Source organism: Dermochelys coriacea, chromosome 6, assembly GCF_009764565.3.
Source record: "Dermochelys coriacea isolate rDerCor1 chromosome 6, rDerCor1.pri.v4, whole genome shotgun sequence".
NCBI lineage: Eukaryota > Metazoa > Chordata > Testudines > Dermochelyidae > Dermochelys > Dermochelys coriacea.
In genome coordinates, this window is record NC_050073.1 from 126759324 (window position 1) to 126831412 (window position 72089).

At 43.9% G+C, this 72089-nt stretch overlaps 1 long non-coding RNA gene across 1 annotated transcript; it reads left to right on the forward strand.

Moving 5' to 3' along the window:
* Positions 1-22633: 22633 nt before the first annotated feature.
* LOC122460740 lies at positions 22634-49620 on the forward strand. Its single transcript, XR_006282214.1, has 4 exons — positions 22634-22743; positions 47578-47651; positions 47824-47900; positions 49336-49620. It is a non-coding gene; the product is annotated as an uncharacterized LOC122460740 (long non-coding RNA).
* The last annotated feature ends 22469 nt before the right edge of the window (positions 49621-72089 follow it).

A 72089-nucleotide genomic window follows, 5' to 3' on the forward strand; every position in this document is an offset into this window, starting at 1 on the left:
AAAGCTTATGCTCAAATAAATTTGTTAGTCTCTAAGGTGCCACTAGTACTCCTTTTCTTTTTTATGATCACTGATGCTTTTGATACATGGTAGCAGAGACACCAAAACGCATTCATAACATTTGATTGTCAAACATTTGTGTTTATAACAATTTCCATACATAGAATACACCATTATAATAGCCCAATGAGAAAAGGCAGACGGAAAAATCTTTAATAGGCAAATCTGATTTTAAGATGCTATTTTAATATGTGATCTATGCAATTTGCAAGCACTTGCCATGTCATGACAGCACATGAGTGCTGTTTGAACACATGCAAGGAATCATTCAGGCACATTTGATGACATTGAGCCTGCTTCAGGAGATTGGGAATGATAAAGGTGTGTCACACATTAAACGCTAGGGCCGCAAACTTTCTTTCCAGATTTTTTTTTTTTTAATTTACAGGAAAATGAAATAACCCTGTAAATTACCCAGAATTGTATGGTAGCCCTTGATGGAAAGCAAAATGTCTGTGACCTATTGCCCTAGGTCACAGACATTTTGATATTATGATAGCATCAGGTATTTATGATATTTGATTATGATAGCATCAAGTCTAATGGTTGCAATATGCAAACGACTGCCACAAGGTGAACTGTGCTTCCATCTGCCTCTACCTATTCAAATTGCCTCAACAAATAACTGCTAAATAACCAGGGAAAAGTAACTCTGATTATTTCCACCCAAATCTCATTAAGCTAGTCAACTTTTTTTTTTTTTTTTTTTTTTACAAACTGCATTGTGCATTTGTTTGGCTGGGAGGTTAATTTTTCCCACCCATTTCTCAGGTGACAAGCTGCATTGTAATGTCTCACAGTAGGCTTTTGACACTGTCTTGCATAACCTTCTCATAAACCAACTAGGGAAATACAACTTAAATGGAGCTACGAAAAGGTGGATGCAAAACTGGTTGGAAAATCGTTCCCAGAGAGTAGTTATCAGTGGTTCACAGTCATGCTGGAAGGGCATAATGAGTGGGGTCCCGCAGGGGTCAGTTCTGAGTCTGGTTCTGCGCAATATCTTCATCAAAAAGATTTAGATAATGGCACAGAGAGTACACTTATAAAGTTTGTGGATGATACCAAGCTGGGAGGGATTGCAAGTGCTTTGGAGGATAGGATTAAAATTCAAAATGATCTGGACAAACTGGAGAAATGGTCTGAATTAAATAGGATTCAATAAGGACAAATTCAAAGTACTCCACTTAGGAAGGAACAATCAGTTGCACACATACAAAATGGGAAACGTCTGCCTAGGAAGGAGTACTGCGGAAAGGGATCTGGGGGTCATAGTGGATCACAAGCTAAATACGAGTCAACAGTGTAAAACTGTTACAAAAAAAGCAAACATCATTCTGGGATGTATTAGCAGGACTACTGTATGCAAGACACAAGAAGTAATTCTTCCGCTCTACTCTGCACTGATTAGGCCTCACCTGGAGTAGTGTCCAATTCTGGGTGCCACATTTCAGGAAAGATGTGGACAAATTGGAGAAAGTCCAGCGAAGAGCAACAAAAATGATTAAAGGTCTAGAAAACATGACTTATGAGGGAAGATTGAAAAAATTGGGTTTGTTTAGTATGGAGAAGAGAAGACTGAGAGGGGACATGATAACAGTTTTCAAGTACATAAAAGGTTGTTACAAGGAGGAGGGAGGAAAAATTGTTCTCCTTAACCTTTGAGGATAGGACAAGAAGCAATGGGCTTAAATTGCATCAAGGGCAGTTTAGGTTGGACATTAGAAAAAACTTCCTAACTGTCAGAATGGTTAAGCACTGGAATAAATTGCGTTGGGAGGTTGTGGAATCTCCATCATTGGGGATTTTTAAGAGCAGATTGGACAAACACCTGTCAGGGATGGTCTAGATGATAAAAAAAAAAAGCAGGTCTTGATAATGGGGCCTGGATTGACATCGACATTTGCAAAACTTGGAAGCTGTTGTTTTATCATTCTGGCTACTAGCACATTTTGAAACCAGAAACTGAATAATCACGGGTTTATTTTATTGTCTGGTTCCCTTACCATGAACTTCCTGTCTCAGCTACCGTCTCTTTCAATTCTGATCAAAGCAGTTTGTCTTTGTTATTTGACCCGCTCAAGGCAGCTTGATACAGCTGAGAAAAGAGGACTGACAAGCATTCATGAGAAGAGCTGAGGAGGAAATTTTGTAGAGCAATTTTTTTTTTAATGGAAAATGAATTTGACCAAAGTGAACATTTTCATTTTAATCAACATTGTCTAGTTTGTGATGAAAAGCCAGAAAGTGATTTTTAAAGACTTTTTCAAGGGGCTTTTTTTCAGCTTATGGTTTCGATGTATCCTTTGAAAACTACTCTATTAGACAAGGTTACCTAACTCCACAAATCTTCAGTTCCATCAACAGACGACACTGACCGACAACTGCTTTCATGAAGAAATGGTGACCCAGCACAGACTGCTTTTAGTCCCTACTGTATGCTACTCTACTGGCCACCATCTTTTCTCTGGCCATGCTGTCAGATTCATCCCACTGTGATGTCAAAAGCTGCTCATAATCTTGCATTACAAGCTGTGGTGTAACACCAAGTAACATACGTTGCACAGACATACTGCATTGTGGTTAGGCACAACTCTCCGATTAGTAGTTCCCAGAGAGGTCTGGCCACCTGGAGCAGCTGCACTTAGGAATGGCAAAGTCATGTGATTGGCAATTTTACATCTTGTGCAGAGTCAAATGTTTGTAGAATACATGGTATGTGAAATTAACTAATTTCCTTCTTGTGCAAGGTTTCACTACTGGAAATACAGAGTAAATTATTTTCCTCTTGATATACGTTAAGATTAAATATTAAAACACCATTTTGGAATCATAGCAATATGTTCTAAATCCTTGGGAGAACTTGGGAAATATTACCGAGCACTGGATCCAATCCTGAAGTCCTTACTCAGGCAAAACAACTGCATTTTTCCAAACTATTGGATCCACATCCAGTTAATTCACTATTCCAGTCAGGTTCAAACTCCCCCTGGTTCTAATCCTGAAAGGCAAAACTCCCAATTCATTTCAGTGGGGGCCGTATTAGACCCCATACTGAAGTTTGGTACTTTACACCCCAGACTGAAAGGCACAGGTGCACAAAACGTACAGTTTGGGGAAAGTTCACCTGTTCAAAACCAGGTTGTCTCACAGCCACCTCAAAGTGCCAAGGCTCACTTTAATTCCCCGCTGAGAGAGCTGTTCGAAATACACTGGGCTGGCAATAGCTATTGTTTTCAATACGCTGGCCTCAGGCCAGGTCCCAAGGCTGCTGCGAGATGCCAGACAGCCCTAACACTGCCCAGGATGTGAAAGTGCATATGAGAGAAAGGTTCCCATAATTCACTGCTTGTTTGCAAAAAGAAAAGGAGTACTTGTGGCACCTTAGAGACTAACAAATTTATTTGAGCATAAGCTTTCGTGAGCTACAGCTTCACCACTTGAAGTGAGCTGTAGCTCAGGAAAGCTTATGCTCAAATAAATTTGTTAGTCTCTAAGGTGCCACAAGTACTCCTTTTCTTTTTGCGAATACAGACTAGCACGGCTGCTACTCTGAAACTTGCTTGTTTGGAATACGTCACTGAGCCTCGCTGCAGCACACCACAGGAGACAAAGGGACAAGCCTGCAGTATTCTTTTCCTAAACACTTCCCCTGCCAGGGGGTTTCATCCTCCTTCCAAAGTTGCACGGCCTGTTCCCAGTAAGGTCTGCATCACAGGCTGTCCTGTCAGAACACAAATGAGCCCCAAAAACCAACCCATTACTGGCCTCTTCTTCTGGAAAAGATTTCTCAATCCCTCCAAGTTTCCCTCTATTCTGAGGGGTGGGAATTCTTTATATAACTAGCCCCCTTCCCAGCCAACTTTGCCAGCTCATTCCTGCCCGTCCTGGTGACTACAATTCCCAGCCTGTCCTATTCTCTTGCTCTGGTGAGAGGGAGAGGGTGGATGCACCCACAAACTCAGCTTGAGCCCTCGGTGTTGAGGGGAAAGAGGGCTGCCGGCCTGTGAGCTCAGCCCCTAAATACAGATAGCAGTGTAGGTTCCTTCCCCAAACTGCCTCCCTGAGACCATTTATCCCTGAGTAACCAGGTCCCCCGTCCCAGTTATTTCTTTAACCAGATCATCCTGGAATGAGCTATTACTGTCCCTGGAAACTTTCCCTCACCAGCCCTAGGGTGGTGGTACTCCCCATGCCACTCAGACACAAACCAGCTTCACAGTGCTTTGAAGAATTCAAAACCCCATTCCTGAATAACAGAAAAAGACCCTTCCACCTCTACTTCCAGTGACCTTCTAGAGAGCTTTAGATTAGTAATTATATTAACTTCCTTTTTGCATTCTAAGCAAAATATATGGAGATTAGTACAAAACCTTTAATGAATTAATCAAAGAAGCCCCAAAAAAGTGACCAAAAAACCTCACTCACTCACCCCCCTCTGAAGTCAATTCCTAATGAGAGCTTGTCTCATCTCTAAACTTCTATTGAGCTTCCAGCAATTCTTTGAAGAGCCGCAAAGTATTTTATAAAGTTTTCCTAAGGTTACATAAAACTTTAATACATTTTACAATAAACCACATTTTCTGCTGAACTCATGCTGAGATCTGAAAATATCAAGCAATAAGTCTGTCTATTAAAGCCTCCGTCTTTTGTTGGACATTTCACTTGCATTAACTAGGAAATTGTCCAGGTCCATTGTCAAGGTGCCACAAGTGTGGTCTCCCCTCTTTCTGAAAACCACAACAGATTGTAGCAGTAAAGCCCTGATCCTTCCTCGTCATTTCTTGTTTCTCTCTGGGTATACTGTAATGCCATGTGCTTTCAAGTTCCTTATCTTACTTTATCCTTTCTTCTTTAAGAAGCAGTGTCTTGTTCTTTCTTGTGCCAGAACTATCCTTTCTGTAGAAGCAGTAGGAAGACACTAGGGATAAGATTGTCTAGCCCTTTTTTGAATTGTATGCATTTGTCTAATGGAAGTGTTTACATCTTTTCAAAAGGGTACAGAAACAATGTCATTCCCTTTGAAGTTTCACCACACTATCCAAACACCTTGAAAACTGAATCGTCACATGACAGTCTGTTCTTGCCTTCATTCACTATGGGCCCAATCACCACTGACATAAGTTACCAGTAAATATGTCTAATGCATATGCTTTTAAGCAGCTGTTGGATGGCAAAATGCAGGTGCAGGTTTAATTGAATGGGCAACATTGGGAGCCTTCAGAGTGATAATGAATGGCTCCACAAGAGCACTGTGTGCTGATGAGATACCAAAATGCACGGGTGGAAATATAATAGAGCACAAGTGTTAACACCCACAAGGAGGAGGCAGCCTGCTCTCCCAGCTAGGTTTTCTCACCATTTTCTCTGTCTGCACCATGACACCATTTTCGGTGTTGGCAAATCTGTCAGGTCTCTAGCAACAATATCTAGAGCGATGGTCAAAACAAGCAAAAAGCACAGATCATACTTCACAGGGGCCCTGGGGTAATAGCAGCACACCATACATACCCTCTTATTAAAAAAGATTTGGGGCCACATTCCCTTCTTCACAGCCCCTTCATAGACTGTTCTGGCAGTGCAGAAGGGGCATAAATTAACATAACCCCAGGCATTGCTGAGCTTATTCCCTGATCTCTGCAGGACAATACACATCCCACCATCCCCCGCTGGGCCTCCCATTATCTTTGCAGATGCCTGGACATTCCCAGGGTCCAGGACAGAGAGTTTACTCTGCATTTTTCAGAGTAGCAGTCCTGTTAGTCTGTATTCGCAAAAAGAAAAGGAGTACTTGTGGCACCTTAGAGACTAACAAATTTATTTGAGCATAAGCTTTCGTGAGCTACAGCTCACTTCATCGGATGCATTTGGTGTAAAATACAGTGGGGAGATTTATATACACACACAGAGAACATGAAACAATGGGTTTTATCATACACACTGAATACTCTGCAGTGTAGGCTGCTGACCCCTTTTCTACACAGGAGGAGAAGATCAGTGCTCGGACAGTGACAGGGGCATAATGTTCATGATGAATCAGAAGGATGAGAGTGCAGAGCTCAATCCTGGCTTTGCAGATTGAGAGATATTTCAGCCACTGACATCAGTGGATCTCTCTCCGTTTACATAAAGGGAGCAGAGCAAGGGGCCATTTTAACAAAGATAAGAATTGCACTTTAATTTTAAAAAATGAACGCACTAACACATCTCCCTTTCCTGAAAATTGTTCATTCGCACAATCATTACAAGCTGAACTCTCCTGAGTGTATGATTTCAACCTTGCTGATTGCTCCTGAGGCACTTAATAAAAAACAAAAAATCCAAGACGGCTAAAGGTTTCGGTCTGCACACCAAGCACTTCAGAAAGAAAGATCAGGGCAGCTTGAGGTTTCACTGTGGTAGATTTGACAGGTTTCAGAGTAGCAGCCGTGTTAGTCTGTATTCACAAAAAGAAAAGGAGTACTTGTGGCTCCTTAGAGACTAACAAATTTATTAGAGCATAAGCTTTCGTGAGCTACAGCTCACTTCATCGGATGCATCCGATGAAGTGAGCTGTAGCTCACGAAAGCTTATGCTCTAATAAATTTGTTAGTCTCTAAGGTGCCACAAGTACTCCTTTTCTTTTTGTGGTAGATTTGTTATTCTGTACTAGACATACTGGGCTTTCAGTCTCAGTCATTCAGTAACTGAGGAGATGTTTTTAATGATTATTATGTGTATTTTGGGGGAAAGAGGGAAGAAAACAGGGACCCAGCTCAGGTCATAAAGAGGCCCATCGTGCACTCAAATTCAGATTAAGCCAACTGAAGTTTTGCCTGAGTAAACTGTACAGGGAATGGACCCAAAGTCTGCACATCATGTGACATTCATCTAGACTGCAAACAGTTTTCCATCAGGTTGCAAGCAACAGCTCAGCAGAGATTATTTTCAACTATTCTAATGGCCTGGTTTGTCCATTGGGATATTGTGTACATATTATATTATATTCCGAAGTGCAATCCATGGCTGAAAAGGGAGACTGGCAATCTCATAACCCCTCAACTTGCAGCAAAGTAAAGTAATGCTAGGAAAGCATTTATTTCAAGCTGGTCGAAAAATGCTCTTTACGTTCCACAAGATATTTGGGTCAAAACAAGTTTAATTTAGTTCAAATATTTCTGTGATTTTTTTTTTTTTGGGTGGAACAAAAATCAAAAAGTTGTTCTGGGTTTAGCTTTCAGAAAACAAAAAAAATCTGGTTTTGTTCCCCTCCCCCCTTTTCTTTTTTCAAAGGAGAGATCTTAAAAAAAATGAAAAAAAAATATAGGGGCTGGGTTAGAAAAGGGCTCCACGGACCAGAGTTTGGGAAACACGACTGCACCCTGTTCGGAAGGATACAGGGTATATTGCTGACTGTGCCAAAGCAAATGAAAGGCAACAGGACCAGTCCTATCTCAGATGGTGTACGAATTGAGACTGGAAGCTTGGAAAGCGGATGAACTCACCCATAAATACACATACCTATTATGGGCTAAACTGTGACTCAGACCATACACCCACACCAGAGAGTAATCAGAGGGAGTTAAACCCACCTTGCACATGGTGGCAACAAGCTGGGAACTATGCCTCAGAGCAGTATCTCTAAGACACAGTGCTTCCCAGGACAATTCATGCACCACCCTTGCTCAAGGCTACACCAACCATTGAAATCTAGTGCAGTGAAGCTTCAGAGTGTCCCCTTCCTTCTTCCTGAATAGATGCAAATAAAAATCTTTCATGCTACTCAATCCTGGAGTCTTCATAAGTTTCACTGGGCATTTTGTCTGCAGGATCAAACCCCGTGCATAGATATGCAACAGGTAATAAGAGACATGGAAATAAATAAGTGTATCATAATAGTCAAACCTAGACACCACAGACATGGGTGCCTTATCAATGCAGGAGATTTTTAGAAATATAAATAAATCTACTCTAGCTCTTGCACGTGGAAGTATCTATGGGACTTTCAAATCCAACAGATCCAGGCTAAACAGATAAATTATCTGAAATAAAAACAGCTAAATAATACAAGGAAATAACCCCAATCCAAAGGATGCCTAACTTGAGGTGTAAAAACTTGTGAGTGATCTTAAATTCACCCACCGAGAGTAGCCTCACTGACATCATAAGGGGTTTTCACAGTGCACAGAGGCAAGCATATGCATAAGGCTTTGCTGGAGCAGGACTTTGGGGACAGGGCCGGCTCTAGGTTTTTTGCTGCCCCAAGCAAAAAAATTGCCATCCCAAGCTCCAAGAGCGCAACTGGCCAAGCAAAAAAAAAAAGGGGTGTCCGGAATGCCACCCCTGGAATTGTGCCACCCCAAGCACGTGCTTGCTTTGCTGGTGCCTAGAGCTGGTCCTGTTTGGGAAGTAGGACTGAGTCTGCAGGCTGATCCATGGGAAGACTGCTGACTCAGAAGAGTTCCCTGTTAGTAGGAAAGCCTGTGCGTCTAACTCAAGCAACCTTGGCCGGACTTAAAGTGGTGGAGGGAAAGCGCCTCCACATGAAGCTCCATTCCACCTAGAATTTTCAGAATTTCGGGACACAGGGGTCTCTGGACTTAACAGAAGTTCCTGTTAAAATACACAAGCAAGAACTGTCTGGAGGGCTTTCATTACAATGGCTAGTTATCCATGAGACACGAAACAAGACACATGCCAAATATCAAACCAACCACTTTGTATGCAGTGTCTCTTTCTCTCATCCTTTGTTTATGCTTCCTTTTTAGATTGCACGGGCCAGGGACTCTCTCTTTTTATATATGATATAGCAGCACCCAAACTGCTAATGCAAAAAATTACTCCTCCAATAACTGTCTTGAACATGAATCTTAAGCCCATCTGACATTTCAAAAGGGTAAAGTAAAATATACACAGATGTGAAAAATGTGTGTCTTTACTCCCTGCAAGTAAATAAAACTACCTATTCTGAAAATATCAAAAAGTAATTTCTCTGTTCAAATCATGTGAAGTGACAGGAAGTGGCTCCCAGTTCTCATGACATTAATCAAATCTAGACTCAGTTTAATGACGTCAACAGTCATCTTTAGCTTTCATAATCATTGCAAGGGCTTGGGCTGAAATTATTTGATCTCAGGCTTTTTTGTTCACTTTTCAAAAATATTTTAGAGCCTGTGTAACGTTTGGAGAAAGTTTCATGTTCTGAACAGGGACCAAATCATAGACTGATTATTATTTATTACCTTTCTAATTCAGCCAGACTTTAATTACATGTACAAAACCTTAGGATGATTTGAAGCACATAAACACCCACTTTTGGTAATCTGATAATCACACACAAAAAGCAAATCATGAGCTTGTCTATGCGAGTAGCTGAGCTGCTGAAAAACGACTTCAAAAATAATCTTGAAAAATAATGAAAATCTGTTTTATAAATGAAGTTTGTGTCAAGAAAAGGCAGTGTTTCCTTCAGCATTATAAACAGCCCTTTGATGAAAGTTTCATAAGTGGTTTAATTTTTCTCTTTCATCTTATCTCACTCTCATCTAAAACCTGTCTTTTATTTTTTTTTATTTTTTTTTTTTAAAGTACAGCATAGGCAGAGGGTTCAGGAGATAGGAGACCTCATGAAGGATCCAGGCATGAAAGTACTAGCCTGCCTGTTTGAGGGAGATTGTTTTGTGAGCCATGTTATAAACGACTCATGGACTAACCCACCCCAGCACTGTGGAATGGACTCCGAAGAGTTCCAAGAGCATTCACAATGCACAAGGCTTTTAACACTCAACTGGATCCAAAGAGCACATGGTAGGGAACAGTCCTCACTTGCAGGGAGATGGATGGGATGGTCTAACAGGTCTTCTCAAACTTGCCCTGCTTTGACTCTCTGACCACCTTCCTGCCCCAAGCTCCTCCTCCATGCACACAGGATGTAAAGGAAAGAGGGTGTAAGACCAAAGTGCAATCCCGATGTGTGTCCGCATGGCAGAAGAAATCTAGATGTGTTTAAACCACATCTTACACATTTTGGGTGAAATTCTGGCCCCATCAAGGCAAAGGGAGTTTTGCTGATGACTTCAGTGGGGCCAGGATTTCACCTTTTGGTATTATCATAAAGAGAATACTGAATCATACAAATCTTACGAAGAATGGAAAGAGAATCAAAAGCATGACAGCTTGTTCATCGCCAGGACAAACAAGGGCCAGGTTCACCACTCCGAAACCCAGGTGGGGTGAAAAGTATGCAAACAGAACCAACACGACATGCAGAACAGGAGATTATGTGGTGAACTCAAAGGATAAGACATTTATTGGAATGTGGAACATAAAAACATCATAGCACGGTGGAGCACTTGCAGTCATGATGGATGAGTCAAAACGATACGAGTGGGACATCATCGGTTCAGGTGAAACAAGATTGGAAGGCAAAGCAAAAGTCTGCCACAATGAATATAGTGACATTGGGAAGGGAAAGTGGTGGGTACCACATTGGTGTCACATTAGTTCTAAAGCTGAAGGCAGGCCAGGCTTTTATGGCATATCTCCTTGTATGTTGAGGCAAGATTCAGTTACATTAGTGCATGTGTATGTGCTGACCTCAGCAATGCCCCAGGAATAGATTGACTAATGTTATAATGATCTACAGAAAGCAATACCAGAAGTTTCAAGGCAAGACATGTTGTAGGTGATGGAAGATATTAATGAGAAAGTAGGTTTGGACTAGAAAACCAGGGCTGAAACAATAGGCAGAGTCAAACTTGGTGAAGAAAAGGAAAAGGTTACTAAGTTTCTGCCTAAGTAACAACCTGTTGATAACAAACACACTATTTCAGAAAAGAAAAGAAAAGAAAAGAAAAGAAAAGAAAAGAAAAGAAAAGAAAAGAAAAAGCTGCAGAGAAAGTGGACTTGGATATCACCTGACGGACAAACAAAGAACATGATAGAACATGACAGACTTTGTACTTGTGAATCACAGATAGAAATCAAGCATGTCGTTGTGCAAATCATTTGCAGTTGTCAGCTGGGATCATAAGTTTGTGCTGGCAGCAATGAGATTGAATTCGGACTGAAGATGAGCATGGAGAAGAAAGACTATGGCAATTGGAAGACAAGAAGAAGAGGTAAAGATAAAAGTCAAAGAACTAGAACAAATGGAAATATTTGTGTACCTTGGAGAACTGGTTTTAAAGAATGGGAATTGTGAAGATGACATAAAATGAAGACTCGAAATAGCTGCCATTGTATTTAGAAAGCTCTATATAACTGCAAATCTAAAGGTATTTCAATAAAAACAAAAATCAGCATAAATGAGACACCTGTTGGGCTGCTATTGCTCTCCAGCTCATGATGCTGGAGCAGGAGGAAAGCCAGCAGATTTAGGACACCGATGACAGAAATTGACTGGCTGAGGGGAATACTGAGAGTTTCGAGACTGCAGAAAACAAAAAATGAAGCAATAAGAAAACAGCTAGGGCAAGAAAGAAAAAAACACTGTTACAGAAGTTCCAAGAAAGGGGACTGCAGTGATTTGGACACGTGTCAAGAATAGACCCAAAAGCACACCATAAACGGTGACATATAGCAGAGTGCAAGGAATGAGAAACAGAGGCAGGCCAAGGATGCACTGGATAGACCTGGTGAAGAATGATACAAACCGAAAAGGTTTTGAGATGAAAGCTGTGAAGCCGGCACAAGAAAAAAAGCAGTGGAAAGCCTTCGTTCAGCCCCATACTTGCTGCTGAGCTGATGGACGGGAGTCAAAGAAGAAAGAGAATAGAGAGTTAAAGAGCAGGTGGCTAGCTTTCAGGGAAGGCAGCTAGCTTAGAAGTTTGGTGATGGGGTAACACGGGCTCATGATCTCTCCCCTCTCCACCAGCAGCTGCTTCCTCCCATCAGGGCTTAGCTTCCAGTCACGCACCATCCTGTCCTTAACTGAGTGTAGCTCCCAAAGAGCAGTGCCCTGCATAGGTCTTAGGGATCAGAATTTCTTCTCCCCCTCCCCAGATCTGCCTGGTCTCAGCAATGGATGTTCTTACGGCACCTCACCCCTGATCAACCAGCAGGAGGAGCAGTGCGAGAGGAGGACACACCCGGCAAGAGCATAACGATAAATTAGGGCTCTCTAATGTCAGCTCTCACCCTAACTTCTAAAGACTCGTTTTTCTTCCTCCGCAACCCACCCAAAATGCCCCCACTAACCCTATGCTACTGCTCCAATCTGAGTGGGTCCCCAATTTACCACCCACTGACATGCTCTCTAGGGAGCTGTTCCCCTCTCCCATTTGCTCCCACACACATTTTCCTCATGACACAACCTCTCCTTCACACCCCAAACCCCCTCTTGATCACCTGAGGGTCTCCCCACACACACACACACACACACACACACACACACACACACACACAGTCTCCCCATGGATCCCATCCTGCAAGTCTATTTATTCCCCCTGCCTCCAGGCCACAACCTCCACCCCTATTAGCCCTGCCACCTTCTCCCATCCTAGCTTCTGGCAAATCTGCCTACGCGCAGTCCCTGGGCCCAGGGAGTGCCTGGGGGTGCTGCTCCTCCAGCCTCTGGGCAGAGGTGTGAACTTTCCCCAGCAAAGCCAATGCATTGCCACAGGCCAAGAGGAGGAGGCAGAGACAAACGCTTCTGCACCAGCTGTAGGGATGCTTTAGCTCAGCAGTCGCTCAGCGCTGGAAGGGGGGGGCCAGCCCACACCATCTCCACAGAGATTCTCCTCAGACTTTCCCCTCATGTTTTCCCCCGAGGCAGTCTTCAGCCTTAATCCTAAACCCCGTGGATTGCCAGGGATCCACAGGCAGGCTGTACCTTCCAGTTCTGGGTCCCTCCCACAGTATCCCATCTCCCAGCCCCCTCAAAACAGAGCTCCCCTGGCAGCTCAATGACAGAGCCTAGGTAGCAGGGTAAGGGGACTGGTGTGGGGGACAATGCGCATACCCCACCCCGGGAGGAACACCAGAGTCCCAGGGACGTGCAGGGGGATGCTACGGAGGTGTCAAAGCCTGCCTCCCCTTCTACATGAGAGGACCGGGACTACTATACGAATTGTCTCCAGACTCTGCCAGCGCTCCTTATCGGGCCGTTTCAGTTCTCATGTGCTTCACACAGGCTCTGTTGCTGCCTTTGTATCACCATGTGCGCTCACATTGAAATTCAAAGATCAGTTCAAGAAACACACACTCCACATTGACATCAAATCACTTGAGCATTTCTTTTCTAGAAGGGAGGCAGTAACTTAAAACATGTCGCCTTTTCTTAATAAAAAACCACTGAGGTGATCACTGCATTCCCTGCGTGATTGGGGAAAGGGGGGGGAGTAGCCTTTTGTTTGTGACTTGACCAGGGCTGAACAGAAGGTTGTTTAACAAATAAACAAACCAATAATAGTAATTCCTGGAGTGAGATATCAGGTACGGGCTACACAGATTCTGGATGTGTATGTTGAGTTTGTCCATTGATCAGGCAGCTTTTTAAGCTTCGTAAATCCTGGCTTCTGTCCATAGGAAGCATGGTATCTGCTCTCTGACGTAGACCCTCTCTTTTCTTGTTTATTTCAAAGGCATTATGCATAGCCAGCCTCTGGCACAGTATGGCAGAGTGTCTTGTAGCATAGAAATGAGGCACAAGAAAAGTCACTGTGTCAGATAAGAAAGTGTGACTCTTTCAAGAGAATAGAAGCCTGTAACCCACTCTCTCCCTCTTCCCCACCCTCATGACTACCTCACTATAAAACAACCCCCCCAAAAAAAAACAAAACCAAAAAAAACCCCAAAACCATAGTTAAAAAATGCATCCTCTGAAACCAGGGAGAAGAATCACAGAAAAAGGCAATTGTCTGACGATGGAGGCAAAACCAGCACATGGCAGTGACATACAGAATGATGGACTTTGTCCTAGACAGTCCATTTGAATATGATCAAAGCTGCTGAGAGTTTCTCCCATAGGATGGCATGAAGAGATCTCCAGACTTTGCTCATAGCAGGGATTTTTGCCTCATTATCTTTTCAGTGATTTTTTTTTAAGAAAAGAGAAATACAGTAAAGAACATCCTGATCATACAGTCAAACTAGATCTACATGAAAGTGGATAACATTTGGAGTATGTATTTATTTCCACCTACATCCCCGTTGTGTCTTCCACTCAGTGAAGTGAGCTGTAGCTCACGAAAGCTTATGCTCAAATAAATTTGTTAGTCTCTAAGGTGCCACAAGTACTCCTTTTCTTTTTGCGAATACAGACTAACACGGCTGCTACTCTGAAACATCCCAAATAATGATATTCTGTCCCTGTTGGATATTTGTAGATGTGGAGAAGAGACATAGCAAATTCTTTTACCTTTTTTTTGGCAGTAACACAGACTAACAGGACAGCACATTGATGGATACATCAGAAAAGAATCTACAGTTCTTCTGAACCCTTCAGGTTGATAAGATACCCACAGTGTTTAACTTAGTGCCAGCCATGCCTTTGATATTTTAATAAAGAGACTAAGAAGAGACAGATGCAATGGAATCCATTGATTTAAACAGAAGTTTGTTGAAAATGATACCAGAAGAAGTCAGCCTGAGCAATTATTTCATTTGAGCTGCACTGACTGCTATGTCATCATTTTTAGTATATGTGAGGGGTCTAGAACAGAGATATGGCTTGAATGATTAACGACTATTAATTTCTCCTGGCCCTCAAATTTAGAGGGGAAAAAAACTATCCACCTCTGTTTATCCCCAAATAGAGTCCACCTAGGAAGTAAAGACAATAAGAAAATGGTTCATATTGTGGGAGACACTTTGTCTCAGGACCCATAGATCAACCAAGATTGGGAGCTCCACTTCCCCCACACAGAAACTGAAATGGCTAAATGTGATTACTGCTAATCCCCTAGGCAAGACTCTCTCATACATTACATGTGGATAAAACCTCTTTCTCCCTCCCAACATAGCTAAAAAGAACTCCAGAAAGTTACCAGGCAAGGGTAACACCCTGCTTTCCTATAAAAAATATCCCATTGCACATTGTGAGGGGATCAAATGAGGGCATGGATCAGCGTTCATGTTGCACTCCCCATCAGTATCTAGCCAAGTGGACCAAATTCGGTGATGAATCCCGGTCATGTGCAGACATAGGTCAGGGGTTTGTTACAGGAGTGGGTGGGTGAGATTCTGTGGCCTGCGTTGTGCAGGTCAGATTAGATGATTATAATGGTCCCTTCTGACCTTAAGGTCTAAAGTCTATGAATTGCGTATATGCTAAGAAGTGGATCAAATGATGAATGGGGAAGATATGAGTTAACCAAACTGGAAACAATTTACTGTCAGATTGAATGTCAGACAGGGCAAACTGCCTGTTACCCCAAGAAAGCTAAACCCCATGTTTTCACCCCAAATTTTAAACCATACATGTTTGCCTTAAAAAAAAATCAAATATACCATGTAGTCTGTTTTGTCCCATCACACTGAATTAGAAGCCACGAATTTGTCTGCCCTGTGAAGCAGATGATACCTCTTGTTCTGATGTAAGCCCTAATTAATGTAAAATGCTTATATGCAATCAAAGAGTACAGAATATATCCAGCAAATTTAGAAGACTATAAAAGAGTTTGTTTGTTCTCTTAGTAAATGATTGTTGCACACTAGAAGCAATAGGCATTTTAGAGCAAAAAAGGAAGGTTGAAAGAGATAAGTCAACATTATATCCTGACTAAGTGATTATTAAAAGAAATTGCTAAAAAGGGGGAAATTCCAATTAACAACATGGACTAATGCTGAAATTCATTTCAAGGATTGTATCAAACATAAAAAGCCGCGGATAAGAAAAGGATTGGAGACTTTGTTAAACACCAACACTGGCTACTGGATACCAATTGAAGCAGCAGAGAAACTGAGAGCTGAAATCTGACACACAAGCTTTTGAGCTTACACAGTAAAGAAAAACTCCCAGTATGCTCAAAAGCTTGTCTCTCTCACCAACAGAAGTTTGTGTAATAAAAGATATTGCCTCACCCACCTTGTCTCTCTAATATCCTGGGACCAACACAAATACAGCAGCTGAAATCTGAGGCACTCAACTGGCAAATGGTTCATCGAAATCATAGTGTGGGCCCTCCAATGAGCCCTGGAGTCAGGATATATAAAACTGAGGTCACTATGTGGGTCTCTAGAGTTGTGTAAACTGACAAAGAAGCTGCAGAATCCCCTGTGCGCCCAGGCCAGCTATATGTGCAAAGTACCCACCATCCACCATTAAGACAAATGGTGAGATCTCATTTAAAAAATACATGTATTTCTCCTTCTATTTTTTATTATGGAATCAGGGGGTTAAATGGGACCTCCAGGGTCTTCTAGTCTAACCCTCTGCCAAGATGCAGGATTTGTTGTGTCTAAACCATCGAAGACAGATGGCTACGCAGACTCTTTCAAAATCTGCAGTGAAGGAGTTTCCACAGCCTCCCTAGGTGTCTGTTCCATTGTCCTCCTGTTCCTACAGTTAGGAAGTTTTTCCTGAGATTTAATTTAAATCTGCTGTGCTGTAGTTTGACCCCATGTCCTCTTGTTCTGCCCTCTGTAGCAAGAGAGAACAACTTTTCTCCATCTTTTTAATGCCATGTTCTTGTGGTGCCCAACTGGCAAGGAGAGATATTACTCCAAGCTGCTGGAGGGGAACCTGCATTGTATGCAGCCGAAGTGCTCAAACGTACAGTGACTCATCAGCACATCTATGAATGAAGTGGGCTGGTCAGCTACCAAGATGACCCTGGAAAATATACCCTTCCCCAAAATATCACTTCCTATCTGGAGTTCCTGCTTCAGGAAAAATTGGCAGCTGTCACACCTAGGACTCAAAAAGAAAAGGAGTACTTGTGGCACCTTAGAGACTAACAAATTTATTTGAGCATAAGCTTTCGTGAGCTACAGCTCACTTCATCGGATGCATTTGGTGGAAAATACAGTGGAGAGATTTATATACACACACAGAGAACATGAAACAATGGGTTTTATCATACACACTGTAAGGAGAGTGATCACTTAAGATGAGCCATCACCAGCAGCAGGGCGGGAGGGAGGAAAACCTTTCATGGTGACAAGCAAGGTAGGCTATTTCCAGCAGTTAACAAGAACATCTGAGGAACAGTGTGGGGTGGGGTGGGGGAGAGAAATAACATGGGGAAATAGTTTTACTTTGTGTAATGACTCATCCATTCCCAGTCTCTATTCAAGCCTAAGTTAATTGTATCCAGTTTGCAAATTAATTCCAATTCAGCAGTCTCTCGTTGGAGTCTGGTTTTGAAGCTTTTTTGTTGAAGGATAGCCACCCTGAGGTCTGTAATCGAGTGACCGGAGAGATTGAAGTGTTCTCCAACTGGTTTTTGAATGTTATAATTCTTGACGTCTGATTTGTGTCCATTTATTCTTTTAAGTAGAGACTGTCCAGTTTGACCAATGTACAGGGCAGAGGGGCATTGCTGGCACATGATGGCATATATCACATTGGTAGATGCGCAGGTGAACGAGCCTCTGATAGTGCGGCTGATGTGATTAGGCCCTATGATGGTGTCCCCTGAATAGATATGTGGACACAGTTGGCAACGGGCTTTGTTGCAAGGATAGGTTCCTGGGTTAGTGGTTCTGTTGTGTGGTGTGTGGTTGTTGGTGAGTATTTGCTTCAGGTTGGGGGGCTGTCTGTAAGCAAGGACAGGCCTGTCTCCCAAGATCTGTGAGAGTGATGGGTCGTCCTTCAGGATAGGTTGTAGATCCTTGATGATGAACACTTCAATCTCTCCGGTCACTCGATTACAGACCTGAGGGTGGCTATCCTTCAACAAAAAAGCTTCAAAAACAGACTCCAACAAGAGACTGCGGAATTGGAATTAATTTGCAAACTGGATACAATTAATTTAGGCTTGAATAGAGACTGGGAATGGATGAGTCATTACACAAAGTAAAACTATTTCCCCATGTTATTTCTCCCCTCCACCCCACCCCCACTGTTCCTCAGATGTTCTTGTTAACTGCTGGAAATGGCCCACCTTGCTTGTCACCATGAAAGGTTTTCCTCCTACCCTTCCCCCCCCCCCACCGCTGCTGGTGATGGCTCATCTTAAGTGATCACTCTCCTTACAGTCGCTATGATAAACCCATTGTTTCATGTTCTCTGTGTGTGTATATAAATCTCCCCACTGTATTTTCCACCAAATGCATCTGATGAAGTGAGCTGTAGCTCACGAAAGCTTATGCTCTAATAAATTTGTTAGTCTCTAAGGTGCCACAAGTCCTCCTTTTCTTTTTGTGAATACAGACTAACACGGCTGCTACTCTGACACCTAGGACTGGGTCAGAGTTCATGAGGGAATCAACAGGGTGTTGAGTTAGCTGCCATATGGTTTACCCTGTTGCGGCTGCATGTAAACACTCAGAACTCCACAGCCTTCTTCCTCCTCTTCCCCTACACATTTCAAGACAAAAATTCAAATCCCAGACATACTTGATGTGACAGAGTGTACCTAGGGTGACCAGATGTCCCAATTTTATAGGGACAGTCCCAATATTTGGGGGTGTCTCTTATATAGGTGCTTATGACACCCCCACCCCCTGTCCTGATTTTTCACACTTCCTGTCTGGTCGCCATAAGTGTACCTCACTCAGACTTCAGACCTTGCTGCTGGCCTCACAGTCCTACCATACCCCACCCCAAGAAACAGCCGAACAGGTAAGTCCTCCAGGCTGCCTAGAGAGGCTGCGGGAAAGCAGCCAATCAGAGAGATGCTGCAGGGAGCAGCCAATTGGTGCATAGCGGGTCCAGCTAAAAAGAGCTGCAGGGCCTGAGCAGATTCAGTTTGCTGGCTGGAGTGAAAGGAACAAAAATGGTTCCCCCTGACAGGCTGCAGGAGCTGCAGGGCTGGACAGATCAGTGCTGGCTAGACCAGGCTGTAAGGAAGGTACTGGGGCTGAGAAGGGAAGTGGCCCAGAAGCAAACAGTTAAAGTGATGCAACAGGCAGCTACTACTTATAGGGTCACTGGGTCAGGACCCAGAGTAGCGGGCAGGCCGAGGTCCTCACACACACCATCCACCAGCCTGAGCAAGGGAGTAGCCCAGGGAAGGGGCTGGAGACCCAGAAGAGGGTCAGCATTTGTTGGACTTTAATACCCCCAGAAGGGGAGTCGACTGAGCTGAAAGGAATGAGACAGCTGGGACAATGAAAGTTGAAGAATCTCCAGGGAGGAAGCTCTGGGGCCACTGCTCCATATCAGAGCAGGGACTGTGGTGAGATAGCTCAGAAGGGGCCTGTCGGACAGATTGTGGAGGGCTGAGCCCAGAGACACGGCTGCGGATAGAAATACCAACAGAGGGCACTGGGCCCTGTTGGACTGTTTACCCCGGAAGGCATCAGTTTGTGGTTTCACACGTGGACTGTGTATGACTGGGCCAGAGGGCTGAGTCACCGAAAACTTGCCTGAGAAAAGTTAACACGGGCCAGAGAACTTCCCTGGATTAATTCCTGTTTGAACCACAGCAGAGCTCCTAGAAAAACAACTAATCTTAATTTAAAGATTTGCAGGGATGCAGAAGCCAGCACAATCTTTGGTAAATTGTCCTAATGGTTAATTACACTTCAAATCAGGGGGTGGGGGTGTCAGTGCATTATGCAAGAAAGAGAGACATTCCCATCACATGCTGATGCAATAACTTGTCAGTAGGGGTGGTAACCTGAACCTGGCTTTCACCATTTGACCTAATATAAAAATATCCGACCAACCCAGAGGTGGGAAAAGTTCACCCTTTCCCCTTCAGGAATATTTTGTTGCAAACCCCATGGTTTTATCAGGTTTGCACAGGAGTCGTACAAAATTCAGTGTGGTGAACAATTCACACTTATTTTTGTGAAATAAGCAAGACATTGACATTTTGCACCTGCAAACTTTCCATCCCCATGTCAAGCAGGGATCCTGCTGAAACCAGATGTCTTGTGTGACGTGTAAAGGTGCTAGACACAGAAAATAAAGGAGTCCGTTTCACAGCTACACCCACCACAAAGAGAAGACACAAAAGCTTCTATCTATTTAACCACTCTGATTAACACAGAGTGCAATTTCACAACCCTATCACTCCATCTGGAAAGGCAGCAGAGGCCACACGGTCACCACCTCACTTTAAACTGCAGAGCTGTTCAAAAATTGCACGTATTTGCCTCAAATTGTCCCTATCTGACCCTGGATTAGACACCAAAATGGTGAAAGTCCTAACCAGATTTCAAAATAGTCAAATAAACTTACTTGACATTCAGGCTGGATCCTTGGAGTATGAGGGCTTGCCTGCACTGTAACTCCCAGTGTGCACTAGCATGTCCCGCGCTAACTGGCCCATGGGTACCCTGCCAGCACACACTAAAAGTCCCCTAATGTGCATTAATGGAGCGCTGTTTGAAATAGGACTATATCAACGTGCACTAGGGAGCTTTTAGTGAGTGCAATCAGGGTACACATGGGCCAGTTAGTACACGGCACATGGGTTCACACTAGAATTTACACCCCAGCTGGTGCACACTAACTGTGAAGATAAGCCCTAATTTATCCCCAGTCTTTCCTCACCAAGGCTTGAAAAGCAAAAGCCTATCAGAGTGGTGAGAATTCAGCTCAGTGGCTGCAGTGTTCCGTAGATGAATGCCACCTCTTGGAACAGTGGGGATTTGATCCAAGCCTTCCAATTTGTAACTCGTTTTCAAATGTCACTGGGTAGCTTATCACATATCACCCAGCTTTTACTTAGCAGAGGGCCACCTGCCTACTGTGTGCATCGTTGGATGGATACAAACATTAATTCAAGCTGAGTCAGTGGCTTTCACACTTCAAACACCATTGGAATGCATCTGTCCTACATACACGGGCTGTTACGCTCCACATGGTTCCAATCCACTCTAGGCCAATGGCAAGAAGAAATGGCTATGATCTAGATCAATGGTTCTCCAACTTTTTTTTTTTCACAGACCACTTGAAAATGACTGAGGGGCTTGGCGGACCACTTAATGATCTTTCCAAATGTTGTTTGTACCATTAGCTAACTATTGTAAAGCGCTTTGGATAAAAGCGCTATATAAAAAAAAATTAACATTTTTTTGTTCTATAGATAAAAGCACACAACTCATATTTTAATATCAGTAGTCTTACTTTTCTAATGCAATGGATGTGCCTTCTCTCCCCCACCACAGCAGCCTCCGAGCTGGGGCCAGGAAGGAGAGGGAGGTCTCTCCCTCTCTCCCCTACCACAGCAGCTCCTGAGCTGGGGCCAGGAAGGAGAGGGGGGTCTCTCCCCCACCACAGCAGCCACAGAGCTGGGACTGGGAAAGAGGGCCATCTCTCCACGGCAGCCACAGCCCTGGAGCTGGGGAAAGATGCCTCTTTCCCTGGCTGCCACAGCCCTGCACGTCCCAAATTCCCCCCACCCCCTCTTCTCATCCCACTACCCCCTCTCACCTACCCCCTATTCCTCCCAAGGCCACCACCTCACCTTACATGTGCATCTTCTCCAGGGTCCAGGCACTGAACTAGTGGAGCCACGCCTGCATGGCTCCACTAATTAGTTGGGTGGCCCTTCATTCTCTTGTGTGCAGCCATCCAGGCGTGCACCTTAGAGGGAACTATCCGCAGACGACCTGCATGGAGCTCGCGGACCTCTGGTGGTCTGCAAACCACAGTTTGAGAACCTCTGATCTAGAAGCTCTTTGGTGCCCTTTGGTTGATGAACTGGAGATTTTGCTGATACTATCTGCACATTTGGTGTCTGCTGCTGGGAAGCAAAGGACCCTATCCAGAAATAACAGCCACATTAAACATCTCATGGTAAATGCCTTTTTCATCACTCCTCCCCACTGACAACAGTTCCTGTGCCCCTTCTTCCTGTCTTCCCCCACCTTCTATATTTATACCCAGAGAAGATGCATGTGATGCCACACTCCATAATGGGTGACGTTTTAAAGGAGTTCCAGAGAAATGGCTCAGAAGAGTTCACTATAAGGCAAGTCCAGCACTAGGAGACTGGTTATTATTCACTTAGTCATTCGAAGCAGACAGCTACCATTCACTCATACTTTACTCTGAGGCAAAAAGGAATAGTGGGTGTAGTACATTCAGTAGCAACCAATCCCAACCCTAAAACCTAAGGCTGACTGCAAACAGGTAGGGACAGAGCTTAAATCCTTAATTCAGACATGCTGGCCTCATTCAAAGACTTAAAAGAAGGATATACACTAGGATTTAGCCAGCAGCCACAGAGGTGTGGTCGTGGCTTGGTGCATACAGCAATGAAGGCTTGGAACTAGGAAAGAAAATAAAAGAGACTGAAGAGAAAATTCAAAGGATTGCAGGGAAGAGCAGACAAGGCAAATGTAGAAGTTTTATGGAGTTCAGTGTTAGAGAACTGGAAGAGAGACTAACAGATCCAGAGCACACTAAATACTGCTTCCTTCTGAAGCAGGATCACGTCCAGGAGACTTGAGGACGGTTACAATGAATGATTCTAAGGACAATGAGGGGTGTGACCATCAACTCCCCACTCCGAACAAGCACAATCTTTTGTCATTTGCCAAGATTCTCTACCCTCATTCGGAGGCAAATGAAGGATTTCAGGGTGAAATACCACTGGGCTTCCCACTCAAAGTGACTTTCCATGATTCAGTCTCCAGAAGTTGGTGAGCAGGTACAAAAAGGAACTAAAACATAAATAATAATATGTAATATTTGTTTTAGTGAGTTAATTTGTTCTTTGTCGGCTGTTTGGGGTTTTTTAATACTGCTGGGTGTATTATTCTGTTGCAAGATTAATTGTCAGGTCACCGAGAGCTCTCGCACAGTCATTTGTCTATTAGTTATATATCTAAATAAATACAGACTAAATTGTTCAGTCTCTCTGTATTTCCTTGGATTTTATTTACTTTGCATCTGAAAAGTTCTGCAATTAAAAAGAGGGGTGTGTGTGTGTGTGTGTGTGTAACACAATTTTTTAATTGCACAACTTTTCAGATGCAAAATAAATGCATGCATACATATATACATACTCATAATAGGATATCTAATCTTCACTTCTAAGTAGTGTTTAGGTTTCTTGAGTTACGGTTCAAATGCATAATTAAGACTCCCTACTCCATCTTGCTTTGCTTTTAGAAAAGATTTCACAAGTTATCAGAAAAGAAAACACTTCCTCTAATTTTAGTATGCTAAACTCTAATTACAGTAAGAATTTTTTAATTCTTTACCATTTTTATTCACCCTCTGGGTTTGGAAATGTAATTAATTCTGCTTTACTTTCTCTAATAGATTTATGTGTATTATCATATATATTAAATTTTCAGTTCTGTAACTTTTTTCATTTTTATTGCTTCCCATTCTGACAATGTGCACTTCATTAAAAACATGTAATCCCTGAGCTGCGATCAAGACATAATTGCACATTTTTGTATTATAACAACATGCATGTTCTTCATATTTTATTAATGGAATTCTCAGTTCTGTTTGTCTTACAGTAACCTTCCAAATTGCAATTGGATTCAAAAGTGGTTTAATCTTTAAGCAAACTAATGTTAATATTCATTTACATGTATTGAAGTATGCCAGTGACAAATTTGGGAAAATGCTGTTTTAAACATTTTGCCAAAAAAAAAAAACCATTAGATTGTAATGGGTGGATCAAAACCAAGCAACAGGAGAGAACTTCTCTGTAGCTATGAACTGCCAAATCATCTGCCTTCTTGGAGTCAAAGCAAAAAAAAAAAAAACACAACTGAAGAATGGCTGAAGGTGGCCTGTAAGTGGAATGAGCTATCAAGCAAATGTGAGACTATATTAATGTCTGGATTGGCTCTGGAGAATGATCCACCAGATTTCCTTATTTTGAAACATACAAAACCCATGTAGACCCAAACAAAGTTTCCCTAGAACATGGTAAGAACAAAGAGTAGAATCCTTTATAAAGTCTACTTTGGACAATATCATGCAGATCTACATTAGCTGAGTTTGGGCAAATTGGACCTTCACAGGAGAATTTTGGGCAGGATCAGGCCAATGATCTGATATATAGCAGATATTCACAAAGTAGTAATTGAGGTGAATGGGGTCCCTGTGGAAGGGAGAGCCAAGAGCCTAGGGCTATATTATATGATAAAGAGGGATCTGCCATACAGAGTAGTCCAGGTCCAAGAACAAGTCATGGAACAGCTCTTAGTACCACAGAAGCATCAGAGAGGCGTGATGGATCTAGCCCACAGCCATCTGCTCAAGGAGCATCTAGGAGTAGATAAAACTCTCAATCGAATTCTGCAGAGGATTTTTGGCCCGGAATTTATGCAGCGGTCTGACAATATTGTGCCTCCTGTCCTGAATGCCAATTACATGGCCCCCGACCACACTTAAGGGCCCCTTTGGTACCTCTGCCGATTATTGAAGTCCGATTGAGCAAATAGCTCAAATAGCTAGGACCTAGTAGGGCCACTGGAGAAATCAGCCCGGGGCCATCAGCACATACTGGTTATGCTAGATTATGCCACCCGGTACCCAGAGGCTGTACCTCTATGGAACACTATGGGCTGCCTGAGACCTTATTAAACCCTCCCCTGTTGGGAGAAGTGGTGGGGGATGGAAGAGAGAGAGAAGGAGTCAAGCTGCCAGTAGGCTAGAAGCAGCAAGACAGTGAGCCTCACCAGGAGTGGAGGCTGCATTCCCTCCCCTAAGGGAAGAAAAACAAGCCCAAAAGACTGGCTGAGAGAAGGAACAGACTGCCCCTGTGCATCCTAGAAGGAATGATGCATCCTGTGCATCCTCAAGGAATCAATTCTGAAGCACTTAGAGGAGAGGAACGTGATCAGGAACAGTCAGCATGGATTCACCCAGGGCAAGTCATGACTGACTAACCTGATTGCCTTCTATGATGAGATAACTGGCTCTGTGGATGAAGGGAAAGCAGTGGACGGGTTATTCCTTGACTTTAGCAAAGCTTTTGGTACTGCCTCCCACGGTATTCTTGCCAGCAAGTTAAAGAAGTATGGGCTGGATGAATGGACTATAAGGTGGATAGAAATCTGGCTAGATTGTCGGGCTCAATGGGTAGTGATCAATTGCTCCATGTGTAGTTGGCAGCTGGTATCAAGCAGAGTGCCCCAAGAGTCAGTCCTGGGGCTGGTTTTGTTCAATATCTTCATTAATGATCTGGAGAATGGTGTGGATTGCACCCTCAGCAAGTTTGCAGATGACACTAAACTGGGAGGAGTGGTAGATATGCTGGAGGGTAGGGAAATGATACAGAGGGACCTAGACAATTAGAGGATTGGGCCAAAAGAAATCTGATGAGATTCAACAAGGACAAGTGCAGAGTCTTGCACTTAGGACGGAAGAATCCCATGCACCGCTACAGAGTAGGGACCGAGTGGCTGGGCAGCAGTTCTGCAGAAAAGACCTTGGAGTTACAGTGGACGAGAAGCTGGATCTGAGTCAACAGTGTGCCCTTGTTGCCAAGAAGGCTAACAGCATTTTGGGATATACAAGTAGGGGCATTGCCAGCATATCGAGGGATGTGATCGTTCCCGTCTATTCGATATTGGTGAGGCCTCATCTGGAGTACTGTGTCCAGTTTTGGGCCCCACACTACAAGAAGGATGTGGAAAAATTGGAAAGCATCCAGTGGAGGGCAACAAAAATGATTAGGGGACAGGAACACGACTTATGAGGAGAGGCTGAGGGAACTGGGATTGTTTAGTCTGCGGAAGAGAAGAATGAGGGGGGATTTGATAGCTGCTTTCAACTACCTGAAAGGGGGTTCCAGAGAGGATGGATCTAGACTGTTCTCAGTGGTAGCAGATGACAGAACGAGGAGTAATGGTCTCAGGTTGCAGTGGGGGAGGTTTAGGTTGGATATTAGGAAAAACTTTTTCACTAGGAGGGTGGTGAAGCACTGGAATCCATTACCTAGGGAGGTGGTGGAATCTCCTTCCTTTGAGGTTTTTAAAGTCAGGCTTGACAAAGCCCTGGCTGGGATGATTTAGTTGGGGATTGGTCCTGCTTTGAGCAGGGGGTTGGACTAGAACTTCCTGAGGTCCCTTCCAACCCTGATATTCTATGATTCTATGACTGTTTTACCCAAACCCGTCTCACCAAAGCTAAAAACAGCTGAGGCTGGTGAAACCGAGAAGGTACCTTGCCACAGTATATGGATGTGCAGATGTACATTCTGTAGAACCTCTACCTTACTAAGCTGGAGTGTTTGTGACTGTGCTAAATGCATGAATAAACTATTTGTAAATATAGAAGAGTTGCTACAATGTGAATAGAAAAGGAGTACTTGTGGCACCTTAGAGACTAACAAATTTATTAGAGCATAAGCTTTCGTGAGCTACAGCTCACTTCATTGGATGCAATGTGAATGTTGCAGATGTGCACATCGGGGTTCCCAACTACATAATAATTTCAATAATATTGGGCCTGATATTGGGACAAGAACCCACCAATCCTCCAAGTGATACCTGGGAATTCTTAAGTAATCAATATAATTGATACGTGATCTATAGATCAGGCATCATTCAGCAAACCTAGGATTAGAGCTGCCCCATTCCATAACCCATACCAGTTCACAGTTATTCTAAAACTTTTTTCACTCAGCTTCATGCACTGATGAGGACTGGGGAAGAGCCAATGACAACTTGACCAGCACTGATCTCTGCTGTGCTAAGACTTTTGACACGAGTGGATCTGTTTTAGGTGACGAATTCCCTTCTTGGGGTGTGAAGAAAATTGATGTCTGTGCAAAGAGCACTTCCACAGTGCCAAGTGGGTAGGTAGGCTATGGCCCTGGGTAAAACTGGCTGGGAAATAACTTTCTCGTCCTGTGGACAATTTGAGATAGCAAAAAATTTCCCCATCCTGAACCGGGACAAAGTGTCACTATCTCAAACTTTTGCAAAGCCAAAAGCCAAAAAGAATTTGGTTCAATTCAATCTAACGGTTTTGTTCCAATAATCTTGAAACGTTTTGTATTGATTTTGACCAGCCTTTTAGCCCAGCTTCACACTTGTTTTGCCTCACTGAAGCAAACATAAAAAGCTTACGCTACAAAACTCCTTTAAATGGCCATATACAGCACTTATGCATTTTGTTTTATGCCTAAACAGATGCATGCTGACGGAGCATGCCTCTGCTCTTATTTGGTGTGTGGAGAACTCTGAGCAGTTCCTGTGACTGGGAAGAGTGCCAATGTGAGCAGAAGTGTTGGTTTATCAATTTTTTTCCTAGTGTTGTTCATTAATACAAACGCTTTCCTGACAGTGACTTCTTTTGGCATCAACACTACATCCTGACATTGTTCTGATGAATCAGGCGGGGGAACAACCTAAAATGTAAGGAAGAGCTGCTTTGTGGACACTAAAATTGTTGTAAAACACTGAAATGCAGTTTTCTAAAATGTGCTCTGACTGTTCTGTGTGTGTGGGTGGGTGGGTGGGTGGGTGGGTGTGCAGTAAGAAAAATCAAGCAGTTTAAAGAGGTTTTGTAGTGTATGTTTTTTATTTTCTTTCAGTGAAGCAAATCAATGTGCACAAAAGTTAAAGGACTGGTTTTCCTATACAAGAAGATAGCTTAGATAACTGGACAGATGCTTCAGCCCGTGGTTACTTGATCTTAGAATGTGTATTACTTCTTTCTTTTTTTACTTCTATCTGCCTTTCATTGGTGGATCTCAAAGCACTTCAGAAACATTCTGTTATTTCCACAGGGAAAATTTTACATTCCATTTTACAGGTGGAAAAACCAAGGCAAAAATATTTTTAGTAACTAATCCAAGGCTTTACAGCGAGTCAATAAAAAAATGGACCAGTAATGCATAAGACCTGACTCCAAAACACCTCTTTTAACCACTGAACACTTCAGCCATCTGGAATGCAAATAAGGTTTACATCCAGGTGAGTGACTCAACAAACTAAGCTAGTCCTCATCCATACACAGGAAAAACAAACCATTGCATATGAACAAACCAAGTTCTGTTTAAATCATTGAACCATTTCTTCATTTTAACATGGATGTTGCTCAGTCAGCTTTATGACTAGTTGGAACATCACCACAATGAGAGATCAACTCAGTGTTATGCTATATTTTAATCTACCGTTTTAATATTACTCACTATAAATTTGATTGTCACTTTAAAAATATCAGGTTCCTGCCCAGTTTTTTAATATTCTGCTTCACTGGAATGATGTACGACAAAAATTGTGTTTAGTAATTACCTCCTAACTGTCAGAATTAAGAAACAACCTGGAAAAAGTCATTTCAAGTCCCTTAGTAAGATGTCAGCTCTCATAAAAAGTCTTACTTAGATCAAATTAGAGATATGTCTCTGCTGAGAGCAGTAGCAAAACACACAGCCCAAAGACAGGAGGGTATCTGCTGGCTTTGGGAAAGGAATGGGGTTTCTAATTAAGCAATGCTATGTAAGGCAGCCAGATAAATCTGATTTCCCTCACATGCGTAACTGACACACGGATGCAATTAATTCAGCGACTTAAAGAAATCTTTGAAAAAGAAGGGAAAGCACAGAGAAGCACAAACGATACACCATCTCTAAGCCAAAGATGTGATATAAACTTTGCCGTGGTTCTCCTGATTTTTTTTTAATTCCTTGTTAAAATGATTATTCAGATTCCTGCGGCATCTAGCAGAGCTTCTACTTTACAGTCACACAGACTGATGCAAAGACCCCTAAGCTCCATGGAAGGTCCTAAGGACCTGCCCTCTGAAAATCAGGTCCCTTTAATGTGCATCAAGTTGAGCTCCCAAACGGAGATGCCCAAAGCACTAGTTTGTGCACATCAGGCATATTTAGCAGAAAATGTTCCATCCCATTCACAGAATCCTAGAATATCAGGGTTGGAAGGGGCCTCAGGAGGTATCTAGTCCAGCCACCTGCTCAAAGCAGGACCAACTGTAACTAAATCATTCATTACAAGTGATGCAATTCAACATCGATTAGGTCTCTACACACGCCCTAGCCTCATGCAGTATGGGCAGGTGTTGGCAAAGCTTCTTTCAGGGCAGGAAGATTAGGTCGGGAGCTGCTGGAAGGATTTCAAATCATGTGGTTTGACATGCTCACCTACCGTGTGATACTCCCACTTTCTGCCTTTCCAGTCTTGAAATATGAGGTACCATTAGAAAGCGGTGAAAGGAATCGTCCCACAAGGGGGTGCTGGGCTCTACTGCAGTACCTACCCTGCATATGTTTCCCCAGTTTGATAAATGCCTTTGGCTGACGTCAGTGGGACTCTGGATGGGCAGGGCTGGTCTGCCCAGGCACAGTTGATAGTGCAACTCTCCCCTCGCTCATAGGGTGGGACAGCCCCGGAGCCGCTTAGAGGGGATTCTTCTGTGAACGTTCCCTTCGTAGCATTTTTCAAACTCCACTTTTTTCTGTAACCTTGTTCATCTGCCCCTCCCCCCACCCCTGGCTCTCATCGCGCCCCACTTCTGCATCATAGCATTCATCCTCCCCCTCCTTCCATCTCCCTTCCCCATCCTTATTATCCTCACCCCTCTGCTGGTCCCAGCTTTGCTGGCTCCTCTTCCCCACTCCATCCTGATCTCCCTCCTCCTCCCACATCCACACCCTCTTCTCCCTCCTCCTCCCCTCCCCCACCCCAGTGACAACCAGCCCTGGCCCTGCTTCAATCCACACCCAGCCCTGCCACTACCTGCGCCTCTCTCATGCCACCATCCATCTCACGACGAATCTCAGCCATCCACAGCCTCTTCATGTCTTGCTGCCTCCAGCTCCTGGCTCTCGCAAAGACCTGGATCCCTTTGTCTGCCTCTGCAGCCGCCTTCTCTTACAGCGGCTTCTTCTCCCCGACTCCTTGCCCTGGATCAGACCATGCTGGGGCACTGGGCTGCTCCTCTCCCCTTCCTGCTGCTTCCAACCGCTCCCTTTTCCTCTTTCCAAATCTTTCCCCAACTCTGCTCTCCTCACTGCTGTTACCTACTGTCCACCTGTCTCCCCATCAGCCTTCCTCAGCTCCTGTCTCCCTGTCCTCACAGTCCCCCACACTCACCCTTGGGGACTTCCATGCTGATGAGCCATCCAACCCCTATCTGCACATTTCTTCACCCCCCACTTCTGCCTTTCACCTGCAGTCCTGGTTCCACTCCCCCACTCTCCAAACGGGTCGTTCACTTGACTTGATCTGCACGAAGCACTGCTCTCATTGATCTCTCTGTTGCTGAGCCCCCATCTCCGACCATCGCCCAGTCTCCTTCAGCATTGCCCATCAGCTCCATCTGCCATGCCCTGTCACTTGGCCTTTCTGTGATTGCCAGTCCATCAGCATGGGAGACTTATTGTCTGCTGGCAGGTGCACATCACAAAAACAGAGCTCCTGGTCTCCCCACCACCACCAAGCATTCCCAGCTACCTCCTTTCTCGATCATGGTGCACACCACCACCATCCTGCCTGTCACTTACGCCCATAACCTGGGCAAAGATCATTTTCCCACCCTGTGGCTTTGACCACGTCACCCCTCTTTGCATCCCTCCACTGACTCCCCCTTCTAGATCACATCAGCCATACACTACTTGTCCACTTTCAAGGCCCTTCAGGGCCTATCCCCAACTACCTATCTTTTCACATTCACTATCAAGATGTCTCCTGCCTCCAATTGACCCATTCCAGCCTCCATAGCCCACTTGCTAAATTTTCAAACAAGTGCCGTCATGCTTTCTCCAATGCTGCCCCTCATTCTTGGGAGAAGCTCCTTGTTAACACCCACAAAACTACTTCATTATCTTTCACATCCCTCCTTAAATCTCTCCTTTGCTGTCATTCCTATAAAAATCTTGACAGTAGTTAGACCGCTGGTATGCTGAGACCACAGCCTGTCATGCTATCATATTGTCTCATTGGTTCCTTGTACTCCCCCATCTGTCTATATCCATCTGTTGTCTCTCATTGCATACTTAGGTTATCAGTTCTTTGCGGCAGGGACCGTCTTTTTGATCCGGGTGAGTACAGTTTCTAGCACAGTGGAGTCAGAAATCCAAATGAATGAAAATAATTCCTACTAGTGCTATTTGGAGCAAGAAAGTTCTAAGGTACTTAGCAGTGAATCAACACTCATCTTGTCTTACCTTTCAGGTCAAACACTTTCCACCAAACCATTCTGCTTTGCACTGCACAGACACTATCAAACTGCACAACACTTCAGCAAATTCCATTGAGATTTTCCAAGCCGATTGGCAGAATTCTGCAGCACACAAACTTACAAACCAAGCTTCAACAAGGCTCCAAGGGGCCTGATTCTCAGCTAGTGCAAAGTAGTAAAGCACATTGACTTATAAAGTGTCTAGTTCACAGGAGTTATTTCCTGTGCATTTCACAAGGCAGGAAAGTTACGGTGAACATAACTACTGTAGAAAATGAGCAGGTAATCTTGGGGCAAGCCTACACTACAAAATTAGGTCAACCCAAGGTACATTGACATACAGACACCACAATAATTATATAGCTTGTGCATGTAAGTGGCCGTCCGTGGACCTAACTCTATAGTGTACACGAGGCCTTAGTCTTTATTACAAAAAAGAAAAAGGGAGGGAAACACACAGTAGGTCCATCAATGGGTATTAGTTAGGATGGGCAGGGATGGTGTACCTAGCTTCTGTTTGCCAGAAGCTGGTAATGGGTGACAGGATGGATCACTTGATTCCCTGTTCTGTTCATTCCCTCTGGGGCATCTGGCATGGGCCACAGTTGGAAGACAGGATACTGGGCTGGATGGACCTTTGGTCTGACCCAGTCTGGCCTTTCTTATGTTCTTGTGCTTCCTCTGGTTAGAAACAGAGCATTCTGAAACCAGGCTGTGAGCTTTAGATTCTGAAAAAAATTATCTAGCAGATGATGAATAAGGGCTTTGTCTAACCTTTGTCTAACTGTAAAGATATGATGAAAACCCCGAGCAAACATGGTATTTGCACCTTCATCTTATTAGAGATTCACCATCTCTACCTAACCGATAGGCACTGGGAGCAGCACAGCACCTGCCCAAAAGCCAGCTGGTGGCATAGGGAAACAGGGTAAGCAGGGGAGCGGTACCAAGTGTGACCAGGAGATGCGGAGGGAGGGAGAGAAAGACTTTGGCTGCTACAGCATGGGCTACCGAAGCAGCGGACTTGGCTAAGGTGCTGTCTCCAGGAGAGGGATCGCCACTGAGGATCCCAAGTGGAGGGAATCACCTGTCTCTGGCCCATCAGATCAGCTGCTTACCACCAAAGCCCCTCTCCCCACCCATCTCCTCGCATTTTCTATTTCCCCATTCAGCTTGCTGGCTTCTGAGGATCCTTTTCACAGGTCCCTAACTCTCCCCATATATTGCATGGGGAGCCTGGGTGGCTAAAACGGGGTTGACCAGGCTGCCTAGGGGTTAGGCATTGCAATACAGAGCAAAGCCACACCTAAATACCTATGAGGATCTGGACCCTAGTGGCTACAAGGAGACACTAATAGGTTCGTGTTATGATGAGTCAATAATGGTGCCGTTAAACACAAGCCACATTTATAACTGGTAGCTCTTTCTTCTAGTTGATTATTTTATATTATTTATGCTCAGTGATTCTAATCTAGTGTTCATTAAATGCTTTGCTAAACATCAATGGGCAGTTATGGCACTACTGCTGGTTCAGTTGTTTACTTAGGAAATCCCTCATATCAGACAGTTACTCATCTATATACAGCCAGCAAACAAGACAACTGTTGTAAGCTAAAGAGAAAAGAAAGATCTCCAGAGATGAATGTAAGACAGTTTGCTTAGTTTCTCTTTTGGTGCTAGAGTCTCAGTTGTCCCATAGGAAGATGTCTGTCATTTCCTTTAAAATTCAGAAGGAAGCTGTCTGATTTGTTTGTGTGTTGTCAGACATGACAAACTGATAGCAACAGATAAACAGAATGAAAATGCACGGGAACCTCAACTATTATCAAGCTGTAACACTGATGTGCAAGCTAGAAATATCTCCATGTATACCCCAGCCTCCCTCCCTCTTAACCAGAAATTATAGTAGCTGCAACAGATTTGCATCATTCCAAAGGGCTATTTGTAATTTCTGGAATAGCTGTGGATGCCCAGGTTTATTGTGCCAGTCACAATCTTGTTGAGAGAACAAGTTAAATGGTATTTTCCAGGCCTCTTCTTCACCACATCAGATTCCAAAACATCTGCTGCTAATGTAACACACACACACAGCTGGCTAGATCCCTTTCATAACATAGACCCTCAACTCCAGGGTGAGATTTTCAGAAGTGCCTGAAGGAGTCAGGCCCCCAAATTCCACTGGCTTTCGATTGTAATTGGGCTCACAATGCTCAGACAGAAGAGTTGGAATTGGGATGCCAGCCAAAAAAAAGAAAGAAAAACCCTCCACTGCTGATGCCTCTTTCTGTGACTAACAGCTGCCATTCACTCACTCAAGCCAGTCAAACATTGTATTGGATCAGTGCTTGAATGGAAGACACCCATGCAAGGGATTACAATCTCTCTACAGTACCTAAATCCCGATGGCTCACCTGAAGACAGGATCCTCGTATCCTCCAACGCTGGTGCTACTGCCGTGTGCTGTTAAATGGCTGCAGCATTCTGCCCCTAAGATGCAGTGGTGGATTAACGCTGGGGCCCATGGGCCCATGCCCACATGTCCCAGCCACTTTAGGAGCCCCCACAGGAGCACTGGCACTTGTGTGGAAATGGGGGGCCACCCCTGCTCCTCCTCTTCTCCCCCCCCCCGAAACCCTGCCCCCTGGTCAGACTGGAAGTCAGACCCGGGCCATGGTAAGAGCCGCCCAGTCTGCTATGGGAATCCCCAGACCTTCCACCTGCCCTAGGCGGGGGCTGGGGTGCCCACGAGCAGCCCCCGGCCCATGTCCCCACCCCCTGGAGTTTGCCACCCAGGGCAGGTGGAGGTTCTGGAGCATCTCACAGCAGCCTGGGATCCTGGGTAGCTCTTACCATGGCCCAGCTTTGGTTTGCAGCTTGAGCAGGGCCTCAGGGGAAGAGAAGGAACAGGAGATGGGGTCCCATGACAAGGGGGAATGAAGGCCCACTTCAGTCCCCTACTGAGAAGAGGCTGGCGTAGCTAACAGGGGCTGCGCTTCATGGCAGGGGAGCTGATCACTTTATCAGCTCCCTGCCGCTGCTGCTCCATGCCTGTCTGAAGCTCCTACGCCCATGTTAAAAAGTGGACGGGCATAGCCCCCCTTCCCAGTTCTGGTGCCCCTGGACCCCCACTGAGTGGGGGGCTAAATGTTCTTTGTGCCCAGGGCCCCAATAAATCTTAATCCACCTCTGCTAGGGTGGCTTCTTTTCAGTGGTGGGCACTGTAATTCCTCACCTCACAGGTGTTTTATATTAATCTGAATTGATTATCATCTGAATTTTAAGTCAGGTTTGTAAATAATTCTGAGAAACAGAGGCAAGTGTTGTAGCATTGTCATTATCCATCACCTCCAGCAGAGCTGTTCTTGTGGCTAGGGCTCATGGCAGTGGTGATCCAGGGCTAGACAAACAGCTGGGAGAACTGGTTTCAACCTGGTCAATATAAAGGAGGGCTGCAGCTTCTGAACAAGACCTGTCCATTCCGTTTCATTGGCTGGGTTCAAAGTACATTACTGAACAGCTCACTTGGACCTTATGAGATGGGGTGTTTTGGGGATGGCATGTGGAAGAATTGGCCACTGAAATACCCTGCATAATGACAGGTTTCAGAATAGCAGTCGTGTTAGTCTGTATCCGCAAAAAGAAAAGGAGTACTTGTGGCACCTTAGAGACTAACAAATTTATTTGAACATAAGCTTTCATGAGCTACAGCTCACTTCATCGGATGCATTCAGTGGAAAACACAGTGGGGAGATTTATATACACAGAGAACATGAAACAATGGGTGTTACCGTACACTCTGTAACGAGAGCGATCAGGTAAGGTGAGCTATTACTAGCAGGAGAGCGGGGGGGGGGGACCTTTTAATCAAGGTGGGTCATTTCCAGCAGTTGACAAAAACATCTGAGGAACTGTGGGGGGGGAGGAAATGAATAAACATGGGGAAATAGTTTTACTTTGTGTTATGACCCATCCACTCCCAGTCTTTATTCAAGTCTAAGTTAATTATATCCAGTTTGCAAATTAATTCCAATTCAGCAGTCTCTCGTTGGAGTCTGGTTTTGAAGTTTTTTTGTTGAAGAATTGTGACCTTTAGGTCTGTAATCGAGTGACCAGAGAGATTGAAGTGTTTTCTGACTGGTTTTTGAAATATATAATTCTTGACATCTGATTTGTGTCCATTCATTCTTTTACGTACAGACTGTCCAGTTTGACCAATGTACATGGCAGAGGGGCATTGCTGGCACATGATGGCATATATCACATTGGTAGATGCGCAGGTGAACGAGCCTCTGATAGTGTGGCTGATGTGATTAGGCCCTATGATGGTGTCCCCTGAATAGATATGTGGGCACAGTTGGCAACAGGCTTTGTTGCAAGGACAGGTTCCTGCGTTAGTGGTTCTGTTGTGTGGTTGCTGGTGAGTATTTGCTTCAGGTTGGGGGGCTTTCTGTAAGCAAGGACTGGCCTGTCTCCCAAGATCTGTGAGAGTGATGGGTCGTCCTTCAGAATAGGTTGTAGATCCTTGTTGATGCATTGGAGAGGTTTTAGTTGGGGGCTGAAGGTGATGGCTAGTGGCGTTCTGTTATTTTCTTTGTTGGGCCTGTCCTGTAGTAGGTGACTTCTGGGTACTGTCTTCTGACTTCTGGCTCTGTCAATCAGTTTCTTCACCTCAGCAGGTAGGCATTATAGTTGTAAGAATGCTTGATAGAGATCTTGGATGTCTGTGTCTCTGTCTGAGGGGTTGGAGCAAATGTGGTTGTATCGTAGAGCTTGGCTGTAGACAATGGATCATGTGGTATGATCTGGATGAAAGCTGGAAGCATGTAGGTAGGAATAGCGGTCAGTAGGTTTCCAGTATAGGGTGGTGTTTATGTGACCATCGCTTATTAGCACCATAATGTCCAGGAAGTCGATCTCTTGTGTGCACTGGTCCAGGCTGAGGTTGATGGTGGGATGGAAATTGTTGAAATCATGGTGGAATTCCTCAAGGGCTTCTTTTCCATGGGTCCAGATGATGAAGATGTCATCAATGTAGCGCAAGTAGAGTAGGGGCATTAGGGGACGAGAGCTGAGGAAGTGTTGTTCTAAGTCAGCCATATATAGGCTTGAATAGAGACTGGGAATGGATGAGTCATTACACAAAGTAAAACTATTTCCCCATGGTATTTCTCCCCCCCACCCCACCCCACACTGTTCCTCTGATATTCTTGTTAACTGCTGGAATTAGCCTACCTGCTTGTCACCATGGAAGGTTTTCCTCCTTTCCCTCCCCTGCTGCTGGTGATGGCTTATCTTAAGTGATCACTCTCCTTACAGTGTGTATGATAAACCCATTGTTTCATGTTCTCTGTGTGTGTGTATATAAATCTCTCCTCTGTTTTTTCCACCAAATGCATCCGATGAAGTGAGCTGTAGCTCACGAAAGCTTATGCTCTAATAAATTTGTTAGTCTCTAACGTGCCACAAGTCCTCCTTTTCTTTTTGTGAATACAGACTAACACGGCTGCTACTCTGAAACCTGTCATAAAAATGTTGGCATACTGTGGGGCCATGCGGGTACCCATCTCAGTGCCGCTGATTTGAAGGTAGACATTGTCCCCAAATGTGAAATAGTTATGGGTGAGGACAAAGTCACAAAGTTCAGCCACCAGGTTAGCCGTGACATTATCGGGGATACTGTTCCTGACGGCTTGTAGCCCATCTTTGTGTGGAATGTCGGTGTAAAGGCTTCTACATCCATAGTGGCTAGGATGGAGTTTTTAGGAAGATCACCAATGGATTGTAGTTTCCTCAGGAAGTCAGTGGTGTCTGGGAGTGCTAGTAGCGTAGGGCCTGAGGAGGGTTAGAACAAGGCTAACCCCCCCCCGCTGTTCCTCAGACGTTCTTGTCAACTGCTGGAAATGGTCCACCTTGATTATCACCACAAAAGGTCCCCCCCTCTCCCCACCGGCTCTCCTGCTGGTAATAGCTCACCTTACCTGATCACTCTCCTTACAGAGTGTAGGGTAACACCCATTGTTTCATGTTCTCTGTGTATATAAATCTCCCCACTGTATTTTCCACTGAATGCATCTGATGAAGTGAGCTGTAGCTCACGAAAACTTATGCTCAAATAAATTTGTTGGCCTCTAAGGTGCCACAAGTCCTCCTTTTCTTTCTGTTAAGTTAGTAAGTAATCTAGATAGAAGTGCGTTAGATTTCCTTTTGTTAAATGGCTGGTAAAATAGGTTGTGCTGAATGGAATGTATATTCCTGTTTTTGTGTCTTTTTGTAACTTAAGGTTTTGCCTAGCAGGATTCTCTACGTTATGAATCTGACTACTCTAAGGTATTTACCATCCTGATTTTACAGAGTTTTTTCTTTTACTTTTTCTTTAATTAAAATTCTTCTTTTAAGAACCTGATTGCTTTTTCATTGTTCTTAAGATCCAAGGGTTTGGGTCTGTGTTCACCTATGCAAATTGGTGAGATTTTTATCAAGCCTTCCCCAGGAAAGGGGGTGTAGTGCTTGGGGGGATATTTTTTGGAGGGGAGACGTTTCCAAGTGGGCATTTCCCCTGTTATTCTTTGTGTAACACTTTGGTGGTGGCAGCTTTTAACCTAAGCTGGTAAGAATAAGCTTAGGGGGTCTTTCATGCAGGTCCCCACATCTGTACCCTAGAGTTCAGAGTGGGGAAGGAACCTTGACAGTCTCTAATGTGCCACAAGTACTCCTTTTCTCTTTGTGAAATACTCAGTGTTCCAAGTTACCCTCTCCACGGACGGGATAGATGGAGGAAGCTGTTCAGCCCAATCCATCTCAAACAGAACAATCTCCATCGCTGTGCAGGCAGCTGACAGTTCCTTGTTCTCTCTGTTGTTAAGGAACAAGAACACAAATCCAGAGGGCTGTACACAGCAAGTGCCATGACTGCAGCTACATTTATGCTGTAAAAGGAGTGCAGCAGAGGGGAAAGCTAAACATGTGTAGCAGGGCTGTGTGAATGTCAGTGCAGCTGTACCATTTACCCGGATGGAAAAATCCTATAGAATTTAATGGTGATTAAACTAATAGGAATTAAACTAAAATGTAACACACAATGGTGAACTTGCTAGGGAATTCACAACCAACCTACTGGATTCTGCAGCTGGGTTCAATTCTCTAGACTAGAATTCTAAAAGCAAATAATGTTTTTCTACAGAAAGATTATTGTTCCCTGTTAGACATATAGAGCTTTTCTAGATGAGGTAACTCTACTTTTTATCAACATACGACTGGACCGGCAAAGATGCTCTCCCGTTCTGCTGTAGAATGTGATTGACCACATACTCTAGCAGTGCTCCATGGAAGAGGCATGAGATACCTGTGCTCCAGAAACTGCAGTTTCTGAATCTTTTCAGGATGCAATTCACCATTTTAATTCTCATCTATGAAGCCTTTTAGGATTTGGGTCCTGTGTATCTCAGAGACCCCAGGTCTCCCAGGGCTATATCCCAGCAGCTAGAGTTAAGAACCCTTACATACACTGAGGGGGGAGGGGGGCAGGAGTCTTGAGCTACAGCATCCACAGTGGAAATCGCCCGGCTGTGACATTTACACATACCTCCCCCAGCCTTCAGACTTTTTTTTGACTATCAAAGTAGATTGCAAAGCCTGAGCATGGAGAGAGGCTTTTTGCAAGGATCAGGTTTAGTGAGTTGAGAAGGGAGGGGCTTACATATGGTTGATTTGGGATGCCTAGGTGACACTGGGTCAGTTTCCATTTGCGTGGCAAACAGGCTGCGTGGGCACCGAGAGCTGTTGGATAGGCCCCTTTTTCAAAATAGAAACCAACTTTGTTCCATGACAGATTCAAGGACTTCTCCAGCTGCAGCGGATTTACACCGCTGCCTCCCAGGTGACGACTGTGACAAACAGATTCAAGTTTCAAGTGGCAACTCCACTGTGGGTAATGCTGAAATCCGCGGTCGCGCACCCCTCTGAATGCCCTATCAACCTCCATTTCTCAGCAGCAGCAACACCCTGGTAGAAACACCCCCACACACATCACAGCACCATCGTGCTGCCCTTTAGGAAGTGTGGAAGAACATGTGCTCTTTTCTTTTAGCACCAGATGGTGACAGCAACAGTTTGAGAGGAGGCTGCCTTTTCCAGCACACGCTGACCCACTCTGAGCACTGAAATGGTTCTCAGGGGACATAAAGACAATACAAAAATTAGGACTAGACTTTCCAATTGGTGAACATACAATAATCAAATTATTATTTAAAAGTCCTCCTTTTCTTTTTGCAGCTACAGACTAACATGGCTGCTACTCTGAAGCCAAATTATTCCAAGTAATCATATTACATCTTCCAGTCTGCATGGGGAGAGACCCATCACAGGACAGCCAGATTAACACTCCCCGGTGGCCTGGGGTCTCTGGTCTCGGTTGCCATTCCATGTCTATTCTTGTTAAATACCAACGTGGTTATTCTAAAACCAAATTCGCAGCACAGTGAAATATTGTGAGTCACATGTTTTGTAGCAATTTACAGTGAGTTACATGAACATTTTACACTGGTTTAATATGGATTTATATTTTTCAGACAAAGTCTGAAAAGAAGCCGGGGGGGGTGCTCTCAGATTCACTGTTGGCTCCCCTCTTTGGCACAATGATTGTGTCAGTGGCAAAATATTGTTAGGGGTTGGGTTAAACCTCATTGAAGCTGGAGAGTTTAACAGCCACCCTTCATTCAGGATAAGCCCGAAAAGAGCAATTGAGCCCCTTTATGGACTAGATAGCTGGAAGTGTAACCTGCCACCTTTACACTGCAGCATTTGACTTTGCCCAAAGGGCAGGAGAGAAGCAATGGGGAGGAGACTTGGATTTTTGTTTGAATACTCCATGAATCTGCACATGTGCAGGGCAGGGCAAGAGCTAGCCAGGTCCAGAAGCATCTGGCATAGGGGGTGGCAGTTACTGGACGTGCTCAGCAGCAGTTTCTGAAGCCGCAAGGGGAGTTGTGGGCAATCTGTCTGGCAGGTCACCCTCTGAGAGCTGAGCCAGTCAGAGCACCAGCTGGGAGGGGTATAAGTAGAAGAATTAAAGACAGCTCTGCTGGCTCAGATGCTGACTCTCGTAGGCCCAAGAGATCATAGAATCATAGAATCATAGAATATCAGGGTTGGAAGGGACCCCAGAAGGTCATCTAGTCCAACCCCCTGCTCAAAGCAGGACCAAGTCCCAGTTAAATCATCCCAGCCAGGGCTTTGTCAAGCCTGACCTTAAAAACCTCTAAGGAAGGAGATTCTACCACCTCCCTAGGTAACGCATTCCAGTGTTTCACCACCCTCTTAGTGAAAAAGTTTTTCCTAATATCCAATCTAAACCTCCCCCATTGCAACTTGAGACCATTACTCCTCGTTCTGTCATCTGCTACCATTGAGAACAGTCTAGAGCCATCCTCTTTGAAACCCCCTTTCAGGTAGTTGAAAGCAGCTATCAAATCCCCCCTCATTCTTCTCTTCTGCAGACTAAACAATCCCAGCTCCCTCAGCCTCTCCTCATAAGTCATGTGCTCTAGACCCCTAATCATTTTTGTTGCCCTTCGTTGTACTCTTTCCAATTTATCCACATCCTTCCTGTAGTGTGGGGCCCAAAACTGGACACAGTACTCCAGATGAGGCCTCACCAGTGTCGAATAGAGGGGAACGATCACGTCCCTCGATCTGCTCGCTATGCCCCTACTTATACAACCCAAAATGCCATTGGCCTTCTTGGCAACAAGGGCACACTGCTGACTCATATCCAGCTTCTCGTCCACTGTCACCCCTAGGTCCTTTTCCGCAGAACTGCTGCCGAGCCATTCGGTCCCTAGTCTGTAGCGGTGCATTGGATTCTTCCATCCTAAGTGCAGGACCCTGCATTTATCCTTATTGAACCTCATTAGATTTCTTTTGGCCCAATCCTCCAATTTGTCTAGGTCCTTCTGTATCCTATCCCTCCCCTCCAGCGTATCTACCACTCCTCCCAGTTTAGTATCATCCGCAAATTTGCTGAGAGTGCAATCCACACCATCCTCCAGATCATTTATGAAGATATTGAACAAAACGGGCCCCAGGACCGACCCCTGGGGCACTCCACTTGACACCGGCTGCCAACTAGACATGGAGCCATTGATCACTACCCGTTGAGCCCGACAATCTAGCCAGCTTTCTACCCACCTTATAGTGCATTCATCCAGCCCATACTTCCTTAACTTGCTGACAAGAATGCTGTGGGAGACCGTGTCAAAAGCTTTGCTAAAGTCAAGAAACAATACATCCACTGCTTTCCCTTCATCCACAGAACCAGTAATCTCATCATAAAAGGCGATTAGATTAGTCAGGCATGACCTTCCCTTGGTGAATCCATGCTGACTGTTCCTGATCACTTTCCTCTCCTCTAAGTGCTTCAGGATTGATTCTTTGAGGACCTGCTCCATGATTTTTCCAGGGACTGAGGTGAGGCTGACCGGCCTGTAGTTCCCAGGATCCTCCTTCTTCCCTTTTTTAAAGATGGGCACTACATTAGCCTTTTTCCAGTCATCCGGGACTTCCCCCGTTCGCCACGAGTTTTCAAAGATAATGGCCAAGGGCTCTGCAATCACAGCCGCCAATTCCTTCAGCACTCTCGGATGCAATTCGTCCGGCCCCATGGACTTGTGCACGTCCAGCTTTTCTAAATAGTCCCTAACCACCTCTATCTCTACAGAGGGCTGGCCATCTCTTCCCCATTTTGTGTTGCCCAGCACAGCAGATGTCTCTGCTCTGAGGGCTGGGCCCCAATCCCTGTGCCACTTTGGATACCGGTCAGTGCAGTTCCAGCTTTACTTACATGGGAATGTTCGGTCCACTTTGATGTGCTCCAAGGACCTAGAGGGAGAGCGGGGAGGGAGCATTTGCTACTCCTAGAGGCTTCAGAGCCTGAGGAACTTACACAGCTCTCTCAGCTAACTGCTCCCAACTGGGATTCTATCTGAATTAAAGAAAAAACAGGTTTCAGAGTAGCAGCCGTGTTAGTCTGTATTTGCAAAAAGAAAAGGAGTACTTGTGGCACCTTAGAGACTAACAAATTTATTAGAGCATAAGCTTTCGTGAGCTACAGCTCACTTCATCGGATGCATTTGGTGGAAAAAACAGAGGAGAGATTTATATATACACACACACAGAGAACATGAAACAATTGTTTCACCAGCAACTGAGAACCAGTCAGTTGGAAAGCTGCTGGCGCTGGAGACCCAGAGTGTCTGTCTGCTGCCAGGGTTCTGAAGTGTTTGGAACAACCGAGACGTTGCCATTCTTCTTAAGCTCTGAAGAGTCCAGGTGACACATACTCTGTAATATGATCACATGCTAAAGACTGAGAAATCATCTCTGAGAGGAGATTGGAGGCGGATGTCTTCAGATGTGTGTGCTAAAGCACAGAAGTGTAAAAGTGTGAAACTTTATATTTAAATATCTGTAACTACATAATAACTTTAGTTTAAGTTGTTCATAGTCTTCAAAATATTGATGTAGGCCTGGGCATAAGAACATAAGACCTGTCAGACTGGCTCAGACCAAAGGTCCATCCAGCCCAGTATCCTGTCTACCGACAGTGGCCACTGCCAGGTGCCCCAGAGGGAGCAAACTTAACAGGTAATGATCAGTGATTTCTCTCCTGCCATCCAGTTCCACCCTCTGACAAAAGAGGCTAGGGACACCATTCCTTACCCATCCTGGCTAATAGCCATTAATGGACTTAACAGGACTATAACAGAGTTTAAAAGAGAACTAGATAAATTCATGGAGGTTAAGATCTTGACATAAGTAACTTTCCTCATTTTTTAGGGGACATGACTGGGAAGGTGAATGGATTAGCAGAGCCAGGCCATCTACACGAGCTGAGATACTAAATTTGTACTATTTACGATGGACAAGACAAGGTGAGGCTGAAGTAAAGAGTAGGGCATGCATTCACCATGTGTGCACAGAGCCTGCCGTGCAGGGATTGCTTCCAGCAGAGTAACCAAGCCAATTCGGAAGCATGTAATGCAATGTATTGTTCAGAATGCAGGTGTTATGAGTGTTAGTAACAATGTCTAAAAGGTGAAGTTTTGCTGTGTAACTTTGGATGTGTGGCACATCCTGTGCCCACCCCCTATGCTTGACTCTGAGCAACTCAGCATAGCTTTGCTGTGTGCTTGTCACATAGGGTGACCAATTTTATAGAGACAGTCCTGATTTTTGAGTCTCTCTCTTATATCAGCTCCTATTACCCCACACCCCATCCCAATTTTTCACATTTGCTGTCTGGTCACTCTACTGTCATGGATCCTCAGGATTGGTACTGTAGCCCTAGGGGGAACCCCTTAAGTGTGACAGACCTCCTTGCGGTCTTACTCTTCTTCCAGTTCAAGCCACGCAGCTTCACCACCTCCTTAGATGGGATAGTCTAGAGAAATGAAGGTTAAAGCACAGTCCATTCTGGTCAGCCCAGAGCCCAGCCAAGCTGTAGTGAACCCCTTGGTTCAAGCTCTTTGTGTCTCTCCATCTGGATCTCCTTCATCAGACTCCAGCCCTGACTCCTTCCAGCAGCCAACTCTTGTCCCCCACTTCACCCCACACCAGTCCTTTGATCTCCAGCTGGGAAAATGGTGCTCGGCTTCTTGCAGAGAGGTGGAGCAATCCATGGTTGTTGGTTTCTAGGTATCAATGTCCCAGTGTTTGGATTAATCATTGTCCTCATGGATTCTCCATTGGTATGGGGACTAAGGCCCAGACTGCTAGGCAACACCCACACTTATGTGTCTCAGCCTTCCCTGGGAGAAACAGTCCCCTGGGTTACATTTCAGTATATGGGGAAAACTGAGGCACAAACAGGACTCATATTCCCACTTTGTTACAGTGCCAAATAAAGAAATCTGAGTGACAAGACTGGACTCAGACTGAATTCTTGGGAAACCAAGTGGAAGAGGTCTCGGGAGAACTCCAACAACTAGTCACATTACATTTACAATACCATTTACAATGTTTTATGTGCATTAATTGTTTGTTTACTTTGGTATATCTTACGTCACTCAGGGGTGTGAATAATCCACACTCCTGAGCAACGTAAATTACACCGACCTAAGCGCCAGTGTGGACAGCGCTATGTCATCAGGAGAATTTCTCCCGCTGACACAGCTACCTCCTCTTGAGGAGGCAAAAGTTATTAAGCTGACAGGAGAGCTCCCTCCAGTTGACTTAGAGCATCCCCACCATAAGCATTACAGCGATGCAGCTGCATGGTGCAGCTGCGCCATTGTAGCTTCTGTAGCATAGTTACAGCCTAAGAAACTGTATGGTACTCTTTCTGGGAAGTTGAATGAGAGCTGTTAATACCTACTTACGTACTTCTACATACAATAGCCCTGACATTTAACTCTGTGTAATGCTTTCTGAAAAGACAGCATTCTAGCCTATGCTTAAGCAAAGAGATAAGCTGAGGTGAAGGAAGAATGGGAGTTGAACATAAGAGTTGTACCTAATCTTGCTTCAGCAAGCATTCTCCTATCCCATTACACAAGGTTGGAATAGGAGTTTAGTCATGCAGCCCAAGGGGATTCCACTGTGATCTGATAAATGCAGGGGCAGGGGACCAATTAGATTGGAGCATGGTGCCTGTGCAAAGCAGCAGAGAATGAGCAGAAAGCCAAAGACAGAGCAGAACAAACACTGGGAATGTGGCCCTGAGAAAAACTCTAGGCAGAGAGTTTTTGGGGCTGAGTGCTGACTGAAAGAGGCTTGGAACTGAGAACAAGGAAACTTCCTCCTATTTTTTGCCATCCCAAGCAAAAAAAAAAAAGCCGGAGAACATCGGCCAGGACGCGGGACAAACAATTTTATCGGTAAAAAGAAAAGGAGTACTTGTGGCACCTTAGAGACTAACAAATTTATTAGAGCATAAGCTTTCGTGAGCTACAGCTCACTTCATCGGATGCATTTTGCAAAATGCATCCGATGAAGTGAGCTGTAGCTCACGAAAGCTTATGCTCTAATAAATTTGTTAGTCTCTAAGGTGCCACAAGTACTCCTTTTCTTTTTGCGAATACAGACTAACACGGCTGCTACTCTGAAACCTGAATTTTATCGGTACGTCTGGTCACCGTATGCATTACTTTGCACTTATCAATGCTGAATTTCATCTGCCATTTCATTGTCCAGTTTTGTGAGATCCCCTGGTAACTCTTCGCGGTCAGCTTTGGATTTAACTAAGTCCATCATCAATTTCTCCTCCTAACCAAAAAAACATGGAAGGTGCTGAATATTGGCTAACTGTTCAAGTCAAAAAGAGGTAACAGTATTCTAGGGAAAGCGTCTGAAATATACATCTGCATACTCGCTTTTTAGTAACAATGCGCTCAAATTCCAATTTCACTGACAGGGAATAGAGATTCCATTTTATTACCCTTTTGTGTAGGACATAGGGTCAATGCAAGTGTAAAGGTGTCCTGCTAGGAACACATTACATAGTAGTCTGCCATTAAATTGAAGGCTCCTTTGTTGGTGACAATGGGGAATGGATGACAGAACTGCTTTATCACAGCAACTCATGCTGATGATTATAGGGTCGTCACCATGACTAATGTCAAAAAAATCTGCTTCTGTTTCAATGTTGGTTACCAGCAGTGCTGATCCACGATAAAGAAAAAGAGAGAGAGAGAGAGAGAGAGAGAGCACAGAGACATCTAATCTCATGCTTCATAGCCCAAGCTGATCTGCAGGGAACAGAAATGAATTTTAATTATTCCTTACATCTGCCCTTCTCCTCTACCAACATACTCCATGCAGAGCATTTAGCTTCATGCACGTTGTAAAGGACTTGCCTTCCATCTGAATGAGCCAACTACTGTCCATAGCATGAGGCTGGCTACCTTGTCCAGTAGTTTCATGGGATATGGCAAGTCCTATGAAACACCTCTGAATTTAACATACAAAAAATAAAAGAATCAGATCACTATCCCACCAAGGAAAGAAGGAAGCTGGGAGGGGAAAGGAACGATGGTAACAGAGAGAACTCTGAGAAGGAGGCATTTACAATGGATGAAAATATTTTTGCTGAAAAAATGTGGCAATCAGCCATAATGCTTACAGGCTTTTTTGTGCCTGATCATGTAGAGTGGAGAACTAGTTCTCAAAAAGCTGACCCTAGAAGAAACATGACCCTTGAAATATCGCCTGAAACATACAGAAACCGACCCAATGATGAGGCATCCCAAGCATAGCACAGCTGAGAGGACGGTGGAAGTTGTGCATAGGACTCACTGGGGATTAGAATCTGTGTCTCTGATATCACCAATCCCATTGCCTGCGTCTCTGCTATTCAGCAGCTTGAGAAGGGATTTTGTGTGACCATCCCAGGTAGGAGGAGGGCGTGACCAAAAAACCACAAATGCATGCAGATCAGAAGTGATTACAACAACTTATCATGGAGTGTAGCTATTCTTCACATCGTTCAATGCTGAGGACTTGGATATTGGTGCATCTCCTCAACTGAGACAGGACCTTCAGTGTAATAAGATACAGAGGAAACAAGATGGCAACCGAGTGTGTTGAGGAGACATTGAGTTGGATTGGTGGGTTGGGGGACGAGGGGGTATTTAATAGAGGTTTTTTTAAAACACTGTCTTTTACCCAGTTTATCTATAGGAAATAACGTTCCATTCCAGCTGCAATCTGCCTTCGCTGACAATTGAAGCTTTCAGTTGAGCCGTTGGCTGAGGACAGAAGAGGCATAAATAATCCAGGTCACTTGAATCAGCGGCAGCAGCATCTCAAACTCCTGAGCAGCTAAAGCACTGAAACCACTGGGAAATGACATGTTTGATCACACCAGCTGAAGCCTGTGAACACCTTAGCCGGCAAGAGAGGAAATAGTCGGGGGAGAAAGACACATGTGAAAGGCTATCGCAATACAGCTAGAACAGAACCCCTCGCTGCAGTGTAAATGCAGTGTGAGCCACAGAACAGAGTCGGGACACACATTTAAACAAGGTGACCTGAGGTTTATTCAAATATCAATTTGTTACAGAGCTGTTGGTGATGGTTTCTTATGAACTCACTGCAACGTAGAGACACAAGTGACAAACATGCTGTGCAGGCCAAAGGCCTTATGCCAGAAAGGACATAAAGTGAGCCCGGCAGGGTTTCAATGCTTCTTCTACAGCAGATGACACCATCACTAATACCAGAAGTTGTCCAGAAGTTGCAGCAAACCCGTGCTGCAGGCCTAGCTCACCATTGCGATAGACGAATCCCTCCCATCTGGACCTGCGTAGGCACATAGTAAGCTGAGACTTCTGCCTTTCCACTAAACTCTATTCATTTTATTGCAGTCTCGTCCTCCCAGCTCACCTCCCTGCAATTCGCCTTTCATCCACCTAATGCAGCCAGTCTGCCACCTTGCTTGGTAAGTCTCTGGGGCAAGGACTAGCCTCTCTATTACTTTTCTGGACAGCACCTAGCACAGTGAGCTCTGCTGCTAGCTAGGGCTTGCTAGGCTCTGCTGTAATGATCATCATCATTATCAACCCCGTTTACAACTGTCCTTGAGGAAACACCTGAAATATTTTGTAAAACAGGGGGAGGGATGGACTGAATATGCTGGAGCCGTCAGGGAGCTCCCTCCTGTAGAGGTCCTAGACTGAGTTGGCAGAAGGTAAGCTCCATAAATCAGACAGGCTCCCCTGACTACCCTTATCCAGCCTGAGTTTCAGGGGGTCTGGATCCTGCGGATGCCCACTAAGATCAGTGGGATTCGGGGATGTGCACTGCTTCTGAAAGTCAGCCCCGTGGTGCCTGCTTCCATTCAGTGCCGCTCTGGAGGAGCCAGTTATCTCAGGGGAAGAAGAATCAGGATTCCCCGCTGGAGGTTTTCCTTTCCAATCTGCATATCTAGCCCATCACCGCTTGAGATCTTAAATATGATTGTGTTTATTTTTAAAAGCATTTCCTGAGACTTTCTTCACTGGCTTGAGCCCAGTGCTGCAGACAGACTCAAGTATCCATGTCACTCATATGGGGATGAAGTAGTCAGCGTGGCAGATTTGGAGCGCACTAACAGAATTTGGAGCACACTAAACCTTACCTTTTCTTCCCATTCAATCTGAATTTATCAGATATACTGCAGTAAGGCACCCAGGCAATCTTATTTCCCTTGCCATCTTTCAGTCCTCCATAATAGGCCGACACCCTGCTTTACACTGATAGTAAAGTAACCATGGGGGTGACCCAGGGCCAATGGGGATGAATTTTTCAAGACCTTCTAAATTCTTCAGGCGCCCAAGTCCCATTTTCAAAAGTGACATCAACACTTAGGCCCTGAAGTGATTTAGATTGCTTTGAAAATGTTCCCCCTAGGCTTACAAAGACCTTCTTCCTCAATCAGCTAGACCAAAGGAGAAACTATTTTGACTTTAGGCAAGGGTCACTTTGTTTGGAGAGCAGTGAGGATCAGGAGTGACAGAAGCTTCCTAAAAGTGTGGGGGGGGCACTGACACCTGAACCAGGGCCCTGCTCCCCCATGCCGCTCCTTCCCCGTAAGACCCCACCCTCTCTGCCCCCTCCCCCTCCGACATTCACCCCTACGGCCAGTAAAAAGTGATGGGTCCATGAAAAAGTGGTGGGTCCCACCCCGTTCCTGCATCCCTGGTGAGGATACCGCCCACTGTCAATCTTAAAACCCCACCCCCACTGCCGTCAGTGCTGACAATCTAGAGCTGAAAGCCAGGTAACTCCCGTACCTGTTAACCTGCCATTTCTTTGTTCTAAAACTGTGCACAGTCGCTACTGAAGCAATCAAGAGTCATTTTGCTGGAAACCTTTCTTCCAGCAGAAGCGTAAGTTGTGGGGACAGGATCAATTTTCTAGTTGTTTTATCAAATGCAATCCAGAAGAGCCCACCTTATAAACAATTCATGGTCTTGAAACAGAGAGTCTTAGTATCAGCCACAAGTTGCAAGGAGTCCGGGCCTCCTTGTTCACCAACCTCCAAGTTTGCACAGCAGTGGAGAGAGCATCTTAAAAGGGAATTTTTATAAGCAACAGCATGTCTGGCATTTACCTTTACTGAACCCCTTTCAACCTGTTTTCAGAGAAGTGTTCCTGCTGAGCTCCTGTAGCTCTCCAGCATGATGTACGGCGAATTAAACAGAGATCGAATCCTGGAAAAGCTGCAAGGGCACCACCTCGGAGAAGAACCTGGTAAACAAACAAGAAGCAGAGTGGAAAATAATTAAAATATAGAAAGGAAGTGGGAATATTTATAGCCCTCTGCCTTGAAGGCAGGCCTCCAATGCCTGGAGAGCAGAGATGTTTTCCATATGAACTCTCTCAGACCCTGGATCAGCTTTTCAAGAAGGGCTTTTGTTTGTTTTATATTTAATTCACTGGTTTACTGCTAGGTTTCAGAGTAGCAGCCATGTTAGTCTGTATTCACAAAAAGAAAAGGAGTACTTGTGGCACCTTAGAGACTAACAAATTTATTTGAGCATAAGCTTTCGTGAGCTACCGTGCATCCGATGAAGTGAGCTGTAGCTCACGAAAGCTTATGCTCAAATAAATTTGTTAGTCTCTAAGGTGCCACAAGTCCTCCTTTTCTTTTTGGTTTACTGCTGGAATTCTAACACGACAAGAACCAAATGTCACTCAAGTTAAATATTTTGAATTGTAAACATATGGTAAATTAAACACAGAGCACTTCATGTGAAGTGGGGATAGTCAATGTCAGAGTAATCTTGCAACTTTAAATCCAGTAATGGCATTTGAATGTAGAAAGCCCCACAGATGATCCTGTCTGTGTGCTTGGGCAGATTTGGTACATCTGGCGTGCAGATCAGGTCACCCCATCTCAAAAAAGACATACTGGAATTGGAAAAGGGTCAGAGAAGGGCAACAAGAATGATGAGGGGTATGGAACAGCTTCCATATGAGGAAAGATTAAAAATACTGGGTCTTGTCATCTTAGAAAAGAGAGAGACAACTGGGGGGGAGGGGAGGCTATGATAGAGACTATAGAATCTGGACTGGTGTGGAGAAAGTGAATAAGGAAACGTTACTTACTCCTTCACAGAACACAAGGACCAGGGGTCACCCAATGAAATTAATAAGCAGCAGGTTTAAGACAAACAAAAGGAAGTACTGCTTCACACAATGCACAGTTAACTTGTGGAATTCTTTGGTAGGGGATGTTTTGAAGGCCAAAATTATAACAGAGTTCAAAAAAGAACTAGATAAGTTCCTGGAGGATAGGCCCATCTGGAAAATTAGGAGAATAATGATTCCCAAATACAATGGCACTCACTCTAGTTGTGAAGTGGTCTCTACTGTGGTGATGAATGCTATTGAAAAGCCCACAAGCTTTAGCCCCCACTCTCCTTAGACAAGTGCTATGTGTGCAGTAAACACTAAGCAAAATAACCCAGGGGAAAAAAAACACAGCACATGCCCAACAAGAGCTGTGAAAGTCTCCTGCAATTGTCTCTTCCAAAATGAGGCTCCTATCTACCTGTCTTAATACATAAAACGGCTGATGTTTCAGGGGGGATTGTTAAAATGGCAAAACCTAGAGATTATTCAGCTACTTAAATTCATATCATTCCAGTTGTTTTAAAAAAATGTTCCTTTGGACTATTGCTTTTTCCCTTGTTTCAATGCATTTCTGTAGCAATCAAAAGGAGCAGTGAAATGTACAGAAATTTTCCTTTAAAGGGATGAACAAGCATATCATGAGTTGGATTTTCCCCCTCAACTCACACACAGCTGTTTCCATACATCTCAATCCTACCTCCCAATAACCTTGCTATCCCATTCCAAGTGGTTTCTTGAAACCTCAATTGTTTCATTATGTGCACAGATGAGGAAGAAAACCATAGTTAATTTATAATTGTGACTTATGATTGGAATTTGAACCTGGGTCCCGGAAGCAACTTACACTACTATCCAGCATCTGTCCATTTCTCAAAATTAATAGGCTAGCAATTAAAGGCATTACATAGACACAACAGGATTGATTCCCATCTCAGTCCTGAGTGAGACTGAGGAAAAGCCAATTTGACACATTGGAATTACACCTGTAATTACACCTGTCTACACATGTAATGGAATTATCCCTGTAGACTAGATGACCCTTACAGTCCCTTCTAGCCCTATGGTTCTATGACTCTGTGTAAAACTAGTGTGACAGATTAAAACACACTGAGCTTGATTCTTGCAGACTCAAATGGTGCTTATTTTGTTTTTAGTTTTCAGAAAATGTGTATTGGAAATATTTTGCCTGCAGTAGTCCATTGAAAGATTGATAGTTCAAACTCCAGCCAATACAGGAATGTGCTCCAAATAACAATTTAAAGAAGGTTGTCCTTCAGCTGCAAGCAACGTATCTGTTGCTTCAACGGTTGAAATATTGAAGAATAGCAGAGGCATTTCAAATATAAAGTGAGTTGGGATCATGTATTACATAGTACAGTTTCACAAAAAGAAAAGGAGTACTTGTGGCACCTTAGAGACTAACAAATTTATTAGAGCATAAGCTTTCGTGAGCTACAGCTCACTTCATCGGATGAAGCTGTAGCTCACAAAAGCTTATGCTCTAATAAATTTGTTAGTCTCTAAGGTGCCACAAGTACTCCTTTTCTTTTTGTGAATACAGACTAACACGGCTGCTACTCTGAAAATAGTACAGTTTAGCAATGTTTCATTTGCTGTGTAAGAAGCAACTGTCCTGAATAGCAGGATGGTGAATAAGTTACATCAGAGAATTTCACGTGATCAGTGCAGCCTTCCATCACTTACAGGAAATGCCTAAAAACGGCTTTGGAAGAATATGTCAGGCCCTTTGTAATGGCGTTGTCCATCACAAGCTTGATACTGCGGCAGCTGAATGTAGTCAGACACTCGATTTCAGGCTGGCATAAGAGTCCATCTGGGATTTCACAAGACTGCCTAGGTGGAAAGTGTCAGCTAACGAATGGGCAAGTTCTCCAAATCAATATGTGATGTGTTGTGTATGTGCAAGTCATGGCACGTCATCAAGATTAGATTATATCCCAACCAACCTGAAACGGAAGCATGCTTTTAAGATTTTTCTATCCACCTGATGTGGATTTAAAATAGATCGCTGAATACTTTAGTTACAACCTTCTTTTTAAAAAGCACGAGCACTTCTAAAATATTGATGTAGAACCACATTGGTTTAGATCTACACCGGTTCACTTGTCTGTCTAAGTCAGAATTCCTTGGCACCATAGAAGTGGATGCCCCAGCAACATTTTCTTTATTTTCGTACTTCTGCTCAGCTCTTTATTGGGGTGAGAGGTCTATTTCACAAAGACTTTTCGATATGCATTTCCTTTTATCCAAATGGTGCCTTAGCTCCTCCAAGTTAAATACTTCTCAGGAAAAAATGTGCCTAAATTTAAAAATCTGGAAGCAACTTAAATGCATAAATATATAATTGTGTCTCATTAGCAAGTTGACGTGATTTTCCTCCCCAATTACGTTACATAAAGTCCATCCCTTCATAGATACTAAGGTCAGAAGGGACCATTCTGATCATCTAGTCTGACCTCCTGCACAGTGCAGGCCACAGAATCTCACCCACCCACTCCTATGAAAAACCTCACCCATGTCTGAGCTATTGAAGTCCTTAAATCATGGTTTAAAGACTTCAAGGAGCAGAGAAGCCTCCCTCAAGTCAACCATGCCCCATGCCAAAGAGGAAGGCGAAAAACCTCCAGGGCCTCTCCAATCTGCCCTGGAGGAAAATTCCTTCCCGACCCCAAATATGCCGATCAGCTAAACCCTGAGCATATGGGCAAGATCCACCAGCCACATACTACAGAAAATTCTTTCCTGGGTAACTCAGATCCCATCCATCTAATATCCCATCTCAGGGGATTTGGCCTTTTTATCCTGAATATTTAAAGATCAATTACTTACCAAAATCCCATTATCCCATCATACCATCTCCTCCATAAACTTATCAAGTAGAATCTTAAAACCAGATAGATCTTTTGCCCCCACTACTTCCCTTGGAAGGCTATTCCAAAACTTCACTCCTCTGATGGTTAAAAACCTTCGTCTGATTTCAAGTCTAAACTTCCTGGTGGCCAGTTTATACCCATTTGTTCTTGTGTCCACATTGGTGCTGAGCTGAAATAATTCCTCTCCCTCTCCTGTATTTATCCCTCTGATATATTTAAAGAGAGCAATCATATCTCCCCTCAACCTTCTTTTAGTACGGCTAAACAAGCCAAGCTCCTTAAGTCTCCTTTCATAAGACAAGTTTTCCATTCCTCAGATCATCCTAGTAGCCCTTCTCTGTACCTGCTCCAGCTTGAATTCATCCTTTTTAAACATGGGAGACCAGAACTGCACACAGTATTCTAGGTGAGGTCTCACCAGTGCCTTGTATAATGGTACTAAAACCTCCTTATCCCTACTGGAAATGCCTCTCCTGATGCATCCCAAAACCGCATTAGCTTTTTTCACAGCCATATCACATTGGCAGCTCATAGTCATCCTATGATCAACCAATACTCCAAGGTCCTTCTCCTCTTCCGTTACTTCTAATTGATGCGTCCCCAATTTATAACTAAAATTCTTGTTATTAATCCCTAAATGCATAACCTTACACTTCTCACTATTAAATTTCATCCTATTACTATTACTCCAGTTTACAAGGTCATCCAGATCCTCCTGTATAATATCCCGATCCTTCTCCGAATTGGCAATACCTCCCAGCTTTGTATCGTCTGCAAACTTTATTAATAATAATAATAATAATAATAATAAATGCATCCGATGAAGTGAGCTGTAGCTCACGAAAGCTTATGCTCTAATAAATTTGTTAGTCTCTAAGGTGCCACAAGTACTCCTTTTCTTTTTGCGAATACAGACTAACACGGCTGCTACTCTGAAACTTTATTAGCACACTCCCACTTTTTGTGCCAAGGTCAGTAATAAAAAGATTAAATAAGATTGGTCCCAAAACCCATCCCTGAGGAATACTCCAGTTTACAAGGTCATCCAGATCCTCCTGTATAATATCCCGATCCTTCTCCGAATTGGCAATACCTCCCAGCTTTGTATCGTCTGCAAACTTTATTAATAATAATAATAATAATAAATGCATCCGATGAAGTGAGCTGTAGCTCACGAAAGCTTATGCTCTAATAAATTTGTTAGTCTCTAAGGTGCCACAAGTACTCCTTTTCTTTTTGCGAATACAGACTAACACGGCTGCTACTCTGAAACTTTATTAGCACACTCCCACTTTTTGTGCCAAGGTCAGTAATAAAAAGATTAAATAAGATTGGTCCCAAAACCCATCCCTGAGGAATTCCACTGGTAACCTCCCTCCAACCTGACAGTTCTCCTTTCAGTAGGACCCATTGCAGTCTCCCCTTTAACCAATTCCTTATCCACCTTTTGATGTTCATATTGATCCCCATCTTCTCCAATTTAACTAATAATTCCCCACGTGGCACAGTATCAAATGCCTTACTGAAATCTAGGTAAATTAGATCCACTGCATTTCCTTTATCTAAAAAATCTGTTACCTTTTCAAAAAAGGAGATCAGGTTGGTTTGGCACGATCTACCTTTTGTAAAACCATGTTGCATTTTGTCCCATTTACCATTGACTTCAATGTCCTTAACTAATTTCTCCTTCAAAATTTTTTCCAGGACCTTGCATACTACAGATGTCAAACTAACTGGCCTGTAGTTACCTGGATCACTTTTTTTTTCCTTTCTTAAAAATAGGAACTATATTAGCAATTCTCCAATCATTCGGTACTACTCCTGAGTTTACAGATTCATTAAAAATCCTTGCTAATGGGCTTGCAATTTCAGGTGCCAATTCCTTTAATATTCTTGGATGAAGATTATCTGGGCCCCCCGATTTAGTCCCATTAAGCTGTTTCAGTTTCGCTTCTACCTCAGATATGGTAATATCTACCTCTATATCCTCATTCCCATTTGTCATGCTACCATTATCCCTAAGATCCTCTTTAGCCTTATTAAAGACTGAGGCAAAGTATTTGTTTAGATATTGGGCCATGCCTAGATTATCTTTAACCTCCACTCCATCCTCAGTGTTAAGCGGCCCCACTTCTTCTTTCTTAGTTTTCTTTTTATTTATATGGCTATAGAACCTTTTACTATTGGTTTTAATTCCCTTTGCAAGGTCCAACTCTACTCGACTTTTAGCCCGTCTCACTTTATCCCTACATGTTATAACCTCAATTAGGTAGCTTTCCTTGCTGATCCCTCCCATCTTCCACTCCCTGTATGCTTTCTGCTTCTTCTTAATCACCTCTCTAAGATGCTTGCTCATCCAGCTTGGTCTACAACTCCTTCCTATGAATTTTTCCGCTTTCTTGGGATACAGGCTTCCGATAGCTTCTGCAGCTTTGATTTAAAGTAATCCCAGGCCTCCTCTACCTTTAGATCCATAAGTTCTTTAGTCCAATCCACTTCCCTAACTAATTTCCTTAATTTTTGAAAGTCAGCCTTCCTCGCTTACCAGAACAAATACAATCTTCCAGCCTTCCTCAGACTCTGTAGCTCTTCCTCTGTTCACTCAGGGTGAGCCCTCACAGGTGCCCACTGTCTCTTCATCTGTCCTGGGCTACAATTCCTCATCCAACTCCCTCCTGGGCTCAGCAGTCCATTTGCCCCATTGGCACAGGACCAGAGAACTGGGACATTCTCCCATCCTTGCTACAAGTCCCAGCCTGGACCCAAAGCAAGCACAAGTGTCAACCCCCTTCAACACCTCTCTCAACCATCCTGTCCAAGCTTCTCCAAGTACCCCTCCTTAGGGTCTTTCTGTATCCTGTTCCCGCTTCCTCACAGCTCTCTTCCACTAGCCCTCCTTCCTCCTACCACGGCAAGTCCCACCCTAGCTCATATCTTCACTCCCCTCCCTTTCTCACTAAGCCACAGGTGTCTTCTTCAGACCAGCTAGTACATGATTCCTCAGTCAATAGGACCTCAACAGCACCTCCTGGAAGCTACATTTCCCATGGTTCTCCCCCCTTAAAGGACCAAACTCCCCAGTTATGCCTGGGCTCATGACATCTGCTCTTAAATGGCACAGCACAGACTGGTACAAAATCATAAGTTTTTACAAGAGACTGGAAAATTCATTACACTAGTTTAGTATAGAAGTCTTAACAGGAAACTATGTCTATACGCTGTGAAAAGAGCATGCAGAGAGGAGCTAAAGCTTACAGGTATTTCACATAAAATCTGATTTGTGGTGACAATCAACTGTCAAGGAAAAAAAACTGACCTGATGAATGCATAAATTATAAATAACAGAGTTTGACAGTGTTTCAGTATTGGTTAAAGTAACACAAGATCTTATAGCAAACCAAGTTTAGGATTACTTTTGCTAGTGAGATTCAAGAAAACCCAGGAGTCATTTTGAAGCATTAAGTGCATACCAGTCGTTAGTGTGTGTGAGTGGGTATGAGAGAGAGACTTGATAGATCATCATTTCCTGGAAAGGCATGTTTGTAATAAATTGATATTTACGTAACTGAGTAACTGTTTAAATTTCTACGCTTAAAATTACTTTCGGATGAACAGTGCCTTAACTCTTAATTAGCACACTGACAAGGAGCTGTAAGAAGGGTACATGGGTTTTTGTAGGTTCATGGGTCTATAAAATCTCCTCTTCAGAGAAGTAGAGAAATAGAATAAGTTAATGATAAAACTTTGATTTGTGATTTATTACTGCTGGATGACTTCAAAGAAGACAAAGAAGGAGCTTTGAGGAGCTGAAGTTTGACCAGTCATTTGACGTTGATACCTTGGCTAAGTATTTTTCGCAGTAGCTACTTAAACTTAACAGTAAAAACAGTGTCATCTTGTTTCCAGCTAACCAACCGGTTAGTTCACTGATAGCTGCAAGTCCTTCTGAACAATTAGCCAGTCATTTTTGAACTGTACCCTATTTATTTGGAGATAAAACTTGACCCCTCTCTGTCCTTTTGACAACACATCATGAAGACACACACCAAAATTCAGTCAAGAATGGCATTCCTCTGCAGGCTTGCTGGAAATTCATGGGGCTCTAGTATTGCTACCTTATGGACATCTACCAATACCCTAATGACTGCACCTGTCAAATACACTGCAGCAGCATGGGGCTCCAGTTGTCACTCTGGCAAGTTGGACTCAACAAACTATTCTGCCCTTCAATATCATTGTTGGTGCGACCTGGACTGCTCCAATCTCCAATCTCCCAATCCTGGCTGGCCTTGCTCCACTAGCGATTAGCCATGAGAGATGCATACCGGCCACATTAGTGCCAGCAGCCAACTACCAAGACAGCTTCCTTCACAATTTCATCTCAAAGCCACATCAAAAATGCCAGTGAAAGTCAAGACACACCTTTTTTGAAATAGTTGTGTGTTTCAGACAATCCATCACAACCTTTCTAAGGAACAGCAGCAACAGGTGGTGCAGGTCTATATTTTGGATCAATGGAGCATTTCTTGGCAGACAACTCAGATCTGTTCCACCAGATCAGATCTCACATGCCCCTCAGAATGAACCAAAAGATTCTCCTTCATTAAAACATGATATGTTGTGGTCCCGGGAGGTTTAACGTACATCTTTACCAGTTGGGCTTCTTTAATTCCCCATCCTGCTCTGTGGAGCTCAAGAAAAAACAATGTGCCATCTGGTTATGGATTGCCCTCTTCATCATCTTGGTGATAGATGGATGCATTTGATGACTCCAGATGGTGCTGCCATGATAGAGTGGCTACACCACTTACCCATCATCTAATTCATTGTTTGTGCTGTTGAAAGCCATATGCCAGAAGAAGACTTCTGGATACATTTTAATATCCCATGTTAAAATTCATTCATTTAAAAACTTTGCAAGCACTGTTACATTCGCATTTCAGATTTACTTTCTGTCATTTCTTATCCTTGGCAGGACTGCTAGCACAGCCTATGATTAAGGTTGCCCAATGCTTCCCATTATAAGCCCCTATTTTCAGTTGCTTTTAACTTTAATTTTAGTTATTTGGACTGAAATTTTCCATGCTAGTTGTCTGCCTCAGGCTGAATTTTTCAGGGAAAACTTTAGCCAAAACAGTTAAACTCTTGAGAGGGAAGGTTAGGGAAAATCCATTATTTTGCACATGTTAAAAAATTCTGGCAACTTATTTTGAACAGCTCTGGTGCTACTGGGCTTTGGAGCAGGGACTTGAAATTTAGCAGGGGTGGCCTTTGTGTCAGAGAAGTGCCTTTTGCCATCCACATGAAATGCTCAAATTTAGCCAAGTTATAAGACAGGGGTCAGCAGCCTTCGGCATGTGGTCCATCAGGGTAACCCACGGGCAGGCCACAAGACATTTTGTTTACATTGACCGTCCACAGGCACGGCCCCCTGCAGCTTCCAGTGGCTGCAGTTCACCATTCCCGCCAATGGGAGCTGCGGGAAGTGGCAGCCAGCCCGTCCCTGTGTTCCGCTGCTTTCTGCAGCTCCCATTGGCCAGGAACGGCAAACTGCAGCCACTGGGAGCTGTGGGAGGCTGTGCCTGCGGACGGTCAATGTAAACAAATGTCTCAGAGTCCGCCAGTGGTTTACCCTGATGGGCTGCGTTCCAAAGGTTGCCAACCCCCGTTATAAGCCTTTGAAAAATTGCAATTTGCACATGCTCAGTAGAGACTTCTTAGATTTTACCAGCTCAGTTCCCTGAAGAGTCCAGCTTCACTGAGCATGCTCTTAGTGCCGACCAGACTGTGCATGCACCATCCTCACACAGCAACTGAGCATGCTCCATCCACTCACAGCTCTGACTGTGATCGCACCATGCAGATAAATTAATTAACATTTGTGAAGCACATAGATACTGTAGACATGAGCACCGTAGAAAAGCCCAGGAGAAATTAATAATTTTGTCTTCAGACCAGGGTTGTACACTGAGGAGAAAACTAAATACGAAATAGCTGCTCATTAAGTGAGTTCCATCCATCCTGTGCACTGAATGATGCAGGGGCCCCTGGGGGGAGGGGGTAGGGGGAGAACAATATTTCATCATATAATTAAAGGCGGTCTCATAATGTATAGGAACCAGTGGGGGGAGGGGGCACAAATTAAGATTGTACAAGGAATCTTAACTCTGACATTTCCTAACTCTTGAGTGCTCAACTTTCCACCTTCATGTCCATTTAGTATTTCTTCCTGTATGTAATACAACTTTAATTTCCAATTCTGATTTTTAAAAAAAAACACACTTATAAATGTATGGATGTTCTCACCTCTGTACTTCAGCTTTAGCAACTCAGAATCCAATGAACTCATGGAAAATACGGTCTGGGTAACTGGTTAATTAAAACTGTGCAGCAGGCTGTTGGCAACTGGAAGACAAGCTGCTGCACTGAGGATATCAATGGAGTAAGAAGGGAGAAATCCATAAGAGCTGATTGCCATTTGAAGGTACACCTTATTTATTTATAGAATCTACACTGAAATACAAGCCAGTACGCTGATGAAGAACTTCATTAATAAAGAGTGTCAGTCCTACATTATCTAAATTACACTTAGATCCATGTTAATTACAGTGGATTAACCAAACAGGAATCCCTTTCTAGAAAATAAGACTTTCATGCACAATGTCGGAAGAGATGGGGCTGAATTCAAGAGTGGTTGGACTCAAGCAGGAAATTACATTTTCCTCCAGTTGCTCAAGTCCTTAAAAAAAAAAAGGAAAAGAGTTACAGCATTAAAAAAAACTGTTACAATAAAAATAGGTTAATGATCACTTGAAAAAATGCATAACCAACTATTCCGCCTGCATTTACAGGAGTTTTCCTCTTCAGCTCTGTTACTGAAGTGTGTGAACTCCCAAAGCAGCCACCGACTTTCCTTCTGGCTATTGGGGGCTGGCAGCAAAACTGCTGAAATATAAACGTTAGGATAATTTTGGGTCGTTTCCCAGTAAAATGAAGAAAGAACCTTTCTCCCCTCCTAACCTCAGCATAAAAATTCAAAGCCACAAGTGCACCAAACTCAAAGCCTAGATACAAACATCTTCCAGTTTGGGGATGTTTAGAATCTGGATATTAATTTGGCCTCCCAAGTCTATATCTTTTCAAAACAAATCTCTAAGACTGAGAAATAGTTCTGGGTATTCTGCACCTCTCCTCTCTCGTGACTGCCCAAGTCTTCAGGAAATCAAAACCTGAAGTGCAGAAAAAGCTGCGGAAGATGGAGGACACGAGATGGAGAAATAAAGCAACAGAATGACATGCTCTTGCTGATACTAATAACACTTCTTTACAGGAGTTAAATATCTGTTCAGTCCTGTCCACTGAAGGCACCATCCTCCTGACGGAGCACAGTATGATACTAGAAAGATGGAAAGAACATTTTGCGACTCTCCTCAATCGTGAGTCAAGCACAAATGATCAAACAGTAGACTCAATCAAGCAAAGACCAGATCAATTTGAACTCGAAGATCCATCAACTTTGGAGGAGACTAAGAACGCATTTATGGAAATGGCAAACAGAAAGGAAGCTGGAGATGATGAAAACCCAGCTGAAGTGCTGAAACATGGTGCACTTCACAAAGCTTTGCTAGACCCATTTACTTTCTGCTGGAAAAATGAGAAAGTAAATACGGAAGTGTTATTTACTCCTCATAACACAAGAACTAGGGGTCACCCAATGAAATTAATAGGCAGCAGGTTTAAAACAAACAAAAGGAAGTATTTCTTCACACAACACACAGTCAGCCGGTGGAACTCTTTGCCAGAGGAGGTTGTGAAGGTCAAAAATATAAGAGGGGTCAAAAAAGAACTAGATAAGTTCATGGAGGATAGGTCCATCAATGGCTATTAGCCAGGATGGGCAGGGATGGTGTTCCTAGCCTCTGTTTGCCAGAAGCTGGGAATGGGTGACAGAATGAATCACTTGATGATTACCTGTTCTGTTCATTCCCTCTGGAGAACCTGGCATTGGCCACTGTCAGAAGACAGGATACTGAGCTAGATGGACCTTTGGTCTGACCTAGTATGGCTGTTCTTATGTTCTTACCCCAGGATTTCAAAAATGCCAAAATTGTAGCTATCTACAGGTGCAAAGGGGACAGATACGACTGCGGCAATTGTCATGGCATTTTGCTCCTCTCCATAGCTGGTAAGACCCTGGGTAAGCTGTTGCTGAAAAGACTTCAGGTTATTGCTAATGATGTACTCCCTGAATCCAAGTGTGGTTTTCATTCTTCGTGCAGCATGGCCGACGTGATATTTACCCTATACCTGTTACAGGAGAAAGCTGCTGAACAGCAAATGCCCCTGTACATTGCCTGTCGACCTTAATAATGCATTCGACTTGGTCAGATGTTCTGCTCTCTGGAGCCTTCTTGCAAAGTTTGGCTGCCCAGGCAAACTAATCAACCTTATTTGGTACTTCCATGACAACATGCAAGCCTGTATATCGGGGTGCTGACTCACCTGATTCCTTTCCTGAAGTCCATGGGGTTAAACAGGACTGTGTGCTTGCCCTACATTATTTATTTTCTTCCTGGCTGGAGTGCTAGAAGTCGCTGCATGTACTATCACCACGGGTGTCACTCTAGCAACAAAATTCAGTAGCAGACATCTAAACCTCTGCCAGTTCAAGGCCAAAAGCAAATCCCAGCAAAGTGAAATAAAGGATCTACTGTATGCTGATGACTCAGCATTCGTCAACCTTTCCAAGAATGAGCTGCAACATTTGCTGAATTCCTTTGCCCATGCTGTATTCCTTTTTGGCCTCTGCATTAATATAAAGAAAACAGAAATCACGTACCAACCATCAGCCAGAAACTCATCCTTCCATCACCACCAGAAATAAAATTGAACAGCTGCCAATTAAACAACATCAAGTCTTTCTGCTACCTGGGTAGCACAGTTTCTGACAATGCCCACATTGACAAAGAACTTTCAGCAAGCTTAAAGTCAGCTGCTTCAGCTTTAAGTCATCTACAAAAAGACTATGGACAAGATGGGGGGTCCAAGTGTCCACAAAATGCCAAGTTTACAGAGCTGTTGTGCTCCCCTCATCTTCTATACTCGTTAGAGATCTGCCCCTTTTAAAAACTTAACCGTCTGCAACAACGCCACCTATGCAGCATAATGGGAATCAAATGGTCTGACAAAATCACCAACAATAAATTCCTATGGCTGGCAGCCATGCTCGCGCAGAGGCAAATGGCATTGATTGCTTTAGAGAATTCTGTACAGTGAACTTGAAAAGGCAGTAGGAATGTCAGCCATCCCAAACTCCTCTACAAGGATTGCATTAAGCGGTACATACAATCTTCCGAGCTGCGCTTAAAGACCTGTGAGGATACGGCCCATGATAGGAAAGCTTGGCACGCTGCTACGAAGAAAGCGGAACGAGCAACAGAATATTGTTGTGGATCCAGACTAACACAGCTACCCCTATGATCCTCAGGATATTGTTGTGCCACCTTGGCCAACAGGAGGAGGGAACGTAGACACCAATTTGCCCTGGCATGTCTCCTGAACCCTACATATGGAAACTGATTGTATGAGTTGTATGAGTGACAGTCATTACTCTGTGTATATGCTTCCTCCCCTTTCACACAGACTTCCATGTCTTAGTAGAAGCACCAGCAACTTTACCAGAATGTCTGTTCCTGCTGATTTCCAGCTTGATTTTGCAGGCTCACATCATGAGGTTCAGATAAACACCCAGGCTCCATCAAATCAATGGCAAAATTCCCACTCACGTCAGTGGAGTCAGGATGTCACCCTGGACCTTTTGGGTGTTGTCTCAAATTTTTTGAAGTTGGCACATTGGCTTGTGCATATTTCTAGCACTTTTCCAGAAATTGCAAATACTGCTTAAGAATAAGGTAATTCAGTGAGATGGCAATGTTTGATTTTCACTGGTCCCTGCCTTTTTCAAGAATTCAAAAATCAAAATAATGTAACTATAACTAAAGGCTAAGTTGTGACATAGTCCCATCACCATATCAAAGCTAGAAGTCACTTGTTTACTCCTTATGTGCCATAAGTGATGGCGATCCCATAGCGTGAGGTGTTTTAGAAAAGCACTGATTGATCAGCAGGAGTTGAGTGTTACTTTTATTTTGTTGTTAAGACCCAAGTAACTTTGCTCATTGATTCAGTGGCAAGTCCACCAGGTAGGTAATAGACACTGTGTGTTTGCTGATCCTTTCTGCATGTGCACTTCACTAATTGCTTCCCAAATCCACAGCGACAAAGTGAGGTAAATGTGGGATAAAAGTAACTTTTTCCCTCAGTAGATAGCCCTCAGCTAGCATGACGCTGAGCCCCATTGATCTGCCTGAATCACTATGAGAGAATTCTCAGTAAGGGCTAACCCTCCTCTCTACTTTCATTTCACCCATTAGGAAATTTACCGTTTAATTAGGAAAGGTAAGAGCTCTACCAGTTATTTACCCGATGCTCATAGGTGCTCCGATTTCTACAAAATAGGCATTGATGTGCGAGCTATGTAATTGTGAGCTGTTCAGAATGGGGCTCAGATGAAGATACTTTGCTTTTTCTTTAAAACACCACCACTTTCCTGACTGAGGACTTTTGATTCTCCAGATTGTTCGTGGTGTTGTTCCGTGCACCTGTGCAGAATGAGTGAACTCACTAGCATGCCAGAATGACAGCCTTCGGAAATGATGGCAAAGAGCAACAAAGGAGAGAATCCAGATCTGCACATGCTCAAACAAATGTTCTTTAGAGCTAAGAGACTAAGCAAGAGAAAGAATTTTTCCTAGCCCCTTCTGGGTCCGCAGATATGTGGCACATATCGAATGTAACGGCACCTACTTTACTGAACATGGCTGTAAAGAAAGTCATGTTAAGGAGAGGCATGGCCCAGCATGAGGGCTACACTTTTGACACAAAGATTTTTTAAAACAAAGCTGTGGGAAAGGGTGGAGGGAAGTGTACGTCTTCCCTATCCCTCCTAAAATGTCTACGTTGCATGTGGTGCTATTTGCTGCGTGGAAAATATGCTGGCCTGGCTTCATGGTGTCATGGGGGAAAAAAAAGTGTCAGCATGCTCCATTTTTTGGTGATGAACTTTAGTTCTCAATCCCAGTGACACATAAAGTGCTAAAGGGTCAGAACATTTCAACCACACAATGAGGTTTTATTCTCCCTCACCTCCCCCTGATAAAATGTTAAAATTAAAAGGTCCCATTCCAGAAATAAAACAAAGGAAGCCATTAAAAAATATTACCACCACTGCTTTCTGAACTAGTTTGGTACAAGGGGTGGGGAAGAGATGACACAGCAGTAATAAATCATTACTATCCTAAAGACCAATGCTAAATAACGAGACAATGAAGACAAGTGAACTAAGTTTGTTTTTTGTTTTTTTTTTTTGCCTCTGTTTTCACTAACAAGGTCAGCTCCCAGACTGCTGTGCTGGGCATCACAAAACGGGGAAGAGATGGCCAGCCCTCTGTAGAGATAGAGGTGGTTAGGGACTATTTAGAAAAGCTGGACGTGCACAAGTCCATGGGGCCGGACGAATTGCATCCGAGAGTGCTGAGGGAATTGGCGGCTGTGATTGCAGAGCCCTTGGCCATTATCTTTGAAAACTCGTGGCGAACGGGGGAAGTCCCGGATGACTGGAAAAAGGCTAATGTAGTGCCCATCTTTAAAAAAGGGAAGAAGGAGGATCCTGGGAACTACAGGCCAGTCAGCCTCACCTCAGTCCCTGGAAAAATCATGGAGCAGGTCCTCAAAGAATCAATCCTGAAGCACTTAGAGGAGAGGAAAGTGATCAGGAACAGTCAGCATGGATTCACCAAGGGAAGGTCATGCCTGACTAATCTAATCGCCTTTTATGATGAGATTACTGGTTCTGTGGATGAAGGGAAAGCAGTGGATGTATTGTTTCTTGACTTTAGCAAAGCTTTTGACACGGTCTCCCACAGCATTCTTGTCAGCAAGTTAAGGAAGTATGGGCTGGATGAATGCACTATAAGGTGGGTAGAAAGCTGGCTAGATTGTCGGGCTCAACGGGTAGTGATCAATGGCTCCATGTCTAGTTGGCAGCCGGTGTCAAGTGGAGTGCCCCAGGGGTCGGTCCTGGGGCCCGTTTTGTTCAATATCTTCATAAATGATCTGGAGGATGGTGGGGATTGCACTCTCAGCAAATTTGCGGATGATACTAAACTGGGAGGAGTGGTAGATACGCTGGAGGGGAGGGATAGGATACAGAAGGACCTAGACAAATTGGAAGATTGGGCCAAAAGAAATCTAATGAGGTTCAATAAGGATAAGTGCAGGGTCCTGCACTTAGGATGGAAGAATCCAATGCACCGCTACAGACTAGGGACCGAATGGCTCGGCAGCAGTTCTGCAGAAAAGGACCTAGGGGTGACAGTGGACGAGAAGCTGGATATGAGTCAGCAGTGTGCCCTTGTTGCCAAGAAGGCCAATGGCATTTTGGGATGTATAAGTAGGGGCATAGCGAGCAGATCGAGGGACGTGATCGTTCCCCTCTATTCGACACTGGTGAGGCCTCATCTGGAGTACTGTGTCCAGTTTTGGGCCCCACACTACAAGAAGGATGTGGATAAATTGGAAAGAGTACAGCGAAGGGCAACAAAAATGATTAGGGGTCTAGAGCACATGACTTACGAGGAGAGGCTGAGGGAGCTGGGATTGTTTAGTCTGCAGAAGAGAAGAATGAGGGGGGATTTGATAGCTGCTTTCAACTACCTGAAAGGGGGTTTCAAAGAGGATGGCTCTAGACTGTTCTCAATGGTAGCAGATGACAGAACGAGGAGTAATGGTCTCAAGTTGCAATGGGGGAGGTTTAGATTGGATATTAGGAAAAACTTTTTCACTAAGAGGGTGGTGAAACACTGGAATGCGTTACCTAGGGAGGTGGTAGAATCTCCTTCCTTAGAGGTTTTTAAGGTCAGGCTTGACAAAGCCCTGGCTGGGATGATTTAACTGGGACTTGGTCCTGCTTTGAGCAGGGGGTTGGACTAGATGACCTTCTGGGGTCCCTTCCAACCCTGATATTCTATGATTCTATGATTCTAAGTTAGTCAGTGGCTCAAAATAGTTTTGCAACTGAGTTACCATCAAAGGAACCCGGTAAAAGATGCATTTTCCACCTTATCTTTTTATGGAGCTGCAGGACTGGACTGCTTTGATGTAGTGAACATATAGGTTGTGCAATGTTATTGAAGTCACAATGCAGTCAATTAACAATTACAGTTTCATATTTTTTTTTAATAATTAACTGCATAACAAGTATTTTCTATACAACTTGAGGGTAAAAGTAAAAGCATGACCCGAGAGAGGAGCTGAAAGAGTGTTGTTCAGCAGCCAATCACATTCACCAGCTGAGCATCCATTCATTTGTATATGTAGAGTATAAAGTATCCAGGACTGGGACCATCAAGTGTCATAAGTTTCCTGAACTGGAAGGTTCCAGAATCTGAAGACTTTGTCGATTTTTCTAAACACAGGCCCGGAACAACTCTAGCTCAGCAGTCAATGTTCAGCAATTGGTGTAGCTGCTCCAGTGCTGACTCCAAAGTGCAGCCAAGGGTATGCTGTGATGTGCACCCACTGAGCTAACAGACATTTACCCCTCCTTGGGGTATGTGGTAGTGCAGTTTGACGCATGCAGATAATACCCTATTAACCTCATTTGATCTGCTTTGGGTGCTCAACTCCCTATAACACAAACAAATGAGGCACAGAGCAGAAAGGATAAAGCAGTAGTTTGCTTGATCCTGGAATTCCCAAGAACTAGATGCAGAATCCAGAGCAAACAAATGTTTGCCTTTAATGGCAGATGAGCATACTTGTGAAATCACATCTAGAATAAAAGAATTTTAGATAAAGAATTTAATGCCCATCTTTCTTGATAATGATGGACGTGAAAACAAAAAAGTAAGACATGTAAATGACAAAATGCATTAAGAAAAGGAGGAAAGCACACAGCAATCACAAGAGTACACCAAATCTTCAGTGTGAATGACCAATTTCTCTACATGTTTCTGATCCACAGACAATCGGCTATCAACACACTTTAGTGTAGTGCCCATTACAACTCAAAATATTGCTTTGTGGTCTCTTTTTTCCCTAAGGCAAAATTAGCAAGGTGAGAGTTAGGTTAGAGGTAAACTCTCTAGAATTTCCATCTAATTTAATCAAAAGTATGATTGGAAAAAATTGAACCAAAGATTCTATAAACTGGTCAGGAACAAAACAATAGGTTGCCACAAGAAATTTCAAAAACTTCTGGAAAAAAAAATCTCAACACATTTTGACAAACTGTATTTAAAATATGGCTAGTTCCTTCTGAAAAACCAGTGATACTCTTGATATACTTACATATTTATATGGATGCCACTACTGTAGAACCCACCATCTATTTGTAATAATCCTCTGATCTAGTGAGAACACAAGTACTGTCACTCTAAATGCATGCTAGGATTTAGTGCATTGTCACATACACTGTTTTCAAACAGCTTGCCCTGACGTTACTGGTGTTCAGTGAAGCTAAAGGCATCGCTGAAAGAGCCTTCTCGGCAGATATTGGTACATTTGCATCCATATTAAAAACCAATGATCATCCAATTCCAAGAAACGCAAAAAACATAATGGACGAATCTACATCAGGACTATGTCCCATTTGAAACCCAGCCTTTAGAACAGATCTAGACTGTGGAATTAGCATGTCTTGCTACACTCTTTTTTAAAAAAAAAAAAAAAAAGGCCTACCAATGGATATTATGATTTATGTTAACTTGCTGCATTTATCTTTCCTCTTGGGATTCAACATTCTTGCTCTCTGTCATTCGGCACTCGGATACTGTTGTGCTGAATCCAGGCTAGATTAGATTAGAGTCCAAGTACAAGCTAGAGAGTGTAAAAGGAGAGGCTAGTGTGTGTCTGCCAAACAACAACACTGTCAAGTAGTGGAGGAGGGGAGAAAATATTACGACAAACTGCCACCTTTCACCAAGTGTAATAGGCAGCTCACATACTCCCATTCTCATCAGAGCCTGTAATGGAAAAGAAAATGCCACAAAATTAATCATTTCTCCTGACAAAAAGTGTGATAGGAAGGGGGGAATATTATAGCTTTAAATCATACTCATTACCTGCTTTGCACTGTAATCTGGCAGGCTTCATTAAATGGCATTCCTGCTGGGTTTTCTTTCTGTATCAGTGGCTGGGCTGCCAGAACTCTTCACTTCCCTGCTAAATAGCATTGCTGTTTATATTCGAGTCCACCGACTTCAAGGCAGAGCTAACCCGTTCTGCGACTCGAAGAGGCACAGGCGCTCGAATCGCAGCGAGACTAAGGGGATATGTCTCTATAGCAATCCTGGGCTGAGATTGCTGCTCACATAGACAGCCCTGGACTAGCTTGGGTCCCAGAGCAGGGAACCGGTGGCAGCTCCTGCTTCAGAGCAGCTTGTACCATCCAGAGCTTCACTGCTCTGGGACTCAAGCTAGATAGATTGAAGCTACACTGGGTATGTCTACTTGAGCTGGAGGCACACCCGCTGAGTGCAGTGCAGCCGTAACCTTAGAAAGAAACCGGCAATCTCTCAGAAATGTGCTTCCTAGTTCACAGACTTGTACCTTCGGTGGTTTTTATAGGTAGACGTATTTTGTGGTTGGTTGGCTGTTTTCTTGTCATTACCGACCCTTTCCATTGTATTTGCTCAATAAAATTAATTAAGTACTGAATGGAGTGGAGGAAGCAGGGGATCCACCATTTCCTGATGTTACAAAGGACCCAATCCAGCAGTCCTTAGAATCATAGAATATCAGGGTTGGAAGGGATCTTAGGAGGTCACCTAGTCCAACCCCCTGCTCAAAGCAGGACCAACCCAAACTAAATCATCCCAGCCAGGGCTTTGTCAAGCCTGATCTTAAAAACCTCAAAGGAAGGAGATTCACCATCTCCCTAGGTAACCCATTCCAGTGCTTCACCACCCTCCCAGTGAAAAAGTTTTTCCTAATATCCAACCTAAACCTCCCCCACTGCAACTTGAGACCATTACTCCTTTTTCTGTCATCTGCTACCACTGAGAACAGCCTAGATCCATCCTCTTTGGAACCCCCCTTTCAGGAAGTTGAAAGCAGCTATCAAATCCCCCCTCATTCTTCTCTTCTTCAGACTAAACAATCCCAGTTCCCTCAGCCTCTCCTCATAAGTCGTGTTCCTGTCCCCTAATCATTTTTGTTGCCCTCCACTGGATGCTTTCCAATTTTTCCACATCCTTCTTGTAGTGTGGGGCCCAAAACTGGACACAGTACTCCAGATGAGGCCTCACAATGCTGAATAGAGGGGAATGATCACGTTCCTCAATCTGCTGGCAATGCTCCTACTTATAAAGCCCAAAATGCTGTTAGTCTTCTTGGCAACAAGGGCACACTGTTGTCTCATATCCAGCTTCTTGTCCACTGTAACCTCTAGGTTCTTTTCTGCAGAACTGCTGCCTAGCCATTCAGTCCCTAGTCTGTAACAGTGCATGGGATTCTTCAGTCCTAAGTGCAGGACTCTGCACTTGTCCTTGTTGAACCTCATCAGATTTCTTTTGGCCCAATCCTCTAATTGTCTAGGTCCCTCTATATCCTACCCTCCAGCATATCTACCATCTGTTATCTGCAAACTTGCTGAGGGTGCAATCCACACCATTATTCAGATCATTAATGAAGGTATTAAATAAAAACAGCCCCAGGACCGACCCTTGGGGCCCTCAGCTTGATACTGGCTGCCAACTAGACATGGAGCCATTGACCACTACCCGTTGAGCCCGATGATCTAGCCAGCTTTCTATCCACCTTATAGTCCATTCATTCAGCCCATATTTCTTTAACTTGCTGGCAACAATACTGTGGGAGACCGTGTCAAAAGCTTTGCTAAAGTCAAGGAATAACACGTCCACTGCTTTCCCCTCATCCACGGAGCCAGTTATCTCATCATAGAAGGCAATTAGGTTAGTCAGGCATGACTTGCCCTTGGTGAATCCATGCTGACTGTTCTTGATCACTTTCCTCTCCTCAAAGTGCTTCAATATTGATTCCTTGAAGACCTGCTCCGTGATTTTTCCAGGGACTGAGGTAAGGCTCACTGGCCTGTATTTCCCTGGATCCTCCTTTTTCCCTTTTTTTAAAGATGGACACTACGTTAGCCTTTTTCCAGTCATCCGGGACCTCCCCCAATTGCCATGAGTTTTCAAAGATAACTCACTGCAGACAACAATTTCCTTTAGTCTCAATGTTTTTCATGGAGACTGCACAACCTTACCACAAGCAGAGATGTCTGCATCACTCATGGCCCATCAGGCTGTGATTGTTCTTCCCTGATGTGACTTTTCCAACACCATCCATGCTGTGTCACTTCCAGATTTGATTAGTGCAATGGGATCTGTTACCCCTGCAGTCCACCTGGACAACTCAATGCAGCAGCATACCTGTGAAGTAGAGTATCTTCCAGAGAGCAAGCCCCGGTGCTCTGGGATCAGCCCTGGATGGCAGAATGAATTCTAAAGGGGCTGGCTAAGACCAATAACATTTTAACATTATTATTTCTATTGCCAGGTTTCCATTGTGCTAGGTATTGTATGAACATAGCAAAGATGTTCCTGCCCCACACAGAGCTTATGATCAAAGTACAAGACAAGAGACACAGCTGGACAAATGTGACAGACAAGGAAACAAAGGGGACAATTATGACGTAGCATCTGCCTATCTAAGAGACCACTTCTCTGTCTATGGCGTAGTGCCATAGTGGCAACCAGCTACGGCTCTTCATCTGAAAGGGAGAGGGAATTCCCTCTGAAACTTTGATCCAAATTACCCTGAATCTGTTTCTTTTGGCGTCTTGCGACACAGCCCATGTGTTTTCCCAAGCCTTTGGAGAAGAAGAACGTGCAGGGTATGCGTGTAGTAGGTGACATGGTATTGCTGTTCCTTTCTTTGGTAGGCTATTTTATGTTACGTGGGTTGAGATGGATTGCAGGATTTATAGTTTATTGCAGATTATGTTTATTATTACATTCAATTACTGTCCCATCTCAGTTTTCAGAGTAGCAGCCGTGTTAGTCTGTATTCGCAAAAAGAAAAGGAGTACTTGTGGCACCTTAGAGACTAACAAATTTATTAGAGCATAAGCTTTCGTGAGCTACAGCTCACTTCATCGGATGCATTTGGTGGAAAAAACAGAGGAGAGATTTATATACACACACACAGAGAACATGAAACAATGGGTTTATCATACACACTGTAAGGAGAGTGATCACTTAAGATAAGCCATCACCAGCAGCAGGGGGGGGAAAGGAGGAAAACCTTTCATGGTGACAAGCAAGGTAGGCTAATTCCAGCAGTTAACAAGAATATCAGAGGAACAGTGGGGGGTGGGGTGGGAGGGAGAAATACCATGGGGAAATAGTTTTACTTTGTGTAATGACTCATCCATTCCCAGTCTCTATTCAAGCCTAAGTTAATTGTATCCAGTTTGCAAATTAATTCCAATTCAGCAGTCTCTCGTTGGAGTCTGTTTTTGGTGGCAGAACTTTGTGACTTTGTCCTGACCCATAACTATTTCACATTTGGTGACAATGTATACCTTCAAATCAGCGGCACTGCGATGGGTACCCGCATGGCCCCACAGTATGCCAACATTTTTATGGCTGACTTAGAACAACGCTTCCTCAGCTCTCGTCCCCTAATGCCCCTACTCTACTTGCGCTACATTGATGACATCTTCATCATCTGGACCCATGGAAAAGAAGCTCTTGAGGAATTCCACCATGATTTCAACAATTTCC